The 72,089-nt window shown below is 37.2% G+C and overlaps 1 protein-coding gene across 4 annotated transcripts; it reads right to left on the reverse strand.

Moving 5' to 3' along the window:
* Positions 1–10,900: 10,900 nt before the first annotated feature.
* Positions 10,901–60,105, reverse strand: mymx (myomixer). Of its 4 annotated transcripts, none has more exons than XM_084390958.1 (33): positions 59,371–60,105; positions 56,618–56,686; positions 53,448–53,588; positions 47,555–47,701; positions 46,839–47,030; positions 45,616–45,699; positions 45,157–45,275; positions 44,249–44,363; positions 44,019–44,096; positions 43,762–43,877; positions 42,147–42,300; positions 34,231–34,331; positions 34,052–34,133; positions 32,342–32,491; positions 31,972–32,121; positions 30,067–30,323; positions 29,565–29,685; positions 28,680–28,877; positions 28,390–28,542; positions 26,199–26,416; positions 25,322–25,505; positions 24,437–24,592; positions 22,750–23,061; positions 21,885–21,992; positions 16,790–18,715; positions 16,107–16,172; positions 15,867–15,947; positions 15,624–15,710; positions 14,950–15,041; positions 14,779–14,864; positions 14,423–14,695; positions 13,347–13,454; positions 10,901–12,388 (listed from the first exon to the last, which is right to left on the reverse strand). In XM_084390958.1, exons 1-33 carry the CDS (start codon positions 59,830–59,832, stop codon positions 12,159–12,161), a joined length of 6,816 nt encoding a protein of 2,271 aa, XP_084247084.1. In that variant the 5' UTR covers positions 59,833–60,105; the 3' UTR covers positions 10,901–12,158. The 4 variants fall into 4 exon arrangements, with proteins under 4 accessions (XP_084247084.1, XP_084247083.1, XP_084247085.1 ...); XM_084390957.1 differs by having other exon boundaries at positions 45,616–45,702; XM_084390959.1 differs by lacking the exon at positions 21,885–21,992 and having other exon boundaries at positions 45,616–45,702.
* Positions 60,106–72,089: the final 11,984 nt, after the last annotated feature.

The raw sequence follows: 72,089 nt of genomic DNA on the forward strand, positions 1-72,089 counted from the left end.
CCAGTGATTTCTGATTAGTTTTCTGATAAAACTTCCATTTGTTGGTGAAATGATGGGTTAGTGTGACGTTGTCCCAGAGAGGCGTGTTACGGGCGTGTTTTAGTGAAGCGCTGTGGAGCTTCTGGCCCGACAGTGGAAACGCATGCCCGGTGCTATTGGCCCGAGGCTATTAGCCCGGCACGGCCCGTTTAAAGCCCTGGCCCGGCCCTGGCCCGACAGTGGAAACGCGGCTTTTGATTGCTTAGAAAAGTAATTGCATTATATTTGAGGTAATATTAGCCTACTAAAGATTCAGCATAAATGTTGACTCAATAACTTTTAACACCCGAGCATCATTACGCCCAACGATTTTGCATCCTGTTTTTCATTCATTTTCCTCTAAAATTGCTTTCAGAGCCGTTCCCTTGTGCGCACTTAAGATGAGTTAAGCCTCAGCAAAAATGGACAGAAGCAATTTCTAGAAGTCTGCTTTATCTTAGCTTGCAGAACAGACTTGGTCATAACCACGAGCGTCTGCCCATAAGAGCCCCTCCATCCGGTGCCAACACTTACAGATGGTGAGAAGCGTGTGTGTGTGTGTGTGTATTTCTTCCCTCATTGACAGAGCCATCAACACAAAGCCTTACTGAATAAGCATGTTTGGACGCCTTCGAATCGGCTTTCATTTCCATATCGCTGACATGCATTCATAGAGGGCAGACGCTAAATGCCCGAGCCCTCCCTGACTGAAGCCCAGGGGGGTTACACAGTCTCGGGACTACAGAAAAGAGCGAGGGAGCTTTTGTGAGCACCCTTTTAATATATTACAGTGTACAACAAGCTTCCTCACACACTGAGATGAATCACAACAGACAGGCGTGCTGCCAATTAACCACTGCCTCAGAATACAACAAATGAGAGATGCACTCTGAACAAAGCAGCGTTTGGAGAATAAAGAGGGAGACGGCAGCATATATTAGTCTGAGATAATGAATTGGTAAATGCATAAAAGATAGACTTTGGAAATTAAAGTCAGCACAATATTTTGTTCAAAAGGATGGGACAGAATTCAGGGGTCTTGAAATGAGCTTGATAAGTTAAAAGTTAATGATAATTCAAATAAAATGATTATATGCAACAACAATAAAATTGCATCCAATGCCTTTTTTTTGTCATTTTAATAATTAATAATGTATTTGAATGCTCTACATTTAAGGGCTTGTTAGTTTTTCAGAGAATATTGTTGCAATATTGAAGTTTTTGCAAATAGTTTAACGAATAAATTCAGTTAATTTTTTTATTGAATTAATTTATGTATGCATATGTATGTTTATTTTATTATTATTTGGTATTGTATTTTAATTGATTGACAGCGGAAACAGTCAAAACTGCTTATTAGATTTATAATTATATCAGATTTAACCCTTTGTTTGCGTATTGAATGATTTGCAGTTAATCAAATTATAATTCAGTTCATTTTTAATTGATTAACAGCTGAAATACAGTCAAAACTGCTTATTAGATTTATATTTATATTAGATTTACACATTTAAACCTTGTTTGCGTATTGAATTATTTGCAATTGATAAAATTATAATTAATTCAGTATTTTTTTTATGGATTGACAGCTGAAATAGTCAAAACTGCTCATCAGATTTATTTATATCAGATTTATATATTTTTACCCTTTGTTTTTGTATTGAATTATTTGCAATTAAATCAAATTCAAATGAATTCAGTTCATTTTTTAAATGATTCACAGCTCAAATACAGGCAAACCTGCTCATCTGATTCATTTATATGATGTTTTATTAATGTTCATGTTCAGATAATTAAGCTAATTAACACAAGAGGAGCACATTCAGTTAATCAACTCATTAACGATAAGAGGTGTATACAGCAGAACTCTTCCATCTGTTCGTCAAGTTTATCCATCCCTTCTCCTCACTATAGTATTCTTATCACAACCAGCGGGTCCGGGCCAATATTAGTTAATAAATGAGTTAATTGTTTAAATTGATTGACAACTCAAATACAGACTAAACTGATCATATATACAGTATGTGTGTGTGTGTGTGTGTGTGTGTGTGTGTGTGTGTGTGTGTGTGTGTGTGTGTGTGTGTGTGTCTCTCTCTCTCTCTCTCTATATATATCAGATATTAATATTCTACATTTAATAATTTGTTTGCATAACCTTTAACCTGAGAGCAGAACAAAAGTACAGGGCCGAACACAAGAGCAGAAGTTCAGTGTAAAAGCGCTGCGAGCCGTGATCAAAACACTCGACGCGTGTAGAGTTTCACCTCTGAGGACACACAGATCAAAGCCATGAGGAAGACCACAGTAAAGAGAGATATAAAAGCACAGATCACTGGAGACCAGAACACGACTACAAACACTCGATACCAGACACCCGTTCATGAGCAAAACACTCGCACGTCTATATAACAGGCACGTTTGATGCAATAAAGCTAGACTGCAGGTTAAATTAATTGCATGTTTCTCTCAGTTTATTACAGGAATGGGATGTTATGCGCAACAAACTTCCATATTCTGTAAAACAGGTTGCATCGCTTCCAGTTCAGGTCTTTTGTAAGTTCTTAAAGAGGTGGTATAATGCCCCTTTCACAAGATGTAAAATAAGTCTCTGATGTCCCCAGAGTGTGTGTGTGAAGTTTTAGCTCAAAATACCCCACAGATATTTTTATAGCATGTTAAAGTTGTCCATTTTTGAGGGTGAGCAAAAAACGCACTGTTTTGTGTGTGTTCCTTTAAATGCAAATGAGCTGCTGCTCTGGCACAGGGGGCGGAGCTTCAACAGCTTGCACTCACACAGACTTGCACTGAAAAATTCATAAACTTTTAGCCTTTTATGTTCAAATCAGATTCAGACAATAATGGTGAGACTCATGAAGAAGTGACATGTAGAAGCAACAGTACATTTCTGAATGGATAGTTGATGAATTTATATATGTGTAGTATCTTCTAGTCATTGATTAGCATATTCTGTCATGATAATCTATAAATCGTGTTCAGGGGGCGGGGTTTATGTAAATGTTAGAGTTGGTGATGTCACTAACCCGGGAGGAATGTGGTGTAGTCTCTACCAGCCGTTTGTTGTAGTCCTTAAAAAGCGATTTCTATAAAAGCAAATATCTCCCTTTGTTTTGAGCTTTGAGCGTCGTAACTTTGCAGATGTTGTTTATGCTCAAACAGCAACATTACACACTAACTAAAGTTAGAAAAGTCAAATCATAATCAACCACCCCTTTAAATATAAAGCCTTTTTACTTAAGATGCCTTCAAAGGAGCGAGCAAAGATGAGCATAACTGATGCCTAACATTTTTTTTTTTTTTTTCACTAACATTTAGATGTTTAAATCGAATAAAATGCAGACAATAAAAATAACTTTCTAAGTTAGCGGGTCACCTTAAAAGTCCATAGATATTACTGTCAGTTCATATTGCAAACAAATATTTCAAATCTGAATGAAAATCTAACACTAATACAAACTGGTAATAAAAGTTTTCCTGTAGCTCAAAAATAAAGCATGACGCTTGCAAATCATGGGTTCAAATCCCTAGAAATTCATAACTGGTCAAATGTCCACTTAGATTAAAAGTATCTGCCAAATGCATGAATGTGAAATAAATATCTTTGGTGATCAACAGAACTGAGACAAATGCTACACATCAAGACTAAACTGGCAGTACAATTTCTTTATGATGTAATGAAACGTTTGCTTCAGTGAAGAGCTCTTGTTTCTCAGCATTCTTCTCCATTTGACAAACACATCCTCAGTTCCCTGAGACGGGATATAGGATTCCAGTCGGTGAATACTGAGAGAGGTCGTGACCTCTGAGGGTTCTGGCCAGTGGTGACAATAACAAGAGAGATGGTCAGAACCGGCCCTCGGGGACACATTTAGACAGAGAGTTTCCCATGACACCGGGTCAAACCCTTCAGCTCGCGCTCGGAGAAAAGAACATACTAAAGTTACAAGAGGAATCTGTTGAAAGTCTTCCTTTACTAGATTTAACTCACCACCAAGACGCTTTGCAAACACCACTAGAAATATACCATGAAATACTACTGTATATTTTGTAGTATATTACAATACCATTCAAATACAAAAGCTAATGAATGTGATAAACGGGGGTGTTTCCCGTACAACAATAACTCGCAGCTAAACTACCAAAGTAAGATGCGTACCAAAGCTCACGACCGTTTCCACTAACCATATTGTAATATAAGTCATTTAAAAATTATGAATCTGTTTGAGATAGAATTAGTGCTATATATTTTATGACTATTTCTAATTTTTCTCAGTTATTCTGCTTTATTTCCTGATTCAATCAGAGATCACACTAGAACACGTTCACACATGCGCACTCTTCAAAAACGCCACTTTAAATCTCTTATTTAAACAAATTAAGATGTAAATGACACTTGTGTGTATTCAAAATAAAAGATACAGATTGTACTGAATGTCAGCTTGCTCAATATAAGGATTTATTGAGTCCACATGTCATGCAAACTAGAAACTCTGCTTCTGACCACAGGTCGAGAGCCGTCGCTCCAAACACACAAGTTTGAGAAGCTGTTTGCGAATGTTTGTTGGAGTGATGGTTTCGGGAAACACAGACTACGCTGATAACGACGGAATAATTGGCAAACGATGCTTTTGTGAAACGCACACTTCAGTGGTGTACAGTACCGGTCAAAAGTTTGGAAAATTTCTTTTTTTTTTTTTTTTTGAAAGAAGTCTCTTTTGCTCACCAAAAATACAGTAAAGACAGTAAAATAATGACCAAATATTGGATTTAATTTTTTTGTCAACTTGTTTTCTTTCAATTAGGACAGGTTTTGTATTTCTTTTTGAAACTGAATACAAACTGACTTTGTAGGCCTCACTGATCTGAGCTTATATTGGTCAAAAATGACATTTAGTGTTCGGGAGCATGTTCATCATGTTGATGCGCAGCACACACGCACACACACACACTATTTAGTGTTCGAATATTACAGGCTTTTTACAACTTTTTTTATTATTACAACTTTATCCTCAGATCAATGTTGTTTCAAAAATAAATACAAAACCTGTCCTAATTGGAAGAAAAACGTACAAAAAATATTGAATCCAATAATTGGTGATAATATCACATAACGAGTGATTTACAAGCAATTTTTAAAAGGTCGGTCATTTTCGTTTGGGAACACCAAAGGTGTTTCAGGGTTTTCAACACGGCGTAAGGGTTAATGTTTTTTGGTGAGCATATGGAGACTTTTTTTGATAAAAAATTAAGTGTTTCTTTGGTTCAGGCAACGATATAGACTATTGAGAATGTGAGACGCCTGTTAGTGCACATTGATTTCTTCAGTCAAGTGAGTTTGACCTGTGACGTGATCAAATGTTGACAGCGGGACAGGCTACAGGAGCGGGTCACGACCTCTGTGACACTGGCCAGTGAAAGCGACACATGCCCCTCTGCCCCGCCATTGACCCGATACTCTCCGATTCAGTCCTTCTGATGACCGGCAGAGAAAAGACTTCGATTGTTGGCTTTCATCAGTGTAATTGACTCGTGACACCAGTCAATGGCCTTTTTAAACCGGCTCTGCTCATTTATCAACATCATGGGAGTAAAAGTGACACCAGGACCATCAAGAAGTGACTGTGGTCCCAGACTTTTGGACCCCAATATATGACATTTAAATATCAATCTTTGCTTCAGACGTTTCTCTGAGAAATAAAAATCAACACAGTAAGAGTAGAGAGCTAATGCATCGTATCAAGCAGAAATGCTCTCTATTTTCTGTATTTGATCTTGAGGAGATCTGATTTGTGATTTTCTTTCCTGCATGATGTTTTTAATGACTGCGGATGAATGTCTTTTGTGAAAAGTCCTGGAAACTAGAGAGTTTTCCATTCTTCATTGATTCATTATGATCGTCAGGGTCCTCAGGGATAAAACTGGGGGAGATGTGATGTGGACGGACAGGAAAATAGCAGCAATGCTAAACTTCGCTCAGGATAAACGACTGACTCATTGAAATAATGAGTCATTGACAGAGAAGTGGGTTTAATTAATGTCCCGTCTCACGGGTGTCAGGCATACAGCCATTCACAGGAATAAATTACATTATAAAATATATTACAATAGAAAGCAGCTATTGTAAAAGTAACATATTGCTGTTTTTACCGTTTTGGTCAAATAAATGCAACTTTAGTGAGGAGAAGAGACTTGTTTGCAGGTTTTCTGAGTGGTTTTAGCATGTTGCTAGGGTGTTGCTAGAGTATTCCAGGTGGTTACAAGGTGCGTTGCTAAGGTGTTCTGAGTGATCTTAGCGTGTTACTAACTTGCTACTGTAGGCGATTGCTTCCCAGCTAACAATTTTTTGTTAAATGGGAACATTGTCAAAACATGTATTTGTAACGTTTGTTAATAGTTAGCCAGGAAAGTTTTCGTTAAGGAAATATAATGTTTTTATGTTTGCAGAGCGTTCCACTAACCTTCCTGTTATGTCCTTTAATACGAATTTGTCACTTGTATCACTTTACCACAGTAACAGATTTTATGTTAAGCGCCGAATAACAAAGACTTCAACACAATATCAATATGGATTTTTTACAATATACATTTTATTCACAGACTTTAAAAAATGAATAACAATTATGTGACTAACTATAACATTACATTAATTTCTTACCACTGAATTAACGGGATGTGCTTCTCTCTTTTGGTCAGTAAACAAAATACTCGATTAACTTATCAATTAGATGTGTCAAATATCTCTGAAATTACACTATTCACTCTAATAGCCTATATATTAATTAGCCTATATTAATAAAGGCAGTTGGAAAAGAGAAAGATGTCAGTCATAGCCACTGTATTAAAAACTCCATCGTTAACTAGTTTTTTGTAATTTGGTGCAAAGGTAATATACCAGTAATACAACGTATAGTGTTATAAACATACATTTTTTAAATATATATAGGCTATATAAAATGTAAAAAGGTTGTGAGATTACGCGAGTGCTCGCTTTCTGTGGAATAAATGCAAGGTGAAAGCCAAAACAACTTTTAAAATGACCTAATTCTTTTTAATGCTTTGTGTGACCAATATTTAAGCATTTGCCTTTTAATTTTACTGTCTCAGAAGCAATAGCTAGCCTACATGTGTGACCGTTTCTCTTTTTTTCATACCTGACTGGATATCGTATTGCATGATGGGAGCCGCTGTTGAACGATGCTACACGGTCCATTAAAAAATCTGCCCGTCCCTTTGCACTTGGCACATTTCGAGTACTTAATGCATTCTAATCCGACATTGACCGTGTGGTGAAAGCCATTGTTTGAGCACTTTCACCCCCCTCTGTCAGCTCGGATTTACCACGGATCCTCTTTTGTTTAGCATCCTTTCGCGCTTCATTTCGAGTGGCGACTGTACCGTCTCTTATTATCATTTCAACGTGAAATACTCACCAATTATGTATGCCGAGACTCTTTGAAAGCTTAAAGGGATTGGAGGGGCATCCTTCCAGCCATAACAGCTTTTCATATGCAAACTCACGAGCCCAGTATCGACCTCTGAGGGTTTGGGTTTGAGCCGGAAGGCTCAGATCTCCTCCGCTCAGTTTTAATGATTATTGTGGAGGATTTCTTACTGTTTGTTTGTAGTTGGCATATCAGCGCTTTTGAAATCCCCATTGGAGAGGGAAGGACAAGGGTGTGTTGAATTGGAGGTGATTGTATGCCCGGTGGATCGTTAAACAGGCATCAAACAAACAAACAGATCATTTCTTCCCTATGAGAAGCTGCTGCCATTGATTTATCCCAGACGAAGGCGGTGTCCGCTTTTCTCTGCTTATAAGAACACATTTTGCTCATTTTACAAATATATAAAGATGCTTTCAAATATTGTCAGTCAGATAAACCATCGAAAAAATACTCCACTGTTATATCTCCTGTCTGAATGTTAGTTAGTATACGGAGATATTCACTGTGATAAAACCTTCAAAGGAAACCTATTATTATGCGTTTCCACCTTTTCAACTTTAGTTAGTGTGTAATGTTGCTGTTTAAAGGGTTAGTTCACCCAAAAATGAAAATTCTGTCAGTAATTACTCACCCTCATGTTGTTCCAACCCCGCAAGACCTTCGTTCATCTTCGGAACACAAATTAAGATATTTTTGATTAAATCTGAGAGCTGGATCACTCCTCCATAGGCTTCTAAGGGATTGGAACTTGCTGGCCCAGAAAAGGTTATTAAAGAGATCGTTAATATAGTCCAAGTGACTCCAGTGGCTAAATGTTAAGTTTATCAAGCGACGAGAATACTTTTTGTGCACAAAAAAAACACAAAAATAACGACTTTATTCCACTATTCATTTCCTTCTCTCTGGGCCTCGAGTTAGTTCACGTAGTGTTTTAGCGCAGCGCGTCTGTGTTCCACGTAGGCTCACTATTGGCCGACGCTGGTCATGTGTGTGATGCGTGTGACGTACAACACAGAAGCGCTGCGCTAAAACACTACGTGAACCAACTCGAGGCCCAGAGAGAAGGAAATGAATAGTGGAATAAAGACGTTATTTTTGTGTTTTTTTGCACACAAAAAGTATTCTCGTCGCTTGATATACTTAAGATTGAGCCACTGGAGTCACTTGGACTATATTAACGATGTCTTTAATAACCTTTCTGGGCCAGCAAGTTCCAATCCCTTAGAAGCCTATGGAGGAGTGATCCAGCTCTCAGATTTAATCAAAAATATCTTAATTTGTGTTCCGAAGATGAACGAAAGTCTTATGGGGTTGGAACAACATGAGGGTGAGTAATTACTGACAGAATTTTCATTTTTGGGTGAACTAACCCTTTAAACATAAAAAAGATCTGCAAGGTCGTTTGGACTACAATGTGATTGTTCCGGATCTACTGAAGTCACAGTGGTCCTCATTTAAATAATCCCCACCTATGGAATACACAAAAAAAGGGGGGTGAGGCCTGGTTGAGCTGCCAAAACTCGTTTGTTTGACCTTCCTAAGGCTGAGGAACATAGAGTGGTTAAAATTTATTTTAAACACTGTCCCTGAACATTAAAACCCAAACGTTTATCTGTGCACTGTACATTTTATGGAGAACACTCAGCTTGTTTTCTGTTTCTTTAAGCTCTCGCTTTTGTAAGACCGTCCACCGAATTAACCATGGTTTTGTGATCGATTATTGTTTGTATTACCTTAGTTTTCCAACAAATATCACAATTAAATGGTGGATAACATCGTATCTAAAATTCCTAAAAACATACCACTCTGAAACGTCCTGTGAAATCCGTGCTTGCAAAGTCTGAAATCTGTTCAGCACAATCCACTTGTTCATTAACATTGTCAGGGTCTGAATCGAGCTCCAACTGGTTTGAAATTGACGGCATCGTTATTTACACTAGAGAAGAACTAACAGTTATGGGGGGGGACATTTCCCAAACACGCCCTAAGCACTGCCAATCACAACACACTGGGCCAGCTAACCAATCACAGCACATTTCGTATTTCGGAAGAAGGGGCTTCATGGGTAGAGAGGATCTGTAATAATGTAAAATATGTGTAATGTATAAATATACGTTTTTTTTTTTTAACAATCAATCATGAAAACATATTCTAGTACACCCCAAAACTTCGTAAAGGGCACAATAGGACCCCTTTAAAACCAGTTAAAGTAGCAGCTAGCAAAAGACCTCATTCACATCAGCGCCATCTTTGATGTTTTAACGGGAATGAAAGCGAGGCTGTGAGGGATAGACATACATCTCTACAGTGGGCTGTACTTTGATTTAATGTGTTTTTGGATTGTTCTGCTGACGAAACACTGTAAACATATATTTCCAATAAGTTTCAGTACACAAAAAAACCTTTTTTTTCAACTTTTTACAGCGGATGCCATTGAAAACACGCTAAGTCTATCCCTCACAGTCTCGCTTTCACTTCACACTTGTCATGACGCTGCTCTGAATAAAGTCTATCCCCCTTATGTTTCACATAAGAGTGAATTTGTAAATTTAACGTGTCTGGCTTCCGGTGTCATCCGCTTCCAGTTATTCCAGAGTCTGCAAATCATCACGAGAGACGGCGTTAAATTACCGCATGTCTCAAAGCACATAAAATTACAATAATAATGAACTTAAACAACTTGCAGAGCTCTTGTACCACCTGACTGCTGCAGATTAATTTCACCGTTGATATAGAAATGCATAAATCCGAGTCTGAGGACGTGAACAGCTCCGGGTAGAACGCCACAGGTCGCCATCTCGTAATTACGGTTATGACATGGCGAGAGCGCTGGTTGTTTTGGTTCAGGAGGAACTGTAATAGGCTGTTTGTTTACGCCGCTCGGTGACTGTCCGTCTATAAAACACATTAATGAAATTAGATAGGATATAAAAGCAATATGATGCCAAGCTATAGAGACAAAACTGAGCTATACTTTCACAATATTTACTTTTTAATTTTTTTTCTAATTCATTAGTTTTTGACACTCATGGTGGTTTATCACTCAATAAAATGATCACCAGTGCAGTTTCTGTTTTGCCACATCTTTAACCACAAAATGCCAAAACTCGTTTAAACTGCTGTAATGACCTTATTTGCTTTTTAAGGCACAATTCAGCTACTTTTTTCTTCTTCTTTTTTTTTTTGATGAAAAATGAAAAACACAAATGTTTTCCACAGTGAAAAGTCTAAAATAATGCATTACATGTTTAAATTTGTGTACAATTGGTCATAAACACCCAGGCCACCAATATCAAAACAATATAGGCATCATATGATACAGTTAACCCAGACCTTAACAATACTTCTTCCCATAAAAACCTCCTTCTAAAATGCACATGACACAATGCATTAGTTTAAATACCGAAAGCAACACTAGAATAAGTGAATCAAATGTTTAGTTTGGAAACACACGTGTTAAAGGGATAGTTTGCCAAAAAAAAATGAATAAATGAATGACAGAATTTTCATTTTTGGGTGAACTAACCCTGCAAGACCACACAGAACTCAAACCAACACAGAAAAACATGACAAGCTGACAAATAATATGTGCCAAAACCTAATAAAAAATAAACAATGACTGGACAGATTATTGCAATCCAGGCCAAAAGAACATACATGAACTGAAAACACATCAGACCACCTCAACTGGAATATGGTGGAAACACTGAACACATTACATATCAAAAGTCTCGTATCAGTAGATTCATTATGGCAGCTGTCACTGTATCCACAGCAAACTTCACTCATTAATGCACATTTAAAACAACAATGGCAAACAAGGGACTTTTAGCATGAGAAAAAAAAATTCATCCAGAAATGAAACTCAACTCACCCTTTGGATGTTGCAAACTCAAATATCTCACTCTCTTCATCCAGTCCTTCTTCCAGAGGGCCACTTTCCTGCAGAGTTTTGCTCCAACCTTAATTAAACACACCTGACCCAGGTAATGAAGGCGTTTGGGATTACTAAAAATATCCACACAGGTTGAAGCTAAATTCTGCAGGATCGTGGCCCTCCAGAAGGACTAGACACCCCTTTTACGTAACGAAAGGGGTCAGTCAAGCTCCAAAAATGACAAAAAAAAAAGCACCAAGGGAAGATTCTCACACAAATCTGTTTTAGGACTTGAGAGCAATTGAAATATAGTGGACAAGTCATACGCACTACAGTCATGATACTTATGTGGTGCTTTTTGTCATCAGAAATGATGAACTGTTATTCCAGGGTCGTCTTCTCTGCATTTTCTCCTCTTTTCTAGCTTGTTTGAATCTAATAAACCTGGCATTGTATATTATGAATATCATTGGCTCTGTGACAAATTGTTTTTGTTCCACCTTGGATAAAATCATCTGCTAAATGCATAAATGTAAATATAATGTTCCATGAAAGAAGGGGTCATATTGGTTTTTGAACAACATGAGGGTGAGTACATTTCATTTTAGGCTAAACAAACCCGATATCAAAACGGTTGAAGGAATGAATATTAAACAACCATACAAGATCTCATTTAAAAATGACAAAAAATGATTCTCGCCATCAAATCCATAAATAAATTGTAAGAAAAAAGTTTTTCAGAAGCGTTTAACTTGTGTCCTGCACATGTCAGTCAGGGTCTTTGTCACAGAAAGTGTCAGTCACTCCTTTTTCCCAAAGAACTTCCTGAAGACGGATTTGTTGGGTGGCCGCGGGAGGCTCATGTAGCTCCTCATGGGCAGATCGGAGAGGGACTCCTCGGCCATCGCTGTGCTTCTACTGACCGACGGCATCTCTCGATCTCCGATGAATAAAGTCACCGAGTAGCTGGAGCTGCTGTCCTGGCCTTTGCCTGAAGGGGGCGCTACAGGCTTTATCCTCTGATACGTGGCTGTGGACAGAGATATCAGTGTTTAAAGTTCATATATACATAGACTACAATGCATGATGATGTCAAGCCTAGATAAATTGACATCCTCACGCTTTATTGAAATATGAGTAAAAAATCAGTTGTTTTATATGTGATGATAACGCAATGAAACGTGCCAAATTTTGTGGGACATCATTTTTGGTCAGGCTGTCATACAAAGAAATTATGAACAAATGCAAAAACAAGAGAGAGCCAACAAAATAAACATTAATAACTGATTATGTTGCAGTCATTGTGTAGCTTTCCTGTAGCCAAGGTCATGGTTTCTATTCATAGGAATGCATGAACTATATTAAATGTATACCTTGAATGCAATGCATGTCGTTTGGATAAAAGCATCTATGCATTAATGCGAATATACAGTAGTGGCAAAAAGCGACGTCCGGAGGGGATATTTGTTTTTAATGACCCTACAAGTTCGATTAAACCATCAAAATACAAGGGAAATATTTTATATTTTTACAGTACAAAAGACTATACTTGATTAAGGTATTTATCTGACTAAATTATTTGGCAAAAAAAGGCAAATTACAGCTACAGGTTTTATTTTACTATGCAAAAAAACAAAAAAGCATAGATAAACAGAAAGCTCGCATTGACTACAACACTATTCATATTTCATTGGTTCTCTCTTGTTTTTGCATGTGTTCATAATTTCTATGACAGTCTAGCCAAAAATCATATCAGCACAATTAGCATGTTTCATTGCGTCATTATCACAAATAAAACAATTGACTCCAAGCACAACTATGCAATATGCTTATTTAACTCATTTTTGATAATATTTGAATAAAGGGTGAAGATGTCAATTTTCCTAGGCCGGACGTCACTTTTGGACACAACTGTACACCATTATATAGCACCGTTTCATAAGAATGACCTGTTCACATGGCAGATGTTGTGAGTGCAGTGGCTGTACCTGAGGTAAAGGAGTGTGAGCGTCTCTTTTCACTGGTCCAGCCCTGAATGGTGGACATAGAGGACAACTTCTGTCTCAGAGACTCGCCATGAGACTCAAACTCATCCTCTAGAGAGAAAAAGCAGAACATGAATCATTCAACCTCTACAGGACAAGCGCAGACAGTGTAATTGAGTAACAAAGTACTTGAGGTGAGAAATAATGTGACCAAGTTGGAAATGACAAAATCCAGAGCGCTGAATAGAAGTGCTTCTCCAGAAATAGAAATGCGCTGACAGCAAACAGATGTGACCATGCCTCATAATGTCTGCGTGAAGCTCGGCTCATGTTCAACAGAGGCCTCTACTGCCCTCTTTTGGATGTCCAAAACATTTGTCTTACATTTATTTATTTATTACTTGCATTAGTGGCCAGTGTTGAGGAAGCTACTGTCAAACTAAAAGCTAAATTTATCTCATGTATGCTTATAAATACATTATACTAGCATACTTAAGATAAATTATATATTTATTTTAAAAATGTATTCTACAACCAGGCAAAATACTGATTAAGAATTATTATTATTTTTTTTATTTTTTTTAACTAACTACTTTGAAGCTATTTATGGACCAAATATCCAAATTTATACACATTTATTATAAATGATACATTTTACAATACACTTGGAGCCATTTTTCTGGAACAATAACAACGAGGGTTTATGAAATACAACTATAAACTTAATTTATAAACAAAAATAAAATAATTTATAATATAATGGTAATGAACAACAGCATTTCAAGTCAACCTAAATGGCTATATCTACATATATATAGATGGATGTATGTATGTATGTATGTATGTATGTATGGATGTATGTATGGATGTATGTATGTATGTATGTATGTATGTATGTATGGATAGATAGATAGATAGATAGATAGATAGATAGATAGATAGATAGATAGATAGATAGATAGATAGATAGATAGATAGATAGATAGATAGATAGATAGATAGATAGATAGATAGATAGATAGATAGATGGATGCTGAGTTTTTAGCAGCCATTCCTCCAGTCTTCACACAGTTTCTCACCAGAATGACCTGCATCTGTGAATGAGGGGAGCAACAGATCCTGATGTGTTTGGTGGATCTGCAGAGCGTCACTGGTGTGCACTATGATCTCTTTGGTTCGGCCTGAGGCAGGCTGACTCTGTGCTAAAACCGTGGTGGTGACATAATTTCTCACGGAGCAGCGACATTCATCTCCATACTGACAGTCTGAGATAGGAGGAGAATGTCTAGAGAGCGTCGCTGAAGCTGAAGACCCATGACACTTTGATCTATTCACTACAGAATCACTGGATCCTGTAGAGAGAGAGAGGATCTCATTTGAATATGACTGTAAAAACAGACTATTAAAGACAGACAGATGGTAAATGGTATAATACCAGTGTGTGCTTGGATTCTAAGGATCCATTTCTTCATCATAAATCGGGAGGAGGCACTGAGGAGATACTCAGATCCATTGCGCAATCTGAGAGAAATGTTAAAACAAGTGAAGCGATTCAAACTACTTCCCATCTGTAACTAAACCAAATCTTTAGTTGTCCATCATTTACCTCAAGCTAAAGCAGTTGGGTTTTTTGGTGTACTCCGGCGACGGTTCACACACTGCTCCAATCAGGTTCAGAGGAAGGCTCGTCACACAGCTCTATAGGGTACAAATATAGACTCGTTTTGGTGAACTCATATCCTAAGCTGCTTTACAGCTGCCATTAAATGTAATTAAAATCACAATTCAACCTTGCAATTTAACTAGGGATGCACCGATATGAACATTTTGGCCGATACCGATAACCGATAACCGATACTTCTTTATAATTGAAAGCCGATAACAAATTTTTATATAATTTTTGATTACAAAAACAAAAGTCTCACCAATACATTTCCCAAGCACACAATTATAATAATCTCATTATGTTATGTAGCCATATGACAGCACATGTTGCACTTAACTATATTTTCCTTTCCTTTCATATTTCAAGTAATTCATCATGTGAACAGCATCTGAAGTGTCTCAGCTGAAGGAAATAATCCATTATTTATCGGCTTTAGTATATCGGCCTAATTTTCTTATTGGGCTGATAACGATTACATTAAAAATTACATATATCTGTCAATACCGATATGGTGGCCGATATATGGTGCATCCCTAAATATGACTAATGACATCTGTTTGCAATAAAGCAACAAAAGGTTTTGCAAAGCCAGATCATGAAGTCTTCAAGCTTACCTTGAGTGCATCTTTCCTGTCCTGATAGAAACATATTGTTTGTTTGTACAGCACAGCATGATAGGAGTTCCACGCCCTGCATGGTGCCTGAAATCGCACATTTAGCTTATTGGTTACATAAAGACCAACGAAAAATGCACCAAAATAACCTAAACCACAGGTAAAAGCATGAGGCCTGTGTGACACAAAATGCTCATTTGTCTTGGTCTGTGTGAAGAAAATATCTGTAATTGTGATATTTACCTTCTTTCCACCAAGTTGTAGTTTGTGTTTCCTCTCCAGCGTGCCTTCCATAGACGGCAGTTCCAGTTCTTCTCTTGCACTCTGAAAAAGATCGGTCAAAGTTCAAAATGAACAACCATTATTTCACAATGAATAGATACAGTAATGTCTTTTATTTCTCAATATTCCGATGAACTTTAAAGCTTGTAAGTAAATAATATGTAAACTTCTGGTATGGTCTGCAATTTAACTTCTGTGTACCTGGATATCAGAGTCATTGGTGCCATCCAATCCCATATGAACAGACAGGAGGCTCATGGACTGGTCCTGTGGAGAGAGGAGGACACATATCAATGCATTAAGTACTGTGACAAAAACAGATTAAACGGCACTAATAATAACTACAACAACAATGGGGATAATGATATGAAATGTGCTGGCCACACGATTTCCAAAAAAAACCCCCAAAAAACAACTCAATCCTCCTGGGAAGATCCTACTTTAGCCTTTCAGTGCAAAAGCAACAAAATGAGGAGCATTTTATTATGTATGTTATTTATTACATTGAATGATGGGAAATGTAACCTGTCACCTCATAAACCAGCCAAAGGAAGTAGTATTGTCTGGCCCTAAGCCTCCCGCTGTTGATTACAATACTCATCTCATAAAAATCATTTTGACATGTTGTGAAGGCAGCACAAGTCAACAGCTCAACTACTTAACCCAGAGGTGTCCAATTTTGGAGGGTCAACATCCAGCAGAGTTTAGCTCCAACACTTGCCCTGAGGTTCCAAGTAAACCTTGATTTCCTCGGTTCAGATGCGTTTAATTGGGGTTGGAGCTAACCTCTGCAGGACATTGGCCCTCCAGAAGCAGGACTGGACACCTCTAACTTCGTAAACGACAGGGTTTGACAGGATTAATTGCCAACTTGTAGACCTCACCTTCATAAACCCTGTTTCCTTCTCCTCCTCCTCCTCCTCCTCTCTATAATGGTAGATATACTTTTGCTGGTCCTCCATTTCAGGTAGTTTCACCGGATCTGAAGCTGTTTCATTGATGGCCACCTGTTTGTAAACCTGTTCCCGTTGAGTGAATGCAGCCCAAGACCTTCTGTCCCCTTTATCCAGAATTTTCCACTCTTCCACTGAGTTCTGCCGCCTCCCACAACCCACCATAGACTGGATAGATGGTGGCAGTCGAAACTCCGCCACAAGAAGGTTGGGTGCGGAGGCTGTGACCAACTTTCTGAAGAGTCCTGCTTGTTCTGTGGTCGAGGGTTCCCTGTTCTGGTCTGGAGAAGAGGTTGCTGTCAAAGCCTGGTAGCCGTTATACATGATATCAGAGTTTAGACTCTGTCGGTAGCTGTTGGTGTGGTTCCAGATGTCCTCCAGCTCCTCCTCTTCCAGCTCAAACTGTTGGTGGTCAGGATGAACTGGATCCTCAACATCAATTGATAAAGTGAGGCTTTTGTCTTTGGAGAACTCTAAGTTCCTGTTGGAGACTCCTACATCCAGGGATGGTACTTTCCCAATGGTCCTCTTGGGAACTGGACACTCTGAGGAGTCTACGTACAAACCCTCTGAACACAACTTGAAACTTCCCGAACTGGAGTGACCAGAGTCCACTGAGTCCTCTCTTCCATTGGCTCTGAAGTTCAACACCACCTGAGATGCATGGCTTGGACTCAACTGTTGAGTGCTTGAGGTCTTTGTTGGCCTATTGAAGATGTGTCCATTAAGATTGTGAACCAAGGTATGGATGCTAGGACATACATGAATCTCTGCTGTAGTTGAGCTGTGACTGGGAATCCCTTGGCTTGCATCTTCTGGAGGACTTACATAGTGGTTTTCTTTGTTGTCAAGTTTAGTTCCCATTGTGTCCCAACTATCCACCTCTTCTTTGGGCATTGTACTTATCCCAGACAGGTGTTTCTGTTGGAGTAATGAGGGGTGATTCTCCTCAAATGAGATGCGTTCAATGACTGGAGAAGGTGGAGGAGGAAATTCATCTTCAGTAAATGAAATAGTGTCAATCTTTTTGGAGTCTTTACAATCAATCTTAAGGATTACTTCACTTGGAGAAGTTAGTTTGGACTCTTCTTTTTGCGTTGGAGGTGAGCGGGCGGTTTTAAAGGTGCTCAGAGGTGTTGGACGTTCAACCTGAGAGTCCTGGTGTTGAGAGTCTGTCTTCTTTTGCTCGGGAGGGCCAATTGTAATGACATCTTGAATGCTAGGGATAAGGCTCATATCCTTGGGCAGGTCGAAGCTCAACACCGAGCCCAAGGACAGAAATCTGCAGTGGTTCTTCACATGTCCGTGGGTGGCAACCTCTATGGTCTGATGAACTGAAGATCCAACCTCTCCAGAACATTCTGCATCTATGTCTTTCACCAAAGGGTTCTTCATGTAGTCCAAGACCTGAGTCTCATCGCTGTTTGGTTTTCTTGCATTTTTCCGCTTCTTCCTTTCCTTCAGGGGCCAAGTGTGCGTATCATATATGACTGGTTCATGTACAGGTGGCAAACCAGCCTCTTCTGACACCTCTTCTCCCATGATTTTCTTAATGGTGTGTCCACGGTCATCTTTCTCCTTCTTCCCTTTCTTGCTCTTTCTCTTCAGGCTGCTGAAGATTGAGATGTTGCCATTCTTTGGCAAGAGGTGAACAGAGGGGTTGTTGTTGGCCTGTTGAAGGGTGTCTTCTGTGGAGGTCGAGGGGTGCGGAGAGGTGCAAGGGGAGGAGAAAGCATACAGGGATGTTCTGGGAGAGGAGGACGAGGGCCACCGGGCTTTGTCTCTGGGTAGCGTCATACTCTCATACACTGGGGTTACTGCCATGTTGTTTTCCATAACATGCAAGTAAGTACTTACCTAAAACGAAAGGAAAAGATTGCTTTAGAGTGTTATTTTCTCACTTTTTTCTCCCATGCATGAAGTGTTTAGCATGCATAAGTGTCACGCTTCAATTCAAAGTTCACCCTTTAAAGATACATCATGCTAATTATCTGATGTGCAATGGTCCAAAAATCATTTGGACAGTTAGGTCACATATAAAATAAAATGCATGAATGTTGTTGCATTGCATAAAAGTTATGAAGTGGCATATACAAACTGTTGCTGGTCTCTAGGTCTTTTTCATGCATGTATGAAATCGGTTATCATCGAATTCATACAGGTGCAGCTCATCACATTAACTATCAACATTCACTCATGTTTCACAACCACAACGTGTTTTCATTTTGGACCTTGTGTTATCTTTATAATAAATGTAACTTGGTTTGATATTTTATCATCTTATGCAATGACATTCATATTTAAGTGTGGCTTAAGTGTCCAAAAACCTTTTATGGCCAATGCAATTCATAATTCAAACACTGATGCACAAAAATGATAATTTGTATAATCATTTGTGTAATACGTGTTTTAGTATCTGAATACGCAGGACTTTTGTGAGTGTCTGGCTCACGTAAGCACAAACTCCATTAGATTTACAAGAGAACACTAGCATTACTACACAAGCACACTTAGTTTTTTTTTACTTTGGGTTTTAATAAGAATCATATGCTGTTAAACATGTCGTCATACACAGCTGTAATGGCTTGACCTTTCACCCCGTGACTAATCTTGTGCTTCTCTGGCAGCCCCAGACCATAAATCACACAGGCCAGTCAGGAGGGCCTTCTAGAAAGTTCACAACAAATTTCTCCAGCACCCCCCACTCCTGCTGGGAGCCATTTCAAAACTCAGCGATCATGGGAAGCGAAGGGTGAGGTCACATCTCAGCACAGCGCTGCTGTCATCAGGCTTAAAGATAGCTTATGTAAGAGTGAAAAACTCCACTTCATGCATCTTATCACCTCTCTTATCATCTGCTTCCTCCGTCTCTCACCGTACATGCATATCTGATTAAAACAACCGATTTGCAGCATACCTTTAGATCTAATAAAAGCCCCTGGCCTCTGTTGGTTTCAGACTCTTTTGTCATGATGGAGCAACAGTTTAAAGAGAATGAAGACTAAACTTTTGCTCTGTTCCTCAAGTTACTGAATAAGTTCAGAAAACTTGAAACACTCATTTTAGAGTATATGTCTGGTCTTAAAGGTGCAGTAAGTGATTTCTGAGAAACAAATATTTGAAATCACCAAAAGAAACACGCCCCATCTTGATAGCTCCGCCCCCAAATTCACGAAAACACATAAAGGGCACTATCTTACACCCGGCGCAATGCAGCGCCAAGCGCGACGCAAGTGTTTTTTGCTATTTTCAGTCCGACGCAGTTATCATTTTCACACCCTGCGCCACGTTGTTTAAATAGCAAATGCATTGGCGCCCATTATTGCGCCAATGGGCGTGCTGGTCTGAAAACGAGGTGTGTTCTGGCGCATTGTTGGCGCGTTGCTATTTTGAGGAACTGAAATAGACTGCGCCATTGACCAACTGAAACCTGAATTAAAATCAATGGCGCAATATATATATATATTTTTGTTATTTAATGAGCACGTTAGTAATGTGCGCCTATAGGCCAGTCCACAATGCGCGTACACTCTGCTTATTAAACACACAGGGACGCACAGCAGCACACAAACATGCCAAATATTTAACTCAAGTAAATCCCAAAACACACCCATTACTCATTAAGAGAACAGGGACAACCCTTTTAGACCATGCGCCGTGCGCGCCGACCATTTTTCCCGTCATTAAACTAGCAAAAGTGGATTCGGACACGCCCTAAGTCAACTTGCGCCCTGCGCTTTAGACCATGCACTTAGATCGTTAAAATAGGGCCCTATGGGTGCTTCTCATTTCTTATTTGTGCATCCTTGCTCCCTTTCCTTGTTTCCTTTTCTCATGTCTTAGCTATTGGCTGAGTTTGATCGATTTCCAGGTTACGGGCTGGAGGACGGAAGAGCGATTTGAGTATTGAGAAGCACCCTATGCTACACAGGCACCTCCCCCCTAATGAGTGGACACGCCCCTTACTGCTGATAGGCTACAAGTGTGTTTTGGTGATCGATCCGATCCACTCTCAACACCGTTTCTCAGAAATCGCTTACTGCACTTTTAATTTACAGATGTCTTATGGACGACACTGTAAGAGACTCAATGCATACATGTTTCAATTGATAATTTCTGACTCTTTGTGATTATACGCTCTGATCTCTGTGGTGTCAGCAGCATATAATAATACAATGATCATTGAAATATGTATTGAGTCTCACAGTGTCATCAAGCAGCTCTACATGTGCTGAAAAGCTCAGAGGACACAAAATAAATAAATCCTGCTCACAGATATCAAAATGCATCTAAAATTAGATGCCATGACAGCAGCTAGACAACTTCACACAAGCCCTAATCCTCATGATGTTTTCAAAAAAAATCTGAGAGCTATAAACATACAGCAATGGACAACATTTCCAAAATAACTTGTACTACTGACTGAAGTCTACACTTCACAGACCCTAATGCCATAATAAAATTAGGATACTGCAAATCCATGTAAGGCTACTATATGCTACTATATTTTGAAGTCCCTGTAACCGTTCCAAGAAACACACACTTTTATTTTTGTTGCAATTACTTTCAAAACTTTTCCCAAAGACAGTTTTGTAAACAACCCGAATGTCTGAAATGAGGCTTTATGTGTGTCTTGGAAGAGTTTCTTGCCTTGGTTTCTAATGCTTCCTATCTACTGGCAGTGGAAGTGGCAATTTCCTCAGTAATTTTTTCATTACCTGCCTATACCTGTTTGCAATCTCCCCTTAACCACAGCGACTCGTCTCCCAAAGTCTCTTTGGCTTTGTTGCGTTTCCAACCACCAAACAAACAATTGATCAGGCCAGTGGCTCTTTTTCAGAATAGCGTACTATTATACTATGATTTTGAGATGTACTGCAATGCGTCTTTTTTTAAATGATACGATGAGATGATTTCTCTTCTGAAGGTCATGGTGTTAGTCAGTCCATCACACTACAGTCCTCATGCACACAAACAAACCATGTTTTTGTTTTCTCATGCAGGGCCACCGACCAACTGTATTTACCTCTTCTGCACTGTGTCGATAAATCTTTTTCTTTTGCTTTAAACTACCAAAAAGCCCCTGGCAGCGCTTCCAAAAGCTTTTACAGGCAGAAGAGTGAGACTCAGCAGGCTGAAGGAGAACGTACAAGAAAATCAAACAGAGAAGGATGTCGATGAGGAAAGAGAAGAGAGTAATTTCTTACTCTCTTGGAGAAAAATTAGAGAAGAACTTAGAGAAAAATTTCTGGCACAATCAGGGGTAAACATAAATAAAATAAATAAAATGTAAATATTTCACACTTATTCAGTCATGTGTACCACTATAGCACAAGTAGGCCTACGCACTGGTATTATCATATATATCTTGCTTTTGAAATGAGGCCAACATTAGATCAGTTTTACTATGTCTAACATTGTAAAAAAAAAAAAAAAAAAAAATTCAGTAAAATAAATAAATAAATCCTCTTCCCCAATATCAAAACAGTATGTAATGTGATATTATGATATAATGAAATAACTGTTTGTGTTAATATAAAGGAGTGTTAAAATACAGAGCATTAAAATGTAAGAAACTTAATTTAAGAGAGTCCGAAATATTCGTGTGCGTTTTTTCGTATTCGTCATTCTTTGACTCTGAATAGTCAAAACACCTTTCAAAATTATTGCTACGGATGCGAAAAACGCAGAAAATCGAACCCGATCTGATTTTTTTTGTGACGGACGAAAGTTTCGGAGGCAGTGTGTAAAAGTGATTGACACAACAAATTTTTTAATGTGCGAAAATTTCGGATTCAGTGTGCAAGGACCTCAATAGAGAACACAAACTAGAGCATTGCGTCATCGACAGTAGGGTGATTGTATGTTTGTGGTGTTTGCATTATTCTCACCCTGTGCACAGGCTCGGACACCGGCACGCCACTTTCCCTGCCAGGTGCCTGTACCTGGATCTGTGTGTCTCCAGAGTTACTGAAGCTGAGGATGAGGTTGACGGTTCCTCCTACGGCAGTGGGACTGGGTTCCTCCAGAACCAGGTACGGGGAATCCGGACTCTCTAAATGACTGCTGTCATCGCTTCCTTTAGGACTGACACTCTTCATCACCTCATATTCATAATTGTGCTGCAAACTATCCTCCATGTCACCAATGAGACTTGTGAGGCTTTCTATTCTGTTCTGAGAGACTTCGGTTGAGGTTTCCACCTGAAAGAAGGCAGAATTCGCATGCTTAATGAGAGGACTGCATTTTTGGGTCGATCTAATGAAAACTGACTGTCAAGGATTTGCCAGATCACATTTCACAAACAAAATAAATAAATAAATAATAAAACAAATCTTAGTTTGGGACCAGTTAAGGGAATGTCTAATGCTATTTCATGCATTCTGACTTATTGGATTCTCATGCATAGCCAAAGTGTTAAAAAATGAGTTTTGACAGAGTATTTCTGTGCCAAAAACAGTTTCGTAAAGGTTTTTTTTTTTAGTATGGCCCTGTATGACGTCATAAAGGGCAGAATTCCTTATATGGGCACTTCTCTCGGAAGAGCGCGCACACACACACATCAACATCATTTTATTTTTAGACCACGAAATCAACAATGTCACCAAAGAAGTGTGTTCTTGGTTGTGAGGAAAAGATAACCTATTCAGCTTCCCAAAGAACCCAGTGTTAGGGGAACAGTGGATGCAATTCATTTTTCCCAGGGCAGCAACTGAGTTGTGTTTGTCAAGTCACCTTTATTTATATAGTGCTTTTTACAATACAGATTGTTTCAAAGCAGCTTTACAGAGATAACAGGAAAATAATGCAAACAAAGTTTGTTTCTAGAAGAAAATAGCATCATAGTCCAGCTTCAGTAAGTTCAGTGATGTTTCATTTTTGTTGTAAAAAAGTTATTAATTTAGTTACTTTATATATAGCCACTCCAAAACCGTGATGTCATCGTTCAGTTAATTTCTCATATAATGGTGTCAATGCAGGCAGATCAATAATATTGTTGAATATTAAGTGAAAAGTCCCCAACTAAGCAAGCCAAAAGCCAATGGCGACAATGATGACAATGGCATAAAAAGCGACAGTGGCAAGGAACCAAAACTCCAAACGGTTATTTTTGTTCCCGGCATTCCAATGAATGGACTGTTTTAACTGTTTTATAAACAAGCCCAGTTCGACGCTGCATTTGCAGATCGTTTGAAACTGGTCCCAGTGCTAAAACATCCCGGTCATGAGTCGGAATTGCAGGCGGTAAGTAAGATCAAATGTCTGTGTTTTGTTGGCAATCGGCGTGTCAGTGCATATACTGTAAACAACACGAACGTATAGAGAATCAAACGTTATCTAGGGATGATGCGATGATGTATTGTGCGTGTCTCTTTAGCTCTGCCAGGAGCTCGGCTGTTATCGGTACAGCATATCAGTCTAAATCTGATCAAACTAAAGACTCTTCAGAGATATGAAGGATGCAATACTACTCTATAGGTACTCAAGATTATCATGAGATTGGCAGAAACTGTGTGTGTTATGTGCCCTTTAAGTTGATTGTTATGATAATGAAGCACCATCATTAATGGGATCTACCTGTGTTTGCGAGGTGCAGACCGTGGCTTCAGAGTAAATAGCATCTGTCTGAGGCTCTTCAACCTTCTGTCTGCTCAACAGCTGATCCTTCTGAGCCCTCCAGTGGACCAGGATCCATCCCAGCATGCTCCTCAGCTCCTCCATCCGCTCTCTGATCTGATCACAAGACAAAGAGCAATGGAAAAAACATTTGATCATTCTTGTTTCTGTCATCCTAGAGTTAGCTTTTATTGGTTGTACTCTCATAGGAGACATACAGTAAGAGTAGAGCTATAAATTGGGCAAAGCAACTGAAATCGATATTAAAGAGGATTTATGCTTTTTTTTACACGTTCATCTTTCTTTAGTGTGTGATGTTGCTGTTTGAGCATGAAAATGGTTTCCTCCAGCGGGAGTTCTTCTCTATATCAGTGTCAGTGTTTCTGAACTCCCTGAAACGCCTCCATTGTAGTCTTGAGTTTCTTCCGGGAACGAACACGTCACAATATTCCTCATTTAAATAATTAATGCGCAGAATAAAGGGGCGGGGCCTGGTTGAGTTAGTCAGTAGTGTGTTAAACTGGCGGTTATGATAAGGGGCGGGACATTTCCCAAACACGCTCAAAGCGCTCGACCAATCACAACACACTGCTCCAGCCGACCAATCAGAGCACAGTGTGCTTTCAGAAGGAGGGGCTTCATAGAGACAGGAACTAAACAGAGCGTTACTGACAGACTGGGAAGAGAGGAGCCGCAACAATGGAGAATATAGGGAAAATAATGTGTTTTTTGATCATTTAAGCATGAAAACTTATTCCAGTAGAGCCCAAAAAATGGTATAATACAACCTCTTTAAAGAAACTTTATTTATGATATCTCTTTTATTTATACAAATCATACTCATACCATTTTGTTAAGGTGATGCTCATCGCCAAAGAGTTTTTCTCCAGCCACGGTGAGCTGATCAAACTCCTCAAACTTGTGTTCTATCTGCCGATCCAGAACTTCGACCAGAGGCTCCTGGTTCTCTCGGCTCTGACGCAGAGCGCTTTCTGAGAAAATGCAGGAGCGGGTGTCTTCTGTCCAAGAGCTGTGGGAGAGAAGATGAACAGCAGTGGGATGAACACAAGAGCTTCAGGCCAATACACACAGCTCAAGATGATGCTTACCAGACCTTGAAGAGATGAAGAGAACACAATGTGAACAGGCATTTCCCATTAATAAATAAAACATTTTAATAAAACAAGCTCTGCAAATAAACTTAGAGAACATTCCTGGCGAATCACACAAAAACATGTCCAGGCCACATTTCACCCCAAAATCAAAACAAAGAAATAAAAAATTATGTGTTGCATTTATTTTTAGGATTTATTTTTTTAAATACTAAAATTATGCATATATATTAAATACATTTTTTTTAACCTAATTAATTACATGATGCGCTGATTAATCCTACAGCCCAAAGATCATTTAAAGTCATTATTGTGTTAGATGAGATGGACATTACAAAAAGTCGCTTTATAAAGAAATATTTGGATTCAACATAGAATTTATTACATATAAACTTAAGACTACAATGTGGCCACAGCATTTTATTTTATTTTTCAGAAGTTGCATCTGAAGTGGCATTTAGATGCATTTACACAGACAGCTTGATGGTCTTGATGGATGGTGATTCTGGCGTGAGTTATGACCTGGACATGTTCCTGTGAGGTAAATCTTTAGTTTTATCAGAATGTGAGATAAAAGAAGGCCTTATTTAATAGTTTCATCGTTTCCTTACATCATAGCCAGGTAGTTCCTGAAGAAATGGCGCAGGTGCCCAAACTGCAGGAGTCTCTCCTTGTTTTCAGACACACTCTTGCCGAGCTCTTCCCAGGAATGCAGACTGGTCTGAATCTCAGATCCTACAGCGTTCATCCTTTCTGGACAAACATCTGACAAACGGCTCGCCAGACTCTTCATGGCCTCGACCTCCTCCTTCAAGATCCCGTATTCAGCCTGGAGACAGAAAAGACACCCGTGGTATTCAACCTGTGCTATTTTGGCAGTATAAACCCTAAAAGGAACCATATGCTTTACATATGCAATGCTGGCATCCCTGACAGTGTTTCTGAATGTAATTAACAGTGTTTAATACGAATCAAGCCGTTCAGTGTTTCAGATCTGCGCCTGCAAAACAGAGATTGTCAGATGCCTTATGCATGAGCGTCAAACTATTTTAGTATGAGCCATTAGGTCATTTCTTGCGCTTTGGGGTTTCCAGACAGATGTGTGTGTGTTTGTGCTATGCACGCTATTGAGGTTGCATTGAAAAGCACCTCACAATGCACAATGCTGCAGTCACAAATAAATCCACCGACACGTACAAATACACATCATAAATGCCAAAAAACTCTCACACAATGGAGTCCTGTGTGGATAATTAAGTCATGTGTGGGCTCGCTGACTTTATTAACATCTATTGAACGAAACAAGGGTCTGGCTGAGCCTCAGTGCATGTCAAACTTCAACCACAACAGGAAACTAGATTCTAGAAACAATGTGCTAAAACAAAAGAGAGAAAGCCATTTCCATCAGATCAACACCCTGCGAGGTCACCGAGTCCCGGCAAACAAGATGCTTCCTGTTCTCAAGAGCGCGTTCGCTAGTAAGTGCTTTGGATGTGTTATGGTTTTGCAAAAACACTTGGTTGCTGTCTGGAATGACTTTTGTTCAAAAATAAACAGCCACACAAAAAGATGAATCTCATGAAGACATATTCAGGTCATATTTCACCACAAAAATATGCATGAATAAAACAGCTCTATTTTTAAGACCATTTTTTTCCATTGTGATGTAATGATAATAATACATCTACATTTAATCATTTAGCAGAAGCTAAATGTAATGTTAATATAATTCATATAACCAACCAATAATAATAATATTTTTTTATATTATTAGTTTTATATTTTTATTTTATAATTGTATAAATATTAATTTTATAATAATATTACAATAATTAGTTGAACAAGACTAGACTACCATAAGTCTGACATTATTATGCAGCTCTCTAGAATACTCCATTTTGACTGGTCAAACAAATATTTGTGTATGATGACACTAAACTGTATTATTAACTATTTTCCTACAACTCTATGCAGGTTTCATGGTTCATATCACCCCATAGTCTTGTTTGTCTCACATAATAAAATAATTTAAATTAATTTCCATTGTGATAATAATAATAACAACAATAAATGTAAAAGATATTTGTGATGATTATTGTGATTATTTTCATGACAATTAAGTAATAAAAAAATAGAAAATTGCTGTATAAAAATATTTTTTCCAAGTATTAAGTCCACCTGTGGTGAAAATCAAGTTTTTAATATTGTTAATATGTCTATGTGGTGTTTTAAAGACAAACCGTGTGTAAGTTCATAAGTCGACACCATTGCTGAGTATTTCCTCCTTAAAACTGCAGTGAACCAAAGACAGTCTCAAACACACGCTTTGAAATCGCTGGTGTTTCTGACGTCACAAACTACCTTGTAACCAATCAGATCAACGTGTGATCGTCAACCAGTGGATCTCTGAGCTGAGTGAGTGAGTGGAGGCGGGGCTCATTTGCATATTCATAGAACTGCGCATACTAAATGAGGCAAGGGTGTAGATTTACATTCAAGCTATTTTAAGGCATGAAGAACATTTTTTTAAGGAAAAAATGCTTAAATATTTTATTTTGGCGATTAAAGATGAGTTTTAACGGATAAAATAATTGACTCCAGGGGACTTTAAATAAAAAAAATAACAATTTTGATTAAACTTTATAGTATTATTTTGCATTAAGTAAAAATGATAAATTATGGCATTACAGCAAAAAAGAATATGAGGGTGAAAATGTGCTTGAGGCATGTTCTCGACAGGTTTTGTGAGATTCACTCTAAACATGTTTCTCAGTCCATTAGCAATGTTCCGAGTCGCCGTACCTCCAGCTGGTCCTGGTACTCTTGCAGGACATCCAGACCGCATCGATCCGGCTCACACCTCACAGCCATCTCACTCTCCATCTCCAGCACATCTATGGCCAGTTCAGCACAGCGCTGCACACACTGCTCCACGCGCACACACACCATGGCATGCTGGGAAACGAGGAGGAGATGAATAGTACCGGGAATAACAAACGCTTATGCTTACTCAAAATGCTTCCTTGCCAGGTCTGCCTTAACACAAACATTAAAAAGTTGATCTGATATGATTGATTTCCGATTCTACACACCCTGGTGAGCAGTTCCTGGATGCTCTGGTCATGTGACTGCGAACGGCCCCGCTCTCGAGCCGTATCGTTGAGCATCTCCACAGCTTCTCTGAGTTCCTTCACAGGGTTTCCGATGGCTTCCATCAGGGGCTCGTCATCATGTTCGTTCCCCTGTAAACCCAGAAGAGACGGCCCAGGGTCCAGTTCACTGCACAGCGGCTGCAGGAAAACAGCACAATACAGAATAAGACTAGATCAGCTAGGAAATCAAACCAAAAGAGTAGACTAACGTGAGTCTCACGTTATTATGCGGCTCTCTGGAATACTCGATTCTGACTGGTCGACCATGCCATTCTATTCATATACTTATATTTATAATATTATTATTATTTATGCACCGATAGGAACATTTTGGCCGATACGATAACCGATAATTCTTTATATTTGAAAGTCGATAACCGATATATTTGATCTAAATCCAAGTTTTTATATAATTTTTTAAGAGCCTGATTACAATTATAATAATGATAATGATATGTAGTATAACTCATAATTTTACGTAGCCTATATGCACTTAACTGTATTTTCCTTTTTTTAAGCCATTCCAATCATATTTCATGCAATTCAAATCCATCATGGCGAACATCTGAAGTGTCTCAGCTGGAGGAAATAATCCATTATTTATCGGCTTTAATATATATTGGCCATTTATCAGCGGATAAACATTTATCGGCCGATACCGATATGGTGGCCGATATATTTTTACAACATTTATATTCAACGACAAGGTCATGGGTTCGATTCCCAGGATATGCATGAACTGATCAAACGCACACCTTTCAATATAAGTCGCATTGGATAAAAGCATCTGCAAATTGCACAAGTGTAACTGGGAAAATCTCGAACCTGTCCCACGGTGCTGTAGTGACTTTCCTCAAGCTCCACCTTCTCCAGGAACTCGGTGAGCATCCGCGTGTCCTTCAGCTCTGAGCTCTGTTGGGTCAGCGCCATCTGCACACGGCTGAACCTGAAAGAAATACTGACGTTCATGCATGTTTTTCGATACATAACTTGTATGAAAGTGAAAGAAAAGACTTGCGCTGCCGCTTGAAGCTCAAGGACACTTAACAATAACAGTAAAGAACAAAAAGTACATACATAATAAATGGACAATAGACATTTGCCCAGAACAAGCAATGAGCGATTGCAGTTGCATATCACATTCCAACAGAAACAATAACAGAACAAAAGAAAGTTAATTGAGTTAAACACAACAGTTAATAGTAGGTCTGTCACTACACATTTAAAGCGTTGAAATGCCATTTATTGTTTGAATTTCATGATAAAATGGAACAGAATGGACATCATTATAAGCAGCATCTGTGCGTCCTGAACTGACAGCACATACTTCTCCTCCACGTCCTTCAGTCGAGCTGGAAGCAGCTGAGTGTGGAGATGTCTCTGTTTGCTCAGATGATCCACTTCCAGTCTGAGGTTCTGTAGCTCCAGTCCTCGGGCCTCCAGCTCCTGCTCCAGCTGACAGCTCTCCTGCTCTGCCACGCTCACAGACTCGGGGTCTCCAGCCAGAGACGCCTGTGTGATGGACAACTCCACCGCCTCTAACCAGGCCTCCAGACTGGCCAACGCCTGCAGCATCCGCACCACCTGGCAAACACAACCAACAGTTCATTCAATTCACATTTATTTGTAAAGCGCTTTTCACAATACACATCATCTCAAAGCAGCTTTACAGAAAATGCATGAGTTCACATTACAATTTACACAAAGCTGCTATGTGCTTTTTTTAAATACTGTAAATATTCGTTGCAATGCACAGATGCACTCATGAGGCAGAGCACACTTACGTCTTATAATTAGAAATTTGCTGTATTGCTTTGTGGGATTACTGGGATACAATATTCCACACAGGTTGCTCTGATTTTATCCTGCACAATGTAGGGATATACTGTACATACTGCATACATTTGCCAAAATATGGTTATTTTGCATTTTAAATATTTGTGTGTGTGTGTGTGTGTGTGTGTGTGTGTGTGTGTGTGTGTGTGTGTGTGTGTGTGTGTAGAAATCTTTTGAGAATCGGATGAAATAATAAGTCCAAAGGATACAAATATGTCCTTGTGTTTTTAATATAATTTTGATTTATTTTGTTATTATATAATTTATTTATTTTTTTTACCCATTTTATACTTCTGTCTTAATATTTTTTTTGGCAGGATATCTAATCTTTTCACAGTCCAATGAAATAGTCCTAGTGTTTTTAATTTAATTATGTTCATATTTTTTGCCCCTTTCATGTTACTTACTTTATTAACAATTTATTTGTGTTTGTGTGTGTAGAATATATTATCTTATGGCACTCCAATGAAATAATGAGTCCAAAAGATTAAAATCATACAAATATGTCCTAGTGTTTTTTATTTTTTATTTTATTGAATAATTTTTTTTATTTGATTACATTTTTGCACCTTTCTTTTTCAGTACACTTTTGCATGTATAAATATTTGCCTGACATTGTATGTTATTTGTATTATATACTTTTGCATTGTGACATTATTTTCAAGACAATTAAGCAATTTTTTTTGCACGTTTAAAGCACGTATTATTGTAAATGCATCTAGACATTTTATTTTTGAGCTTTTATTTTTGAGTTATTATCATAACTGTAATAAAGTAAATATTAGAATATTAACTGTGACAATAATAACAATACAATTGTTTTTTATTTAGATTTTTTAAGTTTATCAGCATAAATTAAATATATAATTTAAATAAATAAATACACATATATAGAGAGAAAGAGAAAGATTAAATGTTTTTAAAAATCTTGATGGCATTAAAAACAGGCTTAATTTTCTTTATGCAGAACCGAATATAAAATATACTATTTTTAGAAACAGTATGCAAAATGCAATGATCAATATTTGAAACAGTAGTGTTACATGTTGCGTAGTTAATTAATCTTGTACATTTATACTGTGTTTTTGCTTTTATATTTCAGTTTTGTGAACATTGTAACTTTTGACCGTGCAATCAAAAAAAAGAAAAGAAAGAGTAATCATGATTGATCATATTTCCTTCATCACACTGGAAATGGATTCTCAATGTTGTTGCATGCATTGCATTACTGGTATACTGTGCATTTCGGCAAATGTAGTAGTTTATCTGGACATTTCTTGCATGCTAAGCAAAATAAATGTCATATTGTGCTCAGGATACATGCATACTACTACTTTCACTCAAAAACAGAAGGCCTGTCCGTCCAAACACTCAAAGAAACACTAGATGTGTGTACCCTGTAGTTGAGTTCCTCTGAGACCTTCAGGACCAGTCCGTTCCTCTCATGTCTTCTCTTCAGCTCGTCCCACAGGACCTCCAGCTGACTCAGAAACTCCTGGATCTTGACGCTGCCCGGATGCTGAGCCCGCACCAGACTGTGACCCTCCTGGATGGAAACAAACACTCTTACTAATAACACAACTGAGCATTTTGTGTGAGTGCTCCCTCATCTCCTCATGCTATAGTCAATCTAGCCCTATTAAAAAGTAGATTCTGATACCGATAATCGGTGTTGGCCGATAAAAGCTATTATTTTCACTGTTGGCCAACAGCCCATGATCAGTGCTGACACACACACACACACACACTCTGCCAGCTGCGCTCACCTTCTTGACCAGCTCTATTCTGGCTCTGTTGGACAGGATCTCTTGTTCCAGTGAAGCCTGACGTCTCTTGGCTGCGTCGAAACCGTTCGGTCCGTCCAAACTGCACATTTGAGTGGCCATCGCAACGCTGTCTTTGAGCCAGGAGAGAGTCTGTGGAAAACACACAGAGAACATGAACACACAACACTGATGGCTGCCTACTCCCTATGTACAGTCTTCCTCACATAAAGTGAACAGAATACGCATCTTTATTGATTCAGTGATTCCAATAGTTTGACATTAGCATGTTGCTGAGCTAACAACACAATACTCTAATAATCATAAGACACAGCACACACAAATATGTGTGTAATAACCTATATTTACCACTAGAACAACTATTTTTAAATGTACTTTAAGATATTCTGATAACTAATTCTAATTATATTTCTTCTAAACTAAATTTATTCTAATTAATAATAATTTAAAATAACAATAATAATATAAGTATAATTATATAATTAAGTAAAATAATTAAGTATAAAATAATAAACTAAGTATAATTTTAATTTTAATAAGAATTAACAATAATTAATAATTGAATTAACTTTAAAATGAATTATCAATGTAATTGTAATTGATTTTTCTCATTTATTTTCATTATGATTAATGACTTAATTATTACAATTGCTAATAATATTTATATTTTTATATTTTATATTTATATTTATATATATTTATAAAATATAAATGTGATAATATTCTTTTAATTATATATATATATATATATATATATATATATATATATATAGCTATATTAAATTCATATTAATGTGTGTATATGTATAATATAAATATATATATATATATATATATATATATTATATACATATACACACATTAATATGAATTTAATTTCTATAAATATAATTCAAATATAATATTTCTTATTTCTAAGTGACATTTCTAATTTATTTATTTATCAGTATAATAGAAATGTTATATTGTTACTTTAAAATAAATGCTATATATATATATATATATATATATATATATATCATATTCTAATTAATATGAATAAAAATAATAATATTAAATTAAGTATTTTAATAATAGTAACTTTTAGCATTATTAATCATTATTAATAAACATTAAATGTGATAATTATATTGATTTTATTACATTTATCAGTTATTATTAATATTATTTATCAGTAATATGGATGCTTGATTCATCCACCATGAGGCCAGGAGCACACCTATATGCTGTTTTCTAGGTATAGGCAGCTCACTAGCTTTTGGAACAGGACCGAGGTGTCACATTGCATGGAAAAATAGGAAGACATATTTCCAACAGAAAGAGAAAAGAAATCCATATTTAGACCTGGCTGACCTCTGAACCGCTGGCTATACTTGTGCCAGACTGGGTTCAGAACCCGCTGACTGGGTCTTCAAGCCAGAACAATTCCTGGAAGTCACGTACACTCGCGGAGACCGACACCGGTGTCAAACAAACACACAATCCTCAACCAATTAGCAAAAACCCCATCCATCAACCTTTCATGAGTTTATTTAGGAGGAATCCAAACTCTCAGTTAAACCGCAGTAAAAGCAGGTTTGCTGATGTCGGCTGGAAGAGCTTCCCTGTTCTGTCCGATTGGACACAGTTGGTGTTTTCGAAGCATAAACGATTGTGTAAGGATTGTGTAATGGTTCAGTAATAAATGGGCACCTTGTCTGCAGAAACGGTGAACTTCTGGAGCTGCGTGTGGAGCGGTGGGTGGCCGATGGACTCGGGCCTCGACGCGTTCCCGCTGTAGAGTCAAACACAGGACCTCTATTTAACATGCTTCTCTAATTTGCATGAGTGCAAAAATGTTCCGAAGAGAAAAAGGCTGTGCTAAATGTCACCTTTCAGTGGCTGTCTGGAGCATGATATCGCTGGCACAGGCCCGTGCTGGGATCTCCATGCCGTCTGAAGGCTTCCCGAAGCGCTCCTCGTCTCTCCCACCCTGTGAAGTCAAGTCAGCTTGATTTATATAGTGCTTTAAACCCTTACCTGTCACACAGACATTAAAATGCACTATTCAAACATAAATGGCAGTGATTCAAGAATGCTTTGGAATATAGACTTACTTGTTTAAAGAAGACACTTTAAAAATAATTATTTTAAAATTGTAGAAGTATTGCATTGTTGAAGTTTAGAAGTTTAAGGTTATGTAAATGTGAAATGTAAAAATATTTTTAATATTTTATATAAAATATGTATTTTACTCTAAAATTGCAAGAAAAATCTAAACAACCTGTGTTCCAAATTTTGGGTTGATATCTCAAAAAATGAGCTTTCAGTTTTGTTTGGGTGCAGTACCAAACTTTTCCACTAGGTGACAACCAGACTCCATTACTGCCCATATAAGGGCGTCTCCATTTTTTCATATATGGTTTGAGTGATCCAAACCTTATATTTCATTCATTTTCAAACAATTTATGAAGTAAACATCCTGTTCAGAAGTAGTATGGGAAGTTTGGCAGAATATGATTTGAATTCAACCTCTAACAAACACGTAAAAGACATGAGGAAAGAACACGTATGTGCATTATAGCTCGCAACCGCATCACAAATGGAGATTCTATCATATTTCTTATATATTTTTTAAACATTTTCTCAAAAAAAAATTAAAAGGATGTTATCTTTTGACCTCTTGGCATGAAAACAAACTGAGGTACCAATCTTTCATGATTTGTCATGTTCATCGCTATTTCAAAATAAAGGTCAGAACACGCCTTATTAGTATGAAAATATTCTTGATGCAAATTCATATATTACTGCTCCTCTGTGATTTAGTTTGAAAATTAGTCACAAAACAGGAAAACTAGAGTTTGTAAGCTTTCAAGTGATACTTTGACAATATTACTTTAGGCTTTTACTGAGAAATTATTGTTTTAAATATATAATGGCAAACCGGTGGCAATACTGTTTTAAAGCAGCAACAAAAAACAGAATCAATGATGCAAACTTTAAATATGAGACGAATTCCAAAATTCAAATTTCAAATTCTGCTATAAAGCAAAACAATAGTTCAATAACTGTGCAAAGTTCATCAGTTATGAAACTAGTTCAGTTCAGCTCTACAGAAGACAATAGTGTCATTATTCAGGCCAAGTCAGTTCAGTGATGTTGCAAAATTTGTCAATTATGAAACGAATTAGATAAAGCAGCGTGTCTTTTTAAAGCCAGCTAAGTAAGCCAAATGCGACCGTGGCAAGAACCCAAACTCACTGTGAAGGAAAACACAAAGTGCATGTTCATCTAGCACACACTGATGTGTTTAAACGGCTACAGCGGATCCTTGTGTGGTTGTGTGAAACACACGGTGGTCCGCCGTGATATCGAGGCGGCACTGAACTGCGTGGTTGGCGGGATAACCTGAGCTATAATATCAGCGTGCGGTTGGAGGTGCGGACAGTGTGGATGTAATCCCAGAAAGAGAGGGAATACTTTTTTTCTGGAAAGTTACAGTAAGCAGCTGTTAAACAGGAGGAAGCCAAGACGGGGAAATAATTATTCTCTCACTCGCCATCATGTCTTCAGGAGAAGGTCACCAATGCTTCTTCATGCCCATTACATTAACAATGCACAACACGATACTCTAATAATCATAACATCACATGATGCTGAAAATTCAGCTTTGCAATATATTCAAATAGAAAAGAGTTATTTTAAAGTGTAACTGATGAAAAAGTTTGTGGATAAACTTTAAGTTGGCTTGAGAAAGCCTAGCCAGAAAGTATGAAGTAGTTTTAAAAGCTTGAAGTTTCATTAATAGTTTTAGTTTTGTAGTGTAGTATAGATAGATAGATAGATAGATAGATAGACAGACAGACAGACAGACAGACAGACAGACAGACAGACAGACAGACAGATAGATAGATAGATAGATAGATAGATAGATAGATAGATAGATAGATAGATAGATAAAAAGTCTTACCGACCCCAAACTTTTGAACTCTAGTTAAAGCAAAAGTTCAATGTAAGAATATCAATTCTGTCATTTCACTGCAAACTAGTTTTACTATTTCTTTCACTCATGAAACACAAAATGAGACCGAATCTTGATCTTTTTCTTCTTTACAATAAAAGTGAATGGGGACAGAAGACAAAAAGCACCATAAAGTTGCATAAACTTTCAAAACTCATTCATACTGTATGTCCACATATTCCAATTTAGCACTTAACAATTAGGATATATGCAAAAACCAATGACATTTGGCTTAACTGACATAAACCTGGTGTGATGCGCCTTTAAGTGGCTTATCTGAATGCAAATGAGATCAAAACTCATTTCAGTTTATAATGATTTCAACCTGTTTCAATTTCAATGGCTTAATATGACTTAGTATAAGACAGAGCATGAGTTGTGTGGACTACTTTCATGGTTATTTTTGGAGATTGATGTCTCATTTTGTGTTGTGCAAGAAAGTAAGTTGGATGGAAACCCAAAGCCCCGGATTCAATCCAGCAGGAATTTCTAATGCAAAAAGAAGACAAATATTTTCAAAAAAAGATGCTATGAACACTTAAAGTTTTTTAAAGCTTAGATTAAATTAGTTTTAATGCACGGCACCCCATAGGACCGGTTTTTGCTTCATGGCAGCGTATGAATCCGAGCCTTGCTTTCTCTCATTATGAGCTCAGGATGAATGAGTCAGAGTTTGGGAGAGAGAAACGCATGATGCCTGAGACTGAGAGAAAGAAGGAAACAGTCGCCTGAGAAAGTGCCATTTGGAGAGCGCAGCAAATTTACAAGGCTTAATAGCATTTATAAACACGCCACTCAAAGAGTGGAAGCCTCGAGTTTAATCACACAACGGCACGTTATCATGCTATTGGCGAGCGTGAAGCGTTTGAGTAAAGCGTGGTGTAATTACATACTGGATAACCATTACAGACGTCTCCTCACTTCAGATCACTCCAAGCTTTTGTCTAAACTCCAGCGCCTTTCCTCCACGACGAAACGTAAGGAATTCGGGGGTGGTGTGGCGCAATGGATAAGACACATGCCTTTGGTGTGAGAGACCCGGGTTCGAATCCACTGTGAGACACCAATGTGTCCCTGAGCAAGACACTTAACCCCTAGTTGCTCCAGAGGCGTGCGACCTCTGACATATATAGCAATTGTAAGTCGCTTTGGATAAAAGCGTCAGCTAAATGAATAAATGTAAATGTAAATGTAAATTGTGCATTACGTCACAGACAGCTCTTGAATGGCTTTCTCTGCCCGTTCCCAGCGCTGATACCAATTAGAGCTTGTGTTTTTGCTCGTATTTCATCAGCTCTCTCTCTCTATCTTTCAAGACCTCCGTTTCAGTGTAAAGTTGAGGAGTGATGTCAGCCAATTGCTCTCGTATAGCATCTGGGAGACATTAGTCAGAAATACAGGCCTCTTCATCATATTTACCTCACGTCACTAAACAACAAGCTTGGTTATGCATGCTCACCAGCGGAGAGATGCTGTGCCTCGTAACGTGTACAAATATTCATTTAGACATGCTAGAACTGGAAAAAAACAAAGTTTAAACTAACCAATGTTAGTTTTGGTCATGTAGTTTAACCCTGTAAAGCCTGGCATGTGAAGTAATGCTCAGAAAAGTTTGCATATGTGTTTTTTTTTGTTGAGAATCACATTTGATGCATCAGGCTTTTATGGTTCATACAGTATGATATAGTAAGTATATGTAGGGGACAAACACCTCAGTTTTATTCAGAGGCCCAAACTGAGCAAAAATATGCAATTTGGTGCATATTTATATGTGCAAAAAGTAAGATGAAATTCTGATGCTTGTAATGTAAATCAGTAAGATTTTATAACATTATAGCAGATACTTACATAAAACATATAAATATCAGTCGTCACTCTATATCTGACAATAATGTCTTAGATGATAGTTTTAAAATATATAATGAGAGATGAACAAATAAACCTTCCTCAAAAGCCTGATGATCATATTTGAAACTCACATTAAAACATGATTTTAATCAAGTAAAGCTAAACTGCTTCAGTCCAGTAAGTGTTCATCTTGAAATATGACCGAGTTATTCTTACATTTACTTGATAAAAATCAAGATTTCACAGCAAGAAGACACGTGAATCACGAGCTGAAGGCGTACTATTATACTAAAAGGCTTTTACTTGCTAAAAGAGTCTAAACTAATCAATCAGACGACAGCATGTAGTAGATTGTGTGCGACAGGTTTTTCAGCAAAGATTTGATCATGTTGATCATTCAGAGGCTTTAGAAATTCACGTATCAAATATGATCCAGTCAGCTTTATAGGGTTAAAGCAGCAAAGACCCGTCAGTAAACCATATTAGGCCGGTTTAAGCTGGTTTCAGCAGCTGAATAGTTTACAGTAGCACAAACTCTTTCTACAGATATTTTCACGTCATCTGCAGTCCTGACAAAACAACGGTTTGAAGAGAATCTCACTGAGAAAGTTAAGCGTGCACAACGGGACACTTGCAGTGTATTACTCAAGCATTTGTGTGTTTTTGAGAACGGTTCGGTTAGAAGCATTCGGACCGGTGGTGCCATCTGGCATCTCGCTCGTTTTGGGGATTTGCGTCTTCCAGTAAAAGTCTCCATAAAGAGTAATGAGCGCGGCTCCCATACACGATACACCCAGGTAACCTCTGCTACCAGCACTGACACAAGCGGCCATTGTGTGTTTCAAACCTGCTTAAGCCCAGAACATCACCAGCATTGTGCCAATGAAACCAGAGCCAGACAACCACCGGATGCAATGCTTATGTTGGGATCTAACAATTTAAACTAATCAAAAAACAAAGCTAGAGACAATGTGGTGCAACTGGATGAAACAGGTCATGTTTTACTGGAAATTACTCTTCATTTTTGGCAGTATCAGTTTAAGCACATACATGAAATAGTGGGAAAAAGAAGATCTGCATTTGGACATTTCAGTACCACGGTAAATTTTAAAGTACTACAGTATTATCATTTGATACCATAACTGTACAACCACAGTACGTTTACTTTTTATATATTTCACCAATCCTCCCCAGCTTAATTTTTTATTGTTAAATGCATATGAAATTGCACAGTTTTACCATGGTAGTAATATGGTATTCTTCAAAAGAGTTTATGCATACACATATATCACATATAATGTATGTGTATTTCATCACATGATCCTTCAGATATTATTCTAATATGCTGATTTACTGCTTGAGATATTTTTTATATATTTTTATATTCTATTTTTTCAGGATTCTGTGAATAGAAAGTTCTGAAGAAAACAGTGTTTATTTTATCTTTTGTAACATTATAAATGTCTTTACTGTCACTTTTCATCAATTTAATGCATCCTTGCTGAATAAAAGTATTAATTTCTTTAAAAATAAAATCGTACTGACCCGAAAAATAAGAAAGGAAGGAAGCGCATCCAAGATAATCACACTGCACACACACTGACGCTCTTCTTCAGCGCTAATGGCCGGTGATATAACAAACGGTCTAAAGTTGCTATTTTATTAATGCAATGAGTGTTTTCATCCAAAAGATGTTATTTCAGCCATAATGTCAGCGGATATGAAAACTTTTCGATTTGTGAGTTTTGAGAGAGAATGGCGTTTGTCCTGGCGGCCTGTTTTTGCCCTCGCTGCACAATCGAAGCGCGTCATCCTTCATGGAAACGTCTAGATGCGCCGTGCCAGTGTCAATAACACCTTGAAAGGCTTTTCCTGAATGTGGTGTCTCACAGACAACGGGGCTTTGTTAGATAGAGAGGATGTCATAAAATAAATGACACAAACTGACTCGTTTGCATCCCATCCAAACCGACAAGCAGGAAAAGAGGAGCCTCGCATTTTGCTTCTTAAATGAATGCATTTAAGTGTGTATTTGTGTGTCTGAAAGAGGAGCCAGACTCGACGTGTCGGAGGTCATTTACAATCGAAACTCAAGCGACTGCTGCACAGAATCAGCTCATGCTATAGAGGAGTTAATGCTCACTCATGTTTAGCGGCTGTTATGTAATTATGGATAAGTGCTGATCGCCCTTTCAGCGTCAAGCAGTAAAAACGCTCGAGGATCTTTCACACGACTCACGTCAGGACTACAAATGTGTGTTGTTAAAAAGGTTTTCATTGAAATAAAGCTGAAGTAACATAAAATATAAATATAATATGATAAACTAGCAAAGGTTGCCCTACACTTAAAGCTGCAGTCCGTAGTTTTTCCTCTCTGTCGCCATCTCTGTTGGAAATCTGCAATTGCAGTTATTCGCGGAATTATCAGCTTTACGTGGGTTGTGCCTCGACTCGGCACAGCGCGGATGAATCCAGTGTTTTGAGGAGAATGTGCGGCTGTCAGTCGGTGTGGATCCTGGCATTCGCAATCACAGATTCTACTTTTTGGAAGTATGACCAACATAAGAGTTTTCACCTGAAAATGTTCTGAACAAATAACATCCACTTTTGTTCTAAACAACTAAGGGAAAAAAAGCATTGCAGTAAATCGCGCTGATTAAATCTAACGATCGCTTATCATATCACGTCAACCATGCAAATTATACTTTGTTCTCAAATTGTTAATGTTAACAACATCAGCATTGCGTGACTACATTTAATGCCCTCCCGATATTATCCTTGTTTTCGCACGGGCCGGTTTCAGTCTCTTTTTTTCTGTAGCCGCTCTGAAGTCCAAAGTCTTTCGCATTTTACGACGGGTGAATGTCCAGTTGTCACTGGTGATTGTCGTTTGAACCTTTCTGGATCCGCCATCAAATTGTTAAGTTTAATTATATCAAGTGCTGTGAGAAAAGGCTATAAATCTCTCCACCTCCAGCATCCTCACACTCATCGCCGGCTAGCCGAGACTCTTCTTCATGTGGACAGATGTGACGTAATGACGCAAAAACATGCTTGATTTTCCCGTGGAAATCCACCAGTCCCACTGGAATTAAAATCATTATTACAAGCTTACCGTTTTGAATCGAGCTACGGCAAGCAGAGAGTGTTGAACACTGGCTGGTTATGTACTTGCTAAAAAATTTTATTTTGCATAATTTTCAACCCAAAAAAGTTACGGACTGCAGCTTTAACTAAAATAAGTGCAAGTTAAAGTGCTAAAATTACTAAAACTGAAATAAAACTACATTAAATCTAAAAAGAAATATATTTATTTTTTAAATATAAAAATGATAAAAGCACATAACAAAATTACTAAAACTGAAAACTGAACATATAACCGAACTGAGTTAATAAATACTATAACAGTATATAAACAATATTAAAATAACCTTTGGTCTCAAAACAAACAGCATCAACCGCTTTAACTTCCATGTGAAAAGTGCAATTTTATAATTGAATCATTTATCATTTAATTTGCACAGAATATGTGTTTAATAAAGGGGCTTAGTATCATCCTTATTTTTTCCCCCGCAGTTTTGTTTGTTTGTTTGCTTGCACACTGTTACACTCAGCCACGTAAAATTATTTGGAAATCGTTTTAATTAGCTGTGGACTGAACAAATACATATAAACGACATTTTTCATGTGATATAGTCACTTCCACAAACGTTCTAACTCATCCTAAATGAAATCAATGAATCTCTGCAATCGTGTAACGTCTATAGCTTGATGCTTCACGTTTTGGGAGACACTTTGTGAAAACGCTTGTGAAAATTCCTTTGTCATTTATGTCTTTCCGCTCGTCAAGAAAGAGCACCAAAAAAAAAAAAGGAAGCAAAGAAAAATAGGCAACATAAGAAAGTAAGTGAATATAATTGTACAATTATAACTGCATACCGTAAACCCCTTCAGACGATTTTGTTCCTCTTTAACCTCCTTTCCCATAATTCTGTGTGTGTCTGTTCCCACGCTGCCAGGCATCTCAGGGCCGGAGGTTTCAGGGTCACTGCTGTCCCTGGATAAAGAGGGTTGTTGAGCTGCCTTTTCGTTCCTACGAACACAAACACTCAGCCATCAAACCGACCAGCCAACAGCGCTGGAGACCCGAGCCAAGAACACAGAAGCTTCATCCCTGACTCTAATTATGTCGACGGTGGATTCTCATTTACTCTATGGAGATTTAATATAGAGACTGTGAGCGACTGATGATAGCCGATTACGCATCTGGTATTTGTAACTTCCAAAATGTTTTCAAAACGAAGCCACTAAGACGGATGACTAAACACTACATCATATCTTAAAATAAATACACACATGGGAATAACCAGATTCAAGGGATTTAAAGCATGAAATGCTGAACTTTTGGAGGATAACACACACATACATACATACATACATATATACACAAATTATATTATATTACATTACATTACATTACATTACATTACATTACATTACATTACATTATATTATATTATATACACTAGTTCTTCCTTGTGAATGGTGTTTGGCTTTGCAAAACGCCACTAATAAGGAATGAATAGTATGGAACAGCATTATTATTTACTAAAAATATATAATAGAAACAATATATTTATATATAATTGTTTTGTTAAATATATAAAATACAATTATGTAATAATGATTGGCGAAACATTCATGCATTTAAGGGTTAATAAATGTATAATATTATATAAATATATATATATATTTTTTTTTATAAATAAGTCTTTGTTAATTTCCCTCAGAAATGTTCCTTTTGAACATTGTTCAACCAATGTGCCAGTGAACTTTCACTACGTTCACCGAACAGAACGAGCTGTTTGTGTATTATTTTACCTTTAGTAACTTTTGCCATGAATTCATCTTGATTAAACATCTGCATTGCCCAAATAAACTCATGAATTTAATATAAGGAATAAATTCCTCTAATTACAGGGATAAACATACTTCATCCTCAAGCGAAGGCATGAGGAGGAGATGGCAATCTTTCCGCAGTAAGCGCATTATTTATTATGACTAACTGGGGTCGGGAGCAGGAACTGCAGACTTTTAGACCTCAAACGACAATCAAATCAATATGAACGCTTTAGATGATGGAGCAATAAAATGCAAAACAAGCTCAAACTTTGGATTCAGTTGCAAAACTGCAACAAACAAACAAACAGAGTAATATCCAACAAAATTTGATATTAAACGGCTTGTTTTGGCGTTTAGTATATTAAAACAGTGCGTTAACCGGGAGGGGCGGATTCCGATTGGTAATAGCTGACATTATGAAAGTAAGCACGCATTTTTATATGCATCTAATTATCATTTGGAAACGTTTTCCCTGGCTGTGCACCACACGGTTGGTGGAGGGGAATACAAATGCAACAAAAACAGGATTGTGGAAAGCGCCTTCGGCTCTGTGGAAAGCCTACAGTTTGCCCATTAAGGAGGGAAATGGCTTGTGTCCCCGAGAGGACATCTAAGGGTTTGTGCGGTTTATAACTATGGTGGTTTGAGTTACCTGAGAGTCTTCTGGAGGACGGCCCAGCAGTCTTTCAACTCGCTCTGCTTCTGTGTGACCCGGGCCGCCAGCGCCGGGTGAAGGTTGGATAACTGGGAAACAGTCACATCCAGCATCTGAAACCACACAGAAAGACACGGCAAAACAAACACGGGCGTCAAGATGCTGTCTGACAGACGGTTGGACGGTGAACTAACGCATTTAGGGCACATAGCTATCCTGTAGCTATAACGGGATGTGAATTTTGGATCGCACACCATGATTTGACTGGCAATGTCCCGAATTTCCCCGTCTCGGCCGTTTTCCACTCCATTGCTTGGAGAGAGGCTTTTTCTCTGGATGAAAAGATAAAAAAGGAGCAAAACCATAAATAACATTATTGGATTACATCAGCACCTCAACATTCAGTGCAGCAGTGGGGTGTGTATTCATATCAAAGGACACGTTTTGAACTGAAAGAGATGGAGCTATGAAGGAAAATGATTACCATGTTATTGATGGAACAGACAACATTATCGGCCTGCTGGTAGAAGGATGAGACTTCGAGGGCAAGCTGAAGATTCTCATGATATTCTTTCAAGTGCGACTGGGCCTTCAGCCATCTAGATGGTCGACAAATAATAATGAGGAAACAAATTATATATATACAAACATGCATACATACACAGGGCCTAAAATTAAGATTCGCCAAGCGCCAAATGCAAGTAAAAATTGGTGATGGCGAGTATATGAAGCGGATCAGTCGACAGTTGGCCGCTAAAATCTTTATGAATTCTAACAATGCAAAATTGTGAGAACATGAACATGAACAAGGACAGTCTGGACAGTTGACGAGGCGGTGTTGCATCGTCATGAAAGTTTAAGCCATGCCAATTTAAATATTCAAGCTCAAGAAGACACAAAAGGGAAGACACTCAAGAAGACACTTTTACGTCTTCTTACGCTCGAACAGACATACCGTGTTCAAACAAAATAGTCAAAACGCCTTTGTATCTTTGTAAACGTAGTCAGTTATGTCTTAACTGAACGTAAACAGTTAAAAAAAAAACGTGTGTGTACAGTATCAGTATACTGGATTCGTGCATTAGCTCTTAAAGTGACAGCAGCCTAATAGTCCTGCTGCCGTCTGTGTCATTAATGTTAATCAAACAACAAAAGACAAAGAACAATCACTCATTGCTCTTGACTGAATAACTTTTGCAACTTTAATAAGGATTCATCTATGTTTCATGACTGGTAAAAAATATATATATTTATGGCTGGTACATTTTCTTAGGTGTGGCAAAATGTCAGTTTCAGGCCTAATCATACTTTACAATAATTAATAAAAAAAAAGTTTGTACAAATAATAAATGACTCTAAAGGTCATGCATTATTATTATTATGTGCACTAACATTTTGTTGATGTGTTTTCGGCGGGTTGAGATGGTCTTTCCTTCAGTCTTTCCCTGTTTTTCCAGTCTGATGGCCATATGATTGATCTCCTCATGAAGATTATGATAGAGCTGCTCATCCTGAAAGAAAGTTAAGCACACAAGATTTCCTGAGCTCTAATAATCTTAGATTTGACCCAGCCACATTTGAACCAGGCGCTTGAATCCCATTTTTGGCAATGGTCTAATATTCCCAATCCTTATAAGTACAAATGGCTGTTTCAACTGACTTGAAGGATGCTAGTGAATCTGTGAGTAAATAATAAGAAGAGCAATGAATAGTGGCCTATATGTGCATAAACGGAAGCACTTACTAACATACATGTTATCTCAAAAAAGCCAATTGTTTTCCAGAACCGATAATTGATGCCTGCTGAGAATTTAGCAGCAATTTCTGCGGTTGTTGTCTGGAATCACCCACCTGTTTCAAATCCAGAATCTTCCTGGTAAGCTGCATCTTGTCAGTGTTTTCCCCAAGGATGTTGGCCAGCGATTGTTCCTGCTCCTGCTGACACATATAAAAAAGCTTTACAGCCCTGAATTGTTGTAGCCCAGTGATTGTTTGCTTTGAATACGGCTACTGTTGCTCTAAATGAGCCTGGCTACCATGGTGAGATGTAAAACAGACTTGTTAAGTAACACCTCGGATTCTTGGACGCAGATGCAAAGCAGGCAGACGATTAACGAGTGAAGAAAAACAGTAAAAATAGGACCAAAATCACACAAAGAACACATATTTCAATGTATTTTAAAATGCATATGGCTCTATGTTTGTGTTGCACACCATACATTTCATAAATAAATATATAGCATGATAAATAAGCTACTAAAATATGAAACATTTCATTGTAAAAAATTCTAGCTCACTAAAGTAAATTTCACAGTGATGTTTTTTCACACTGATAGTAACTCCCTGAAAGGTTACTATAACTTAAGTACTTTGTTTCTTAAGTGTATTTTTATCATTACTTTACAAAATCAGCACTGAAACTTAGAATTATATTGAATAATATTAAAATAAATGATAAATGTAGAATTAAATTTTACCCAAATGACATTCACTTTACACATTTACTCATTAACAGTTAGCAGGTAAATCTCACAAAACCTGTCAAGAACAAGAACATTTTTCAGAAATTATATTTTACCAAAAGAAAATTCTCATTACAAACCAACAATTTTTTTAAAATATGTGAACATCATGTTAGTATTTGTTGAACTGCCTTAAAATAAGGTTCATTTTATTACGTACGCTTTTACTGTACTACATTAATGAGCATCGTTTTTAAAAATACAAGGAATTAAAAAAGCTCAAAAGTAAAGAATCCATATGTATTAAAAGTATGTACAATAAATAAGAATTTTGTAGAAAATGTGTCATGAAAATAATATCACAGCGCAAAAGAAAAAATCTAAATGGGCCAAGAAACAGGCCTCTTTTTTTTTTTTATGCAAAATATAAATTCATATTTGTCTCTTTTGTTTGTGAATTGAAACGTGACATGTGATATGTTTATCCTAACACAGAATCACCTCCGTGTTCTCTATATAAACCCCTGAGATTACTGATTCAGGACAAAATCCAAAACCAATCCCATTCAAAGGCTTTGTTAATTAGTATAATTGTTTAGTGGTGTATTTAACCTTCTCTTTGATCCATGCCTCCAGACGGTCCACCTTCTTGTTAAACTCCTGGAGAGCCTTAGCTCCGCCCATCGCCTTGATTTGATTGGCTGCCGTCTGTTTGAGCGCGTTCCATTGGTCGCGGATCTGACCCAGCTGTTTCTTCACCAGGTCAGACGTCGGGTTAAGCTTGCACATTAATTGCTCTCCCATCTGCACAAACATTCAGCAGCATTACACAAGCTACAAAAGAACATTCTGATGATTTACAGTCCGCTAAAACAACAGCTTAATCATATCAGAGGACTTGAAATCCACCCAAGTCCTCGTTCCCCTTCTCTTAGACTAACAAGAGTTCCAGTTTTGCAACCCCTCCTGGGATGTGTGTCAGGAGAGGTTAATTCTTTGCAATGTACTATTTCAAAATGTAGGAAAGGAGGACAAATTTAGCTGTGCTTTTTATTATTATTTTTTATAATTTTTTGTCATTTTGGATGTCTCACAAAAAGCTTTTTGCGGTTCTACAGGTCATGTAACAGTTGAGCTGTTAAAAATTGCTTTGACGGGTCAGCATTAAAAGATTGTTACCATAACAATTTGTAAATGTTTTGCCGTTTATTTGCAAAAGGTAGAACTTCTTTTTGTTGATTTTGGCTGAGGAACCTGTTGAAACCTGACGCGTTTTAGAACGATGATTCATCAATCTTACTGCCCTAATGAAGACAGTGTGTCCTCACCTGGTTGAGTTGTATGACTGTGTTCTCAAAGTCCTTCAAATCTCTCTGGAGTGTTTGGCAAACCTCCTCCCAGTCTGTCAGAGGACATTTTTGTACGTTCCCGCCGTCCCGCAGGTCTCGTAGCTTCGCTCTGATCCATGCCTCAGCCTGCGGGACACAAACGCACAATGCTTCCTTTAAACACTTACAACTAATTGAAATGGAACCTCATGAGTGACTACTTTGGAACACAAAAGTGACAGTTAAGACATTTAGAATGTTACAAAAAGTGTTCTATTTCAAATAAGGCAGCGGCTATTTGCACTAAGTGAAAATAGCAACTAGATTCTATTTACACCAAGTAAAAATTGCATATTTTCTTAGTGATACACTAATTGAAAATAGCAGCATTTACTTTGCAATAAGTGTGAATAGTAGCTAGATGCTATTTATACTTAAAAATAGTGGCAGATACTATTTGCATCTCATTGTTGTTGTACTTTAAACGTATGCAATAATAACATAGAAGGCCCTATCTTGCACCCAGCGCAATTTACTTTGTACACTGACACATGTATCATTCCTATTTTTGCACCCGACGTACAGCTGACTTTTCCCTCCAAAAACGCACGGCGGTAAATTAGGGAATGAGCTTGCGCTCCCGGGGGCGGTTCAGCGAAAAGAGGAGGCATGTTCCGGCGCAAACGTTCCCTGGTGCTATTTTGCAGTTTCAGAAAACAATTCCGCCACTGACCAGGAAAAACCTCGTCTAAAGTCAGTGGCGCGTTATTCAGAGGCTATTTTAAGGGCGCATGCTTGGCAATAATATAGCGTGTGCAGAACGCGCATACACTTTGCTTCTCTCATCAACACAGACGCAGCAGTTCCCATTTTTGCAAACCATACATAATTACAAGGAAAAATATTACCACACGAGGGAAATCATTGTGGTGTCCATGAAGATGTGAAATAATAGGCATAAATCTAGCTTACACATTTACCCAAATTATTCAGGCTAATTGTAGTAATGACAGATCAAACTTGTTTGACCAATAGTGGCAAGTCTTTCCGACATTATAATAGCAATCCGCCATGGAACAAGCGCGCCTGCTCTTAAAGGGAATGTGAGATGATGCTCTGATTGGTTTATTTCACGTTACGCCCAAACCACACCTATGAGTAATGAAGCTACTTCAGGCCAACCCATTCCGAGATCCGCCCACAAAGTTACTTGCGTTTCGCATTTGATACTTGCGTTTCAGATCGTTAAAATAGGGCCCAGAGTGTAAAAGATTATATTTATTAAAATTATTAAATGGATGCTGCCTGATTGGGACAATAAAGCCCCCCCTACGCCTACACATAACCCTAACCGATAAACGCTTTATTATTAAATACACGTTAGACATGTTATTTCCATGTAATTTCGAATATTTTCTTAATTTTTACTGAAAATAAATGCCTTTATCTGATATAAGTTGGGAGAGGGGAGTAGAGTGAGTTTGGTAAAAGGATTTGTGTCAAAACTTTCTGCCACGCACATTAGCTGTACACTATTACTACTGTTTACAATCCAGAGTCTTCCGTAATTTTGTCTGGACCAATCAGACGTCAGTGAGCGGAGTCAGTGTAAAATATGAAGCGACACAACTGTTTTCAACTTTGATAATATTCATAAATGTCTCTTGAGCAGCAAATCATCATATTAGAATGATTTCTGAAGGATCATGTGACACTGAAGACTGGAGTGATGATGCTGAAAATTCAGCTTTGATCACAGGAATAAATTACATTTTAAAATATATTCACATAGAAAATATTTCACAATATTACTGTTTCTACTGTATTTCTGATCAAATAAATGCAGCCTTGGTTAGCAGAAGAGACTTCTTTCAAAAACATTTAAAAAAATCGTACCAACCTCAAACTTGGAGAAACCTGGCCAAAACAAATGGCAATTCCACGCAAAATGACCAATTTCTGAACTATTAAGCCTGGACCACATGTTAGTTTCATCCTTTCTGTTTTTGCTTTGTACTTTATTGTTAATGCTTGAAACATGAACACATGTTGAGACACTTAAGGCCCATTTTACGCTCGCTTAGCTTTCTGAGTGCACTGTGGAAACACAATATTAAGCAAATAGATTTTAAAGGGTTCTTTAAAGCACATGTGTGAAGTCACAGTCACTCGCTATTATTTCACGCCGAGGAAAGACAAGTTCTTGTTTCTGAAGAAAACAGCGATTACTTGTGTCTCGGCTTACAGAAACACTTCAGAAACATCATCGGGAGATTGCTCGCTGTTTCTCAGATGTCCCGTTATGAGCAGCAAAGGTTTCTTTTGGCTGGAGCGCACAGATTGTTGCATAAGGCTTTTGAAAGCACCATTTCTGGCCATGTTTGCACTGCGCGAATAGAAAACAGGTGGCCGAGCCCAGATAGGTCCTGGACATGTTTATTTGGTATGAACACAATGTATGACCACTGGCGGTCCTCAAAAAGCCCACCCACATCACCGCCAACGAAAGGATTGTTAAATGAACTTGTCATTTCTACAAGACTAAACGCTGCGGTTTGCGTTGTGATCTCCAAAGCCAATAAAACCAACAAATCAGGCTAAATATAAGGAGACGGCTTGGGATAATGGCTAAAGAAACCATCACTATTACTAGTGCACATATTAAATAGTAATCTTCGCCTCATAAATTCGTCCCGCACCGACAGATGTGATTGATTGCCGAGGACACGTCAATTTTGTTTTTCACATTTTTCAGAAATTTGTGGTCTTAAGAGTATAAAGCATCAAAAACACGGAGATTCACATCACATGTGGACTAAAGGGGGAAAAAAACACCACAATGCTTGGCAAGATCTCACAGTGCAGATAAAAAAATAATATGATGTCACTTCTAATAAAAGATCAGCCATTATTTTTAATGGCTTCCCACAGGCTCAAAGGTATTTCTATATTGGAGGCCTGTGTAAACAGCTCTATCGCCTCGTTTCGATGACTTCATACGGGAGGCCAAAGCCTTTGTTTCTTCCGCTTCCCTTTAGAACAATAGTCTGTTTTTCAAAAAATAACATTCTGTAAATCATACCGCATGTTTAGGTGAAATGATATACTGCTATAGATGTCATCAGCGTGCCTGACGTCATACGGGCTTTTCAACTTCCTACTTTGAGTGAATTAGCAAAAAGAGTGACATTGATATCTAACAAGAGGTTATTTGTGACCCTGGACCACAAAACCAGTCACATGGGTCCATTTTTTTACATTGAGATTTATACATCACGAATAAGCTGAAGAAATACGCTTTCCATTGATGTATGGTTTGTTAATATTTGGCCGAGATACAACTATTTGAAGATCTGGAATCTGAGGGTGCAAAAAAATCTAAACATTGAGAAAATCTCCTTTAAAGTTGTTCATTTATGTTCACGATTGTGCTGCATTCACTCACAGAAATAAATGTTTTATATATTTACGGTAGGAAATGTACACAATATCTTCATGGAACATGAACTTTACTTAATATCCTAATGATTTTTGGCATAAAAGAAAAATCTATAATTTTGACCATTGCCACAGATATACCCGTGCGACTTATGACTGGATTTTGGGATCCAGGGGCACATTTAGTTAGGAAATGTTTGATAGGAATTGAAAAATCTTCCTCATACTTGAGCTGTTTGCTTCCTAAACAATCGGGTGCACGATTTTCACTTGCTGGACGATGAAACGGGTCGAAATAATCCCACAGACTTGAGTAAGATTTTTTTATGTTTTTGAGGGGGAAAAAAGTCTTCTGCTCACCAAGGCTGCATTTATTTGTTAAAAAATGCAGTAAAATCAGCAATAATGCGAAATATTATTAGCATTTAAAATAAGTGTTTTCTATTTGAATATATTTTAAAATGTAATTTATTCCTGTGATCAAAGCTGTATTTTCAGCATCATTACTCTGGTTTTCAAGGTCACATGATCCTTCAGAAATCATTCTAATATGATGATTTGATGCTAATTAAAGAAACATTTCTGATAATTATCAATGTTGTAAACAGCTGTGCTTATTCATTTTTTTTGTCAAAACAGTGATGCATTCTTGTTCATTGATAGAAACATTTCAAAAGAACAGCATTTATTTGTAACATTATCCATGTATTTTTTTGATTAACTTAATGCATCCTTGCTGAATAAAAGTATTAATTTCTTTCTTTCAGAGTAGATGCCATACTTAATTTGAATCTAAATCTAGTTTCATTTCATTGGTATATAAATTTAGAATTAACCCACTTTTGTAAGTGGATCCCTACAGAATACACAATACTATGCTTTCTACATTATAAAGGGTTTTACGGGGCAGTCTTAAAGAGCGCTGGAGGATGTGTTGACTTTCACCCCTTTAATTTACCTTCATTTGGGATTTCTTAAACAGAGGCCCGTTTCCACATCCTCGACGCTATAACGCTAAACGCAGTCAATCAGTCAACTGAAGCCCATAAAGAGATGGAGGGTTTGCCCAACACGAACGTAAGAACAAATATACATCCAAAGGCCATTTCCTACACAAATCTTTAGCCTATTAACATTAAGGACGTGTTACGCTCATCTGTCATCTGTAACTCAGAGCAGCAGCTGTGTCCTGAAGCACAAATGCCCTGTATGTCAGAGCGAGTGTGTGGCGATGGGAGAACGAGAGCACTCGAGCCTCAGAAGACCAGAGGCGTGAACAGACGCGGCCAAACAATGATCTCATCCCAAAATAATTGCTCCTCTTGTGGCTGTTCTGTTCCCTCCCACTCCCCAACTCCACAGACAGAGAAGCACAGAAGGGCTAGAACAGGGTCAGAGGGCCAGAACGCTCCGTTTACACCTTTATCTGCACGCGTTTATTCTTTTGTCTGTGAACTGCGAGTGTGATTTCACTTTAGTGATGCAACCACTCAAACAATTCACTACTTTTGACATCAGTTTAGAGAGAAAAAACAAAAAAATGACCAAAAACAGGTCTACCTCTTCAAAGAGATCTATCCATCCATCAGTCTATCTATCTATCTATCTATCTATCTATCTATCTATCTATCTATCTATCTATCTATCTATCTATCTATCTATCTATCTATCTATCCATCCATCCATCCATCCATCCATCCATCCATCCATCATCCATCCCCATCCATGTCTATCTATCTATCTATCTATCTATCTATCTATCTATCTATCTATCTATCTATCTATCTATCTATCTATCTATCTATCTATCTATCTATCTATCCATCCATCCATCCATCCATCCATCCATCCATCCATCCATCCATCCATCAGTCTATCTATCTATCTATCCATCCATTCGTCTATCTGTCCATCCATAATCTTTTTTGCATTGTGACATTATCATTTTTATAATGCTACAAAAAGTACAGATGTTATTTAAATTGTATTTATATTTATTATAAAAATATACTTTATATATATATATATATATACATACATATATATATATATATATATATATATATATATATATACACAAATATCATTTAAATTATATTTTTTGTCTATATTATGCTTGCATAATTTGCACTGCTTAATAAAAATAAAAAAATGTAGGCTGATTTGAATAAAATAATTATTGCCGTATTTTTTATTGTTAAAATAAATAGTTACAATGATAAACTTAATAGTCTAAATTTTCTTACAATATGTTTGACGTTTGGTGTGAAATGTGACATAAAATGTATTAATTATTTAAAAAAATGCATGTCTTGAATGCAATAAAAATCATCTGCCAAGAACATAAAATGCAAATGAATAACACAGAAAACTAGTGAATTGTTTAACTTTTGTGAGAATTATTCCTATGACTTTCAAAAGCGTCCAGATGACAGTCAGAGTCGAGCGATCATACCTGAGTGATCTCCTTGTTAAAAAGGGCGTTTTGTTGGGTAAAGCTGTGGTCATTCTGCACCGATGAGACGTTTGAAACCAAAAGCTCACAGGACGGACCGTCCACCGCCTCCCTTCTTGTTTGGCTTCTGAGCATATGGGTCTGTGTGGGGAAAAAAATAAGAAAATGTCACTTATTCATGGGAAAAAGTGGTAATATATACGAGCCAACACATCTGAACATTCTGTGCCGGTCGGCCTGAGATGTTTGTGTGACGTCATTGTGAGTTTATATTGAGAGTGAGAATGAAAGGGCTGAAAAACAAGTAACAAGGTCATTTCAGATCACTGGGACACAAAACCACAGAGCAAATTCCCACAGTGATTATGTCATTGATGACTACGAGTGAGGAAGAGCAGCTCATGGTTGAATATGTGGGAAATGATCCACTATGGTTATCACTAACACATGTGCAACAGTAACAGTGATGCTATTGGTAATTTGCGCTATGATATTGCCCATCCAATCAAATGATGTCTGATCACCGTCTCTTGACTGACTGGAGCTGTGAACGTTTGCTGTGAACAGATAATGACACGGTTTACAACACAGAGAGCCAGAGCAAACAGTCTTATATAACCAGAAGACACCGTCAGCACAACCGGTGACGATAATGGTGGCGAGGACAAATTTAAAGTGCCCGAACAATTTCACAAAGTGAACAGAGTCAGGAAACATCTGTGGCGATGCTGGGAAAGGGCGGCACATTACATTATTATATCATCACTATCAGAAATAAAAGATGAGAGCATATCTTTGTGTCCAAAAACATTATACTGCAAAAATTTCACCTTTGTCTTGTTTTTCATTATTAAATATCCTTTATGTAAGATACATTTATATTTGATTATTCTTATTACAATAATTATATGTATATATCTAAAAAAATAAGGATATATAGTAAAAAAGTCATGCTTAAAGATAAATATGTATATATATATGTATATATATTGTATATCATTTCTATTAAAAGTATATATACATATATAAATGTATATTTTTTATTCTTGTTTTAAGCAATATTTTTTAATTAATGGTTTAAAAATTTTGTTTCTTGTTTCAAGCAAATAAAAAGTGAGGGTTTTACACTTTTATATTATAATTTATATATATTGTTTTTTAACTACATATAAAGTATATATATATATATATATATATATATACTTTATATGTATATACTTTATATTGTATATATATATATATATATATATACATATACTTTTAATATATATATATATATTAAAAGCATATATTATATTATGTTATGTTATTTTATATTATATTATATAATATTCTTGTTTTAAGCAATATTTTTAAATGTTTTTTTAAATGGTCGTAAATCCAATAAGCACAATTTGTTTGTTTTAAGAAAATAAAAGAATATGTATAAAGAAAATATTATACACTCCATATGGAATTTAAAAAAAAAACATGCCAATGCCAATGTTTGGGACAAGTCAGAATATCTTCAGCAATGTTGCTTCTCAAGTTGTTTTATGGACGTTCTTTGCAGTGTGAATCTAAGCGGTGTCCATCGCTCGGCGTGTCCCGTCCATGTCCAGTGATTCCGAGTGTCATCTCATCCTGAATGACCTCATGTTTTCCACACGTCGCAGTGAGGAAAGATTCCCGATGGCAGGATGACTCAAGCCTCGGCCCACAGGCCGCCGGTTTGCTGTGAGCGCTGATTCCCCTTAATGCTGCAAGTAAACAGTTACTTCGCCGGCATCGAGCCTCTGAAACGAGACAGGTGTCCGAGACCACATCCACGTCTCATCAAAGCCCACTCGCGCTTTCAGGCCCTCGGCTCACATTAACCCAAAACGCCTGTAAAAGTTTCACCGCGGCTTTTTCCTCTGCAAAACCCAACTGAACACTTAAAATAATAAGTCGTTTAGGCTTGGCCGGCTGCGCCACTGACATCACTTCCTAAATTCCAAGAGCCCATTATCTTATATACATCTGGCTACGGCTGAACACAAACCACTCCGGAGGGAATTCACCGACAGAATCTAATTCTGCCGCACAGAGAGGTCAGGGGTCAGTCGTGCGTTTCAGACACTTTTACAGCGGAAGAGGAACAAGAAATACAAGAAATCTGCAAACCGATACAGCAATAGAGACGTGATATAGTTACAGTCCCATTGGCTTACTATTTAAAAGTCTGTTATTTTTAAGGTGTCCTTGTTACAGTGTAATTATATATTTAAGTAGTGAGTAATATTAATTAACATGTACTTACTAGTGTTAGGATTAGGATTGGGGTTTGGTTTAGGGTTAGTTGCATGTAATTATGCATCATTTAACACTTTATTTTACAGTGTCCTTGTTACATATGTTACATGTTACCATAGTAATAACAGTAAATTATGCATAATTACATGCAACTAACCCTCAACCAAACCCTAATCCTACCCAACAGTAACTCTATAGTAAGTACATGTAGTTGCTTAATATTACTCAGTACTTAAATATATAATTACACTGTAACACTGACACCTTAAAATAAAGTGTAACCGAAACGACTTGTAACGTATAACAAGGACACTATAAATAAAGTGGGTAACACTATTTTACAGTGTCCTTGTTACATGTTACATGTACTTACCATAGTAATAACAGTAAATTATGCATAATTACATGCAACTAACCCTCAACCAAACCCTAATCCTACCCTAACTCTATAGTAAGTACATGTAGTTAATTAATATTACTCGATACTTTATATACGATTACACTGTAACAATGACACATTAAAACAAAGTGTAACCATAAAGTGTTACCACAAATTATTCATTTTCTCTTTAGAGAAATAGATTTTTAACAATAACATAAATGTTGTTCAGTGAAGATATTTGCTTCTTTAAGAGCAACAAGTTTTGCGAAAAAAAAAAAAAAAGTTTAATTTATAAATTCCTAAACGCAATAAGCATAATTCACAAATTAGAGAAGTCACTGTTACATGAAAACATAAATAGCAGCAAAAAGGGTTATTATAATAAACTAAAACTAATTGAAATAAAATGTTGGTCATACTAGTACTCAAGTCTCATGTTTATGCAATATGTGCCTCCATATGATGTCAGTCATTTCAGAATAGTGTTATGAATCTGGTAAATCATGAGGTTTACCTGTGGAGAAGAGGTGAACTTCTCTCGGTCAGCACTGCACTGCTTTTCACCATCTTTACACAGCAACACCTAAACAAAGACACACACAATGAGCTGGAATGATCCAGAATTATTATCTGAAATATAGACAATATTGTAGTTTTGATTTTCATGACCAAACCCGATTATTTGTAGGTTTTAAAATACACTAACATGCAATAATAATATACCATTTATTTATTTTAAAGCAAACTTGAGCCTATGTAAAGGTGCTATATAAATTAAACATTTATTATTATTATGTTATTATTATATGTTTATTGTCTTTTTTAAATAATGTATTATATTGTTATATTATTATATATTATATTTAGTGTTGTCAAATCGATTAATTGCACCTAACATAAAAGTTTGTAAATATTATATATATATATATATATATATATATATATATATATAATATACTATAATATACTATACTATACTATACTATACTATAATATAATATAATATAATATAATATAGCCTAATTAGTGCTGTCAAATCGATTAACCACATCCAACATAAAAGTTTGTGTGTGTATATATTATTATTCCAGACTTTTATGTTGGATGCGATTAATCGATTTGACAGCACTAATTAGGCTATATTATATTATGTTATGTTATGTTATGTTATATTATATTATATTATATTATATTATATTATAATATATTATATTATATTATATTATATTATATTATATTATATTATATTATATTATATTATGTTATGTTATATTATATTATATTTTATTATATTATGTTGTTATGTTATATTATATTATATTATATTATATTATGTTATATTATATTATATTACGTTATGTTATATTATATATTATATTATATTATATTATATTATATTATATTATATTATATTATATTATGTTATATTATGTTATGTTATGTTATGTTATATTATATTATATGATTATATTTTGATAGCACTAATTATATTATATTATGAATTGTACTGTATTGCATTGTATTAATATGAGAACAAACCAAATACTAAGAAATCCTTAAAATTTCTAAACATTTCAAAACTTTTCACTCAAACTGAAACTGATACATTTTGTAATGAAATAAACACGAGAAGAAAAAAAGGGATCATTCTTTACTAGTGTGATCAGACTCTTAGAGCCCACAGTATATCTTCATGTTCTATAGTCTAAACACAGAGAAGTGTTTGTGAACGGTGTCTCCTGCTGACCCACTGACATTAAACAAAGCCGGGCCGAACACACGCTGGATCCCGACAGTGGAAGGCAATAGAAAGGAGCCTTTGAGCCGAAGCTCTGACATCATCTGAACTCGAGCAGCGTTACATAATAAACACATCATCTGAACCACACAGATCCTGAGCACACAACACACACTTCTCCTGCGCTTTCCAGCTCGCGGAAGACGTGCCTATCAGTTCATGAGGACTTGCATCGACTAATATTAAAGCTGAAAGAGTGATGACAGCATCGGCCTGGGCCAGATCTGGTTCAGTGTGTGTTTGTGTACCGTTTCCATGACATCTCCTTATGTTTTGATTACGGAAGCTTTGGCTAAACAATGACAAGATTCCGAAAACAAGATTCCTCAACACCAGGAGATTTCTGCGGATTCGTTCATCTTTAAATACTCATAATCACACATCTATTTAATGAACTATATTATAACAGATTTGTTGATTGTGCCTCCTTTGTCTTAATATCAACCCTATTGGTAACCAGTTAAAATATATATATAAAAAAAGCTTTTTATTCATACACTCATTCATTCATTTTTTATATTTATAAAGCACTTGATTATAAAGAATATCACGTGCTTCATAAATTAAACAAATCAACATTTCATCATTAATAATAATGCTGAAATGAGCAACCTAAATAAAAACATTGTTGTTTTTCCGAATATCAATCGTTTTTTTTTTTACTTACACATTATGTAATATTATATTGCCCTAAAAAACAGATTTGTTGGTGGTGCATTTTTGTCTTAATATTAAATCATCATGATATTTATATATTTAAACACTCATTCATTTATTATATATATAAAGCACTTATTTATATTGAATATTATGTGCTTTATAAATAATATGTATGCTCATTCCATAATTAATAATGATCAAATTAGAATGTATTTCACCCTTTAAAAAAAAACATACCCTTTTCCCAGATTTAATTGTATAATAATAATACTGATGTAATATTATATTGGCCCTAAATAGATTTTTGTAAAAGTTCTAAGCATTTTTGTCTTAATATTGAAATCATCCTTATAATATGAATTCATACATTACATATATAAAGCACTTATTTAAAATGAATATTATGTGCTTTATAAATAAAATGTATGCTGATAATGATAAAATGAATGAAAAAAAAAAGAAAAGCATTGTTTTCTGGATATCAATGGCTTGGATTTTTCGTACACATTATGTAACATTATATTGCCGTAAATAGAATTTTGTAAAAGTTTTAAGCATTTTTGTTTAATATCTTCATCACATAAATAAACCTTTTACTTCAGCCTTATGTATATTATCATTTAGCTAATTATCATTTGATAAGTAAACTTGAATACTTTTTGATTTGTTTAAAGCAAATTTCATCTGCGTATTTTCATTTTCACTCATTCTAACTGCATGACCTTTCTGAAAGCTACAGTAAGTTCCTCTTTAAGACATATTTTTACAGATAAATCGAATACAGGAATACAAAACAAAGCGTTTCTTACCTTCAGATGCGAGTTGGGTTTATTCTCACAGCTGACACCCACTATTTTAGGCAGCGGCGTGTTGGAGGTTGTGTTGTTGTTATTGTTGTTATTAATATTCTCAGATTTGGCTCTTGTTTTCTTCAGCTCCATCCCTGGAGTCAGTCTGTCCTTCGACGCCTCCATCCGGCTGGAGATGGTGATCTTGCGGATGGATCTGGACGCAGTGTTCGGGGGGCTTGTGTTTCTGTTCAGGTGTTCGTCTTCACCTGGATGCTTCGCCGGGATCGATCCGCAGCGTTTATCACGGCCCAGATAGAGAGACACCTGTTCGTTCAGGTGCCTCAGTTTGCAGTTTTCAGAGAACGTGCGATTTGGCAGGTAACCATCTGGAACCAAGTCCGAGCACTTCGGCACGGCCGGTGCCGAGAGTTTGGTCCCGATGGTGAAAGGCTGGATCTTCCTCACAATGCTCTCCGACATGGTTAAGTTCAGTGTGAAGAAAACTTAATTTAGTGTCTAAATTGAAAAAAAAAGTCTAAGAAATGCACAAAAAAAAAAAAAAATCTAGTTGTCCACTTTCTTGTGCATGTTGAGAATGCACAAGACGCAGCCCAGGATGGCCTCCTTGGACTCCTGGGAACTGATCCGGTCCCAGATGTATCGCAGGACGGTCCCGAGTCGGCCAGCAGCCGCCGTGAGGCTTCGGCGGAGGAGCTGCGCGACAGAGCCTGCTAATCTGCTACTGAACACACTGACAACCAGAGAGCGCAGCAAGAGGAAAACGGCTGGCATGCTGCCGGACTGAGCGAGAGAGAGAGAGAGAGAGAGAGAGAGAGAGAGGAGGAGGGGAAGCTTTCGTGAATGAGGGATGAAGTCACTGGACTTCTGTCAGAGCATGTGCAAAGCGCAGGCGGGAGGTTGTAAAGTCTGGCTGTCAAAACTTCCTCTCTGACTGAGAACAGAGGAGAATGGAGATAAGAGCGAGACGGCAGGAGACCCCTGGGTGACCCAGAATGCAATGCAAACAGAAGCCCTTACCTTACTGTAAATGTTTAGAAATAGCAGATCGGCATGCTTTCCTAAGGAAAATAGCGACTGAGAAAAGCAATACAGCTTCACATTCCAAAGATGCCAATTCAGTTGAATTCAAAACCAATTCTGAGGTGGTGTTTATGGCTTCTGATGGAGCTTGTGAAGATCAGTGCCGGAGTTGCGCTCGCCTCGCCGTCTGCTCTCAAATGAAGCGCTTCAGACGTTCTCCTCACGTCTTTGTTCTGGGCCTCCAACAGTTGTTTCAACAGGTTTCCTGAGCAATGAAAGAGCACAAGCTAATTTAAGCAGAGGAACGACATGTGTTCTGAGCAAATGATGACCTTTCACCCCTTGACAACAGTGATATAAGGGCATGTGTGGAGCTGACTAAGTCACATTTACAACAGAAGAGAAAACGACAAACGTGATGGACGGGGTGAAAGCCTGTATAAGAGGAAAGTTGTGTTAAAACACTTGTTTGAAGTGCTTAAAGGGATATTTCAATGAAAAAAATGAAAATTCTGTCATTAATTACTCGCCCTCATGTCGTTCCAAACCCGTAAGAACACAACTGAAGATCTTTTTGATGAAATCTGAGAGATTTCTGTCCTTCCATTTACAGGCTACGCAACTACCACTTTGACGCTTCATAAAGTTCATAAAGAGATCATAAAACTAATCCATATGAATTAAACAAGGCTATTTTTTGAGCTTCTGAAGAACCAATGAGGTTCACTCTCGTGTTACGCATCACGTTTGAGCTTCAGCAAGAACCAATGAGGTTCATCCTCGTGTTACGCATCATGTTTGAGCTTCAGCAAGAACCAATGAGGTTCATTCTCGTGTTACGCATCATGTTTGAGCTTCAGCAAGAACCAATGAGGTTCATTCTCGTGTTACGCATCATGTTTGAGCTTCAGCAAGAACCAATGAGGTTCATTCTCGTGTTACGCATCATGTTTGAGCTTCAGCAAGAACCAATGAGGTTCATTCTCGTGTTACGCATCACGTTTGAGCTTCTGAAGAACCAATGAGGTTCATTCTCAAGTTACGCATCATGTTTGAGCTTCAGCAAGAACCAATGAGGTTCATTCTCGTGTTACGCATCACGTTTGAGCTTCAGCAAGAACCAATGAGGTTCATCCTCGTTCATTCAAGTGTTTATGAAAAATACTATATAGTTGTATACAAACATTTAAGTTTTTTTTATTTGAGTGTAATTAGTATATCTGAAAATAAAATAGCTCTATTATTAATGTTAATCTCTAATATTAAGTATTGTACCAAATGAGACGGTTCCCTGTATAGTTTACAGCATTATATGAGATTTTTTAAAAGAAAAAATCAAACTATCGGTATCGGCAGATATCATTATGAATCGGTGCATCTCTACTCTTAATGTTTCAACAATTTAATTTACATTTCTCTTAGCATTTTCAGAGAAACAACCGAGACAAAGTTGATTTGTCCGAGACAAAGTCCAGAGCTCTCTTTTCTCCTGAGCTTGGGACAATCAAAAGTTCATCCAGGTTATTTCAAGCTTCATTAAATACTTAAAAAGGATGTTTTAACATAAATAGGTTAGCATTTCACCCATATATTTCAGGATTAGGCGTCTCATTTAGCAGATCCATCAGTCGGCAGTAAGCCATATGGTTGCGTCGGTCCTGGTTATGACATGGTTAATGACTGTTGTAAAAGCCTCTGGTTTCACTATGAAGTCATCCACAGAGAGCCTTTAATGTGTTGCAGCTTGAACATCAGAGATAAACTCTATACATGAGGAGGGAAATGGGTGGAGCTTTGAAAACGCTGGATCTTTATTTCACATGATGCCGCACCTCAAAAGACTCCGCTGTCCTATTATCACAGTTCTTAGGCGAGATAGTTAAAAACACACTTGCAACACATCAAAACATATTTATCTGCCTACGCGTATACCAATAAGTTATTGGTTCAAGGGACTGTGGAATGAGGTCATTGAAACACATAAGGTTGTTGACCATATATTTGCTCAAATGTTTTATTGCAGTTTAAATTTATATAAAAGGCTAAATAATAAGCAGAGAGTCTGCAGAAGTTGGGATTCATTAGCACAGACTTATACTGTACACCGAAAGATGGACCTTAACAATACAGACAAAACAACAAAAAACAGACTTGAGGGTGTAGGACTTTTTAGACTTGGGTCAGTAACCTAGCAGCAACCACCCAAAACAACACCCTAGCAACACCCTGGCAACCACTTATAACATCATAGCAATGCAATAAAATGATTTCCGATGTTTTACAAGTGAGTACATTTTACAAGAAAGAACTAGAAATAGTCTTTCAGAAAAAATCCTGCTCAAACTTTTTTTCAGTGCACACCTTAGAAACACCCTAGTTACCACTCACACTCCAGCATTGCCGCTGTGAGTTTTGCATAGAGTTTTGCTATGCCAAATCTAGTTGGGTTTTATTTACTCTGTTCGGTTGCATAAACGTAGCCACATGTTAAGAACTCGTTTGACAAACTATAACAGTTAGTTATTTGACCAATCAGTAGTTAGTCTAACTTTTCCAAATCAAATTAGACAGATCTACATATAACTGACTTTTACTTGTAAGACAAGCCTAATCAGTTTATGCAAATGGCCACAGGTCTTAGTCTTAAAACTAGGTTTAATCTTAGTAGTTAAAAACTGAAAGGAAAATATATAAAGAAATGAAGAGGCAATGCATCAGAAACCCTGGACCGTAAGAGTGTCGTCTCTAGCATATGAAATAAGCGAGATGCGCGGATGGTTCTTGTTTGAATAAATACCTTGCTCATCATGGCGGGGAGCTGACGCTGGGCTAGATGATATCATGCCCTCCCAAGATGATGATAAAAGACATGCAGCTCAAACACCAGGCCTGGCTGGCAGAAGGTGGGCTTACATGAGCTTTACTGCAGTCAATAAACGCAACAGTCTCCTCTGAGATGAGCGATGATGTCATGCCGTGACTGCTCTCATCAAAATGTGTGGTTGGATGTTCTTTTCTCTGCTCTTTGATTGCTCTCCCTCATCATCAGGCTTTGGTTTAGGGGATACAAGGCTTTATGATTACAGTAAACGAACTTGCATTTTTTATTTTATTTTTTTGCACGCATTTTTCAATTGCATTTACCCCCGAAATCCCGATTACAATAAAGGATATCATTACTGTAATGTGAAAAAAATTATACATGATTTAATTAGTAACGTTTTAGTATTTATTTAACATATGCTGACAGTGAGAATAATGGAAATTACAAAAAAATTAAAAATAAAAAATAAAATACAACTTAAAATTACTCAAACAATAATAAATTATTCGAATTTGGGGGATTAAATTGGCATGAAAATAAATGCAGAAAGTATTAATAAAATAGCCTTAAATAGATCATTTTCTCTACGAAAAATATATATATTAAAATAAATAATAAATATAAAAATAAAATATCATTAATAATAAATAATAACAATAACAATAGCATCTCACACTTACTTTTCTTCAAATGTAATTTATTTATTTATTTTATTTTATTTTTCATATCAGCATCAAAGGCTATATTCATGACAAGCTTAAAAGTAATAAAACGTAAAATAATCATAACACTTCGATGAATTGTACACAATAATTTAACAACAAACAAAACATAAAAAATAAGAATATCAATAATAATAACAATAACAGTTCTTTTAATTGGATCAAAAATAATACTATCCCTTTTTAAAAATGTCCATTAATGTCACATCTGAATAAAAATGTTGCCTAATTTTACATTCCGATAAAATATGCTTTACAGTCACACCGTAATTTTTTCCCCACTTTTAAGGAAATATTTTTATTTTCAATGTTATTAATAATTAATATTAATTCTCATGATCATGCATTCACAAACCATGGAATAAAAACTTTCAGAGCGGAAACTAGTTTTAGTAGGCACAGTAAAGCTGCAATAGTGGGTTGATGTTAGTATTTGTTAGCATAAATCAACGTTGTGTCTTTTATTTACACAAACGAGCACAAACACATGTGCCACGCATGATGAATACGTCTGTCCACATCCGTGCCACACACGCAGCGTTTATCAAGACCCTCATTAGAGAAAATTGCAGCTCTGCATGGAGACAATGGGCTCATTTACTTGACAGAACGCAAGTATCACATCAGTATGATCTCTTTACTCGGATGCTCTAAATAAATGGAGAAGCTCGAGACATTCAGACGATACGACCGCAGAGAAACAAAAACCTTTTGATGCTTTTGATCACTGGGAAAAACACGCGGGTCAACTGCTGCTCATTTATACTGAACGACTTCAAAGATTCCCCACACGAAAGAAACATCACAAACTACATCCTTACATTTTCTGAAGAAACCTTGCTGTTTGCCCGGGCTTAGAAAAATAACAGCACGCTTATCCTCAACAAAGCTGTGTGATTTAAGGCCTCATTCATGTCTGTACAAGTTATGAGCCGAAGTTTAATGCTTAGATTTTGGGGGGTTTGTTCAAATCCCTAACCTTGTGAGCAACGGTAATGACATCTCTTTTTCATCTCAAGTTTTTCTCCTATTGTAGAGATTCAGTAAGAGGAAATAGAGACTTTTGCTATTGATTTTCAGATTTTCTAACTAAAAGACAAGTTTCAGAAGAAATTTATCAAACTGTGCTCAAGATAGTCTGTAATCAAAAGTTAAATATGAATTTAATGCACATTAAAATAAATGCAACTTTTAATAAAATAGAGATCTGAACAATGTCTCAAACTGTTCAAGATAAGCAATTTGCAAGCAATTAAAGGGGTGGTTGATTCTGATTTCACTTTTCTAACTTTAGTTAGTGTGTATTGTTGCTGTTTGAGCATAAACAACATCTGCAAAGTTACGACGCTCAAAGTTCAAAGCAAAGGGAGATATTTGCTTTTAAAGAAATCGCTTTTTAAGGACTACAACAAACGGCTGGTAGAGACTACACGACATTCCTCCTGGTTAGTGACATCACCAACCCTAGAATTTACATAAACCCCGCCCCCTGAACACGATTTATAGATTATCAAGACAGAATATGCTAATCAATGACTAGAAGATAACTACACATAAACTACATAAATTCATCAACTATCCATTCAGAAATGTCCTGTTGCTTCTACATGTTGTCACTTCTTCTTGAGTCTCTCCATTATTGTCTGACTTAGCTCTTGTAGCTCCGCCCCCTGTGCCGGGAGCAGCAGCTCATTTGCATTTAAAGGAACAGACACAAAACGGTGCGTTTTTGCTCACCCTCAAAAAGTGACAATTTTGACATGCTATAAAAATATCTGTGGGGTATTTTGAGCTAAAACTTCACATACACACTCTGGGGACATCAGAGACTTATTTTACATCTTGTGAAAAGGGCATTATACCACCCCTTTAACAAATTCATATCGCTTGGACAGGCAACAATTTATTAGCATTAATAAACACAAATCTCGCTCTGTCACTGTTTCCCATGGTGTTCCTCAAGGATCCGTTCTTGGTCCACTTCTGTTTCTAATAATGCTTCCTCTTCGTCAGATCATCCGACTTAATTTTCATAGTTATGCTGATGACACACAAATCTATCCTATCTTTCAGCCCAATATTGTTCTTTCTCCCCCTTCCATCACTTCATGTCTACAAGATCTCAAAGTATGGATGGCTCAAAACTTCTTAAACCTGAATATAGGCCCTAAATCCCTTGCCTTTTCCCAACATGGAGTTATAGTTCATCCATCACCCACTATCTATCTATTTGATTCAGATTTTTTAAACACCATATCAGCCAACTTGTTAAATCCAGTTTTTTCCACCAATCCTGTTTTTGACTGAGTTGAAGCACAACTGAAAATTCAATAAAGTCTTCTGCGCTTTGAAAGAGCAACCTCTGAGCAACTAACACTCACACAGAAGTGTTGAATATACTATTCAACGCACAGTGTCACATTTATTTGTCTTGCTGAAGTACCGTACAATTACTTTACAAAGAAAAAGTGTGTGTGTGCTAAAGGAACTAAACGTGTTTGGTTTTGGCTGTTCTCCTACACTTATACAGCAACATTGACATCCAACTATGGTCCAGTTCACCCACTCATTTCATTGTTAAACATGAAGAAAAATCACAGCAAGTGCTAACACAACATCACAGAAAGGACAGCTTGTTTGACTTGTCAAGCTGGTGGATGACTAAAGTCAAAGAGAAGTTTGTGAAAACAAAGGCGAGAGTAAACCGAGATGAAAACGCTAGCAAAGTAATGGTGAAGTCATACATTTGCGGTGCGAGTATCTTGTTTGTCTTGAATTCCTAAGTGGTGAGCTAAACCTCTCGTGTTTTGGTCGTGACAGCCGACGGGACGCCCAGACACTTGACCTTCACTGGAATCTCTGAATTGCTTTATTCTGTCCCCGCAAAAGTAAATAATGCACATTCATTTGTTTTAGGCCCCGAGCATGCATATTTAAAGGCGAAACACAACACGCTAAACTGTTCAATGCTCTGTCTCCGCTTTTAAGGAACATTAACCGCCAGAACTGGCCCTCTGGCACCCAACAGCTATGACTTCATCTCTTTATCATTGATTTAATATGCTCAGAAATGTGCCAGAGATATGTACCGAGTTACATACACGCACAATCTGAGAGGAGTGCATGCCTGATGGCTGACGTCTTCATACACCTGGAGCCGTGTGGCCTTGGTCATGTTTCACTGAACAGCTCGTCTTATCAATGCAGAGAAACGCCAGCCAAAAGAGACCGAGACAACCTCATTCACCACTAAAACAACAGATTATTAGTCAAAAGCTGCAGAGCCACTGAACTGGACAGGAAAGCATGCAGAAGTGTGTTATATACGCACCACTACTACTACTAATAATTATACATTTCATTTATATGTAATCTATAACTCTATAACTATAAGTAAATCCACTTCACCAGCTAAATACTCTTCGACAGCGATGACAAAGAGCTACCGCAAAAACAGAAGTTCAAACACAAATTTATAAAGATTTTCACTTGTTTCTCTGGCACATGAGGTCTATATCAATGTTGCTTAAAAAAAAAAAAAAAAAAAAAAATTAATTACCCACCAAACATAATAGCAAAAGTTATTATTTTGTTACATTGCCACCATGATGCAGTAATCTCTTGCCAGGTACTTGCCTATAATAAATGCAATGCAATGCAATGCAATGCAATGCAATGCAATGCAATGCAATAAAATAAAATAAAATAAAATAAAATAAAATAAAATAAAATAAAATAAATATTTTACCACCAAACAGAATTACAAAAATAATCCAATTTTAATGTTGCCACCATGATGTTGATAAAATAAATAAATAAATAATAAACCACCAAACATACTTGCCAAAATTATTTTAATTTTTTTACATTGTCACCATGATGATGATCAGTATTTTGATACTTGCCAATGCAATGCAATGCAAAATAAAATAAAATAAAATAAACACCAAACATAAATGCCAAAAATAATTTCATTTTTACGTTGCCACCACAGTGATACTGGTACTTGCCAGGGCAATGCTATACGATTGCTAACATGTTCTGAGAGTTTGTAGCACGTTGCTAGGGTGTTTCAGGTGGTTGCTAGGTAACTGCTTATCAAAAGAATGATTGTTGTCAATCAGTTTCCCAAACGCTCCTCCCTCTCCTTCCGGTCAGGACAGATATAGTCTCACTCATGACTCTACTATGAGCTCAAGCAGAGGAGATCAGCCTGTGTGTGGATGCCAAGCGGAAGCATGAAGCCCTGAGCTGGACGAACATCAGACTGTAACACTGTAAATACACCAACTCTATATCTGGCTTGCTCTGAGTCTCCATTCGTACTCGTCATTTGGCTCTAGAACTGTATTTTGAGTCTTGAGAGTCGCAGTAACACTGCTGCTGATAATTAGACATTTTCAAACAAGATCTGGACAAGCTTGCAGGTTTAGCTGCTTTGGCTTGTTATGCAAGCTTGTGCATCACTGAGAGGGAAAACAGAGATAATATCAATAATCTCCTTGACTTGAAATGGCTACTTGCACAGATTTCTGTCCTCTTTCTTCCTTGTGCTATCAGGAAAAAAGTCCTTCCAGAAGAACTGCAGCATGTTTAAGAACATTTAAGGAGAACATTAAGAACATTTAAGGCCAATATAATCAAGTACATGATTGCAAACAGTTCTAGCTACGCAAACTTGATTTACTTGCCGTGCACAACTTGCATGCATGGCATTACATTGGATATTAAAGCAAACTGTCTTCTTCTATGGTCGGTTTACAGTTCAGATCATTTACTGTAATCATGGACCAACTGTTTTGAAGAAAATGTTGCTGAGAAAGATAGTTACTTAAATTGCATACTTAAAGGGTTTACGATCTTATGAAGTATTTTTCTTAACTCATAATTACTAAAAATGGTCCTCAAAACGGCAGCTTATATTTGTACCATTTGCACACCAAACATGCGGTCCAAATTTTCCCTTTCATTCTCACAAAAAAGTAAAGAACAGACAAATTAAAATAAATATTTTTTTAAATATATAAATAAATAATTAAATAGATCAAATAAAATGATTTAAAAAAAATACAAAATTAATAAACAAATAAACGAACAAACAAATAAAAAAAAAAATAAAAAAAAAAGGAAAATATTTCAAATGTACCGCCTTGCTGATAACCATCTTAACCGACTGAAATGAAACATCTGCGAGTATCAGAATTGCCAAATGACGAAATGCTCTCCTTTTGATTTGTGGTCAGACGCGTAGACATTTCTCAAGATCGTTCTCTCAGATCCAAATTTAAAACAAGAACAATGTGTCCATTTACAATCATCGGCACCAGAGGGGAAGAAGCCAGACAGCAGGACTGAAATAATGCAGCACTCAAGCCTGTGCAAGTACAGTCAATAGATCTCTGTGTCGCAAGAACAGTGCTTTTGTGTTGCTTACTGAACATCAGAACTATATTCGTCTCAATCGGAAGTCGGTTGCTGACATCCTGACCCATAAGCCCACCGGGTCATCGTTGAGGATAGGTGTGCCACTGCTATTCTGAGCCATCAGACTTGGCAAATGGAAATGTGTGAGAAGAAGATCCTACAGCCAGAATACGGTTGTCAGTCCAGTATTTGAGTCCTTAAAACGGTTACATTCACACACACAGTTCAATCATTTACGGGAGTGAGAACCGCATTCTCTGTGAACAGAACCGGACTGGACTACTAGTCGCACTAACACGTCTACTGTGTGTCGCTGGTTTTCAGGGCATGACATTCACACCTGGGTTGAAATTTATATATAATACATACATTTTTCAATTGTAGTCTATTAAAAAGGCATCTGTAATAATAAACAAAGTGCAAAAAATATAGATTTTTCTATACATATCGATCCTGAAATATCTGAAAAGCTTCCAATACTCATTTTCCGCAGAATAGACACATGATACCAGCAGCTCTTTCTCTCTCTTTCTCTCTCTCACAAACCCGCCTCTCCTCACTCACTCCATTCATTTGCTCCGGATGAAAATTGTTGGTGTTACAGGGCTTGAATTTCACTGTGGGGTTGTGCATAATTTGACTCATTCCTGCAGGTTTTGTGCTCACACCCAAAGTTTGTGCACATAAAGCCGCCTCTCAGAACTAAATTGACTCTTTTTTACTGCTTATTGCACTTAAACAGTCAAATACACACAAAATAATGTCTTGGTGTATTCATGTAAACACAGTCAGTTATGTTTTAAAGGGGTCATATAATGCCATTTTTGTACAAGTTAATATGATTCTTTAGGGTCTAAATTAAAAGTTTGTAATATACTTTAATTAAAAATTCTCATTAGTATTGTAAGAAAACACTCATTTTACATGGTCAGAAACAGCTCTGTTTTCAGCACGCCGTTTAAGTGCATGTGTCTTTAAATGATAATGAGCTTTGCTCACCCCGCCCCTCTGTTCTGTGGGCGTTTTGACACAACACACGTGAAGTGTTGCCTTGACAACAGTTGAGGGTATATTTTGGAGAAAGAATGGCAGCGGGAGTCTCTGAGGACACATTTGTGAACCAGAGTTTTGTGAGTGCCGGAATTTTGAACCGGAGTCGGACCCGGAACAAGATGACGGCCCCGAAGAAGTTAGACAATTAAGGCTCGAACAGGACGCTTCTGAATGGTTGGTTAACGTAATGTCACTTTGATCTATCTTTGTGTGTACTGGCAAGGTAGAGTAGTGAGATACGAACGCTATGTGTTTACTGATGTATACGTTAGTTCATTGACAGATTGATGTTACAGCTAATGGTCATGAAAAACATTTTTTCGGTAAATGTAGGCTTGTCCGTGATGCGTAACGTTATCTATGCAGCGTTAGGTACAACTGTCAGGGCTGAAGCACTCAAATTTTACTGATCTGTTTAAAAAATAACCAGTCTGTGAGACTATGACAGTCATTAGGCACATAAACAACACATACTCATACCTTTTTCAGTGTTCTCGTTTATAAAGCAGTCGGGTGAGAAATGATTCGCGCAAACATGAAAGCATTGACGTTGATCGTGGGGAATATTCCCTTCGAAAACAAAACTCAGCCACTGCGTCTTCAGCGGTTCGGATTTAGGAACATCAAAATGATGCTGTGTTCGTTATTACACCCGAGAACAGAACACCACAATCGCTTAGACGCCATTCTGCTCCAGCGTATCAACAATGTGTTGAAACGCTGCTGTCAATTAACAATCGTGGGAGGGGCTTCTGACCATGTGACATCACACGGTCAGACGGCTCGATTTGAGACGGGGAAAACATATAAGAAGATAAAAAAAAACCACTGGATGGATTTTTATCATTATATGATGGTTGTGTACAGGCACCGCCAACACACATCTCAGTACAATCAACTTGTAAAAGTGCATGTATCATTATATGACCCCTTTAAATGAATGTAAACAGTTGAGAAAGAAAAAGTATGTGTAACAGTATAATGGATCAGGTCTTAAAGTGACAGCAGCCTAATAAACCTGCTGCCAAATTATGAGACAATATTAATAAATATCTATATGGCAGTTTGTTCCCCATGGATGTGGCCAGTGCAAATGCTGAGTGGACTTGGAAAATCACTAGTCACAGTGGCTGGTGAGCAAAGAAGTGAGTGTCAAGCCCTGGACAGAGACATGAGCTGTGTGTCCTCTGAAGGTTTCAGATCCAGTCACTGTTTTCCAAAAGTTTATTATTGTAAAGCTGCTTTGAAACAATCTGCATTATACTGTATGAAGCGCTAAAAAATAAATGTGAGATTTTTTGAATAACATTTTCCGTGTTAATTTTCATTTTAGTAGCTTTTTTTAATACTTTATTTCATTTCATGTAACAATTTGTTTTTTTTTATGGCTTTAGTTTTAGTTTACTATAATAACCCTGACTACATCATAGAGATGCAACCACCGAGCAATGCATTAAAAAGCTCTCAGAGTGCATTAATCTCAATATAAAGTGCGCCTCGGGTGGCAATCAGGCAAGAGGAAAAGGACCGGCATGAGGTCATTCAACATTCAGTCACGTTCAGTGGTGATCTATGTAACGCTGGACTTTTTACCCCCTTCAATCACTTTGATAGAGGGTTTAACCTTTGACCCATGATGTCATGGCCACGGCCGGTCGGTCAGGTGACTTCAG

This window comes from Rutilus rutilus (genome assembly GCF_951802725.1).
Source record: "Rutilus rutilus genome assembly, chromosome: 20".
Taxonomy (NCBI): Eukaryota; Metazoa; Chordata; class Actinopteri; order Cypriniformes; family Leuciscidae; genus Rutilus; species Rutilus rutilus.

Excerpts from the sequence above, each read along its gene's own strand:
- mymx (XM_084390957.1), bottom strand. The coding sequence starts at position 59,832 with ATGTCGGAGAGCATTGTGAGGAAGATCCAGCCTTTCACCATCGGGACC. Across the intron at positions 47,031-47,554 it reads CAGTCATACAACTCAACCAG|ATGGGAGAGCAATTAATGTG; the intron begins GTGAGGACACAC and ends ATGTTTGTGCAG. Across the intron at positions 21,993-22,749 it reads TGTCCGAGCCTGTGCACAGG|CCTGCTGAGTCTCACTCTTC; the intron begins GTGAGAATAATG and ends GTTCTCCTTCAG.